Source organism: Nansenia antarctica (genome assembly GCF_963989245.1).
Source record: "Nansenia antarctica genome assembly, chromosome: 2".
In the NCBI taxonomy this organism is placed as follows: Eukaryota; Metazoa; Chordata; class Actinopteri; order Argentiniformes; family Microstomatidae; genus Nansenia; species Nansenia antarctica.
The window spans coordinates 72641452-72712701 of record NC_137675.1 but is presented as its reverse complement, the minus strand read 5'-3'; the positions used below and the strand labels follow the sequence as shown (position 1 = coordinate 72712701).

General features: G+C 45.7%; 4 protein-coding genes across 5 annotated transcripts in view; all 4 read right to left on the bottom strand.

The window, feature by feature from the left end:
- The window catches only part of tbc1d10b (TBC1 domain family, member 10b), a gene marked incomplete at its 5' end in the record, with an annotated part of 7808 nt that extends 2892 nt beyond the window's left edge, over positions 1 to 4916 (bottom strand). Inside the window, 5 exons of the mRNA XM_080523385.1 lie at positions 572 to 679; positions 2051 to 2150; positions 3751 to 4067; positions 4329 to 4526; positions 4743 to 4916. Coding sequence (XP_080379511.1) covers positions 572 to 679; positions 2051 to 2150; positions 3751 to 4067; positions 4329 to 4526; positions 4743 to 4916 — 897 coding nt within the window. The remainder of the gene's footprint in view (positions 1 to 571; positions 680 to 2050; positions 2151 to 3750; positions 4068 to 4328; positions 4527 to 4742) is intronic.
- A 5829-nt stretch (positions 4917 to 10745) lies between these two features.
- On the bottom strand, positions 10746 to 18892 carry hsd3b7 (hydroxy-delta-5-steroid dehydrogenase, 3 beta- and steroid delta-isomerase). The gene is made up of 6 exons (XM_080524871.1): positions 18561 to 18892; positions 15909 to 16064; positions 14404 to 14512; positions 12979 to 13078; positions 12147 to 12309; positions 10746 to 11998 (listed from the first exon to the last, which is right to left on the bottom strand). The coding sequence occupies exons 1-6, from the start codon at positions 18718 to 18720 to the stop codon at positions 11586 to 11588; spliced, it is 1101 nt and encodes a 366-aa protein (XP_080380997.1). The 5' UTR covers positions 18721 to 18892; the 3' UTR covers positions 10746 to 11585.
- Positions 18893 to 22891: 3999 nt separating this feature from the next.
- Positions 22892 to 33941, bottom strand: setd1a (SET domain containing 1A, histone lysine methyltransferase; the record flags this gene model as incomplete). The annotated part of the gene is made up of 20 exons (XM_080523384.1): positions 22892 to 23678; positions 23844 to 23981; positions 24187 to 24306; positions 24569 to 24679; positions 24955 to 25136; positions 25437 to 25797; positions 26138 to 27432; positions 27549 to 27592; positions 27770 to 27965; positions 28079 to 28112; positions 28426 to 28586; positions 28738 to 28825; positions 29090 to 29266; positions 29437 to 30420; positions 30642 to 32409; positions 32572 to 32825; positions 32927 to 33051; positions 33174 to 33444; positions 33604 to 33702; positions 33804 to 33941. 20 exons carry the CDS (start codon positions 33939 to 33941, stop codon positions 23505 to 23507), a joined length of 6720 nt encoding a protein of 2239 aa, XP_080379510.1. The 3' UTR covers positions 22892 to 23504.
- A 7865-nt stretch (positions 33942 to 41806) lies between these two features.
- On the bottom strand, positions 41807 to 48266 carry ccdc47 (coiled-coil domain containing 47). Of its 2 annotated transcripts, none has more exons than XM_080522548.1 (13): positions 48166 to 48266; positions 46699 to 47001; positions 46379 to 46480; positions 45726 to 45900; positions 45456 to 45577; positions 44823 to 44888; positions 44598 to 44699; positions 43759 to 43869; positions 43391 to 43476; positions 43184 to 43242; positions 42952 to 43061; positions 42601 to 42768; positions 41807 to 42470 (listed from the first exon to the last, which is right to left on the bottom strand). In XM_080522548.1, the coding sequence occupies exons 2-13, from the start codon at positions 46987 to 46989 to the stop codon at positions 42390 to 42392; spliced, it is 1473 nt and encodes a 490-aa protein (XP_080378674.1). In that variant the 5' UTR covers positions 46990 to 47001; positions 48166 to 48266; the 3' UTR covers positions 41807 to 42389. The 2 variants fall into 2 exon arrangements, with proteins under 2 accessions (XP_080378674.1, XP_080378675.1); XM_080522549.1 differs by having other exon boundaries at positions 46699 to 46996; positions 48166 to 48240.
- Positions 48267 to 71250: the final 22984 nt, after the last annotated feature.

The following is a 71250-nucleotide window of genomic DNA, read 5'->3' as shown; positions in this document are numbered from 1 at the left end:
ACTGAGCCATTAAACTCTAAGAACATTAGTAAGAGCCAGACGAGTATTGGATAAGGTTGTTCTGCGCAGTGACAAAGCGATATGTGACGAACAGGAAAGAAGGTGGAGGAGAGAGTGTTTGTGTGTGTGTGAGACAGAAACATGTTTGTAGATAAGATCTGCCAAGACCCAGCTCACCAGAGTGAATGTAAAGGGAGGCCCAGACTGGCTGGATTACTGGCCAGAGATAAGAGGCTTAGAGCTGGGTTAGTTTGCGTCTGCGCCCCTTAAGCATCCCTAACCCTGGAAGTCTAATTGCCCTAATGAATCAGATTTTCCCTATGGCAAGAACTTCAGGTTCAGTCAATTACTTCACTAAGGAACCCCTGTCCTCAAAACGTGAGTTAATTCCAATGACAGCCCCAAGTTACAAGTAGTAAAGATGGGTGCTGCACTGAGCTGTACTGGACTTAAATGTGGTGCAGGGGACATTTTAGTTAAGAGTTTTTGAGAGTGTATTATTCTGAGAGGTTGTACTTTGGTGTAATGATAAAGAGTATGAAGGGAGAAGGTTTGTGAGTTAAATCAGTACCTCAAACTTGCCAGGGTTGGAGTCCAGGAGCTCCTTACTGTTGGAGAGCAGCTGCCAGGCTTTGGATCTGAGGGATGAGGGGATCCCCTTCCGACAGCGCAACTTCACCTGAAACCACAAGCACGTGGTACACATAATCCACACACACACACACACACACACACACACACACACACTCATTGAGCATTCCCCACCATAAAATTATGTGTGGAGGCAGACTGCTACATAAAAAGATAAGATACAGATACTTAACACAAAAACACAATAGGGCTGCCACAAACGATTATTTTCATAGTCGACTAGTCACCGATTATTTTAACGATTTGTCGACTAATCGGATCATAGATTACAGCTTATCGCACAATTACTCAATCGCTCTTATTTAGCTATCATCTTCTAAATCAGCTTCTAAATTTAGCTTGAAGTTGTTAGTTGTTGTTGTAGGCATGTGCTAACTAAAAATAAAGACAATTAAAATGATTGTTCACTCAAAAATAGATATTTTAATGAACTTTGCAGATTTATTTCTGGCATCACTTGCATGTAATGTAATGTAAAGAGTAGTAGAGGGTGCAAACTGCTGAGTAAAATGAGGTAGGCTAGGCACTAGGCAACCAAAAGAATACAAAAACAAAAATAAATACTTGTACAGAGTACAAAAGTTTTGCTTTGCTTCACTCATCTCATAGTAGAACGCGCCTTCTTAGCACTGTAACGTTAAGACAACATTTTTAGCTATTTGATAAGTATCGCTTTGATGACAACGTAAAATAATGTAAGAAGGCTTTTAACGTAACGATATCGTTAGCCAATAACAAGCTAACTAGCTTACTGAGACGAGCCATCGTCTTCCTCGTCATCTGCCACAACGTGCTTCCTTTTTAGATGCTCGCGCATCATAGACGTGCTGCCATGATAAGCGAGTTCAGCTTTGCAAATTTTACATTTTACATTCTTTTTTTCAACGTTGTGGTTGAAATGCTCCCACACTTTAGAGGTAGGAGGACAGGAAGACATTTCTCTGTTTGTTTTTCCGGGGAAGTCACGTGTGCCCCGGATGACCGACACTGCGCATGTACATCAAAGACACTGGGAGACGCTAGCCAGTGGCAGCTTCAGGGAAGAAAAACGAATGCTTATCGAATGAAATGAATGGTCTTTATTGTCATTGATATAGTACAGGTACCAAACAACGAAATTTGGGAGGGGGGGGCTCCCCTGGTGCTAGGCAAAAAAAAAAAAAAAAAAAAAAAACGCTTATTTCAGCTCCAAAACAACATGCGACTACGGCGATTACCAAATATGTCGGCGACGATTTTGGTAGTCGACATCGTCGTGACTAGTCGACTAATCGTGGCAGCCTTAAAACACAAACAAACACCTTTTGTAGCACCCCCAGACAGACAGAGAGACAGACAAGCACCTTTTGTAGCACCCCCAGACAGACAGAGAGACAGACAAGCAGACAGGAGTAGATACCTTTGGGAAGCGTCGTGAGACCCACTTATCCCAGTTGTTGAACATTTCCAGCCATTTCATCTCTCTCTGCCTGGCCACGTCCACCCTGATGTCCTTCTCACTGGAACAGGTAGAGAAAGATGATTAGGATAATGGATAATGAAACACCCAGCACAGACACATACACAGCAAGATATATAAGATATCCATTATCAAAACCAACATGCATATCTTCCATGCTTCTCTATAGTCCCCACACATGTGAGCTGTACACTGTATAAACACCCTACCAGAGTCACACCCAAACTCCAACCAGGGGGAAGTGCCACCTGAACTTGTTCAGTAGAGAATGAGATAAAAATCTATGCATGACTTTCTAATTACATAATCATCACACATGCTTTTTCTTTGTTCAGTGAGTGTATAACTCTAAATCATACTACCACAAAATGGAGCACTGATACAAACCCAATGACTGGTGCCAACAGGATTAATCAATAGAACTTACAACATTTAATATTACGTCAAACGTGAAAGCAGAGGAAGTGCATATAAGAGACTGATTTTAGAGAGGAGGAGCAAGTGGTGAAGTCGAGAGAGAGAGAGAGAGAGAGAGAGAGAGAGAGAGAGAGAGAGAGAGAGAGAGAGAGAGAGAGAGAGAGAGAGAGAGAGAGAGAGAGGGGGGGGAGATAGAGATGAGTGGATAGTCGGGATATGGGGGTGAAATCAGGAAGAGGCCGAGTCAGGACGTATTGAGTCACAAAAGTGCTCTCCGCACCATCTGAGTCACGCAAAGGAGAGATGAAGGGCAGGCCGATGAGACTCGAGCAGAGATAGAGAGGGCAGGAGAGAGAGAGGGCGGGGAGTGAGATATTACTTACTTAAGGGCAGATGGGTGACTGGGAGAACATGATGACCGAGGTAGGAGGAGAAATGTTTGATGTCGATTAACAGAGAGATAGGCAGGGCAGGGTAAAATTGGTCAAATAGGCTGGATGTCATTCTAGTCTGCTCTACGAGGACGGGTCGGACTGACCCAGAACATCCTGAGACTTTACCCCACCTTATCTCTCTACCCCCCCCACTCCTCCCTCCCCCCACCCATACCTACCTACCCCCCCCACTCCTCCCTCCCCCTGCCCATGCCACCCCGCTCCACCCCCCCCCCCTCCCTTCTCTACAGTATTCTGTGGACTATACAGCGCCGCATATGGCAGCCGTGGTTTTACAGTTTGTTGTGTTCTGTCTGCATTGCTGTCTGTCCTGTGTTGTTTTGTTTGCATTGCATTTAGAAATGCTCTTACTGTAACGCCGAATCAAATTCCAATATGTGTATGCTTAATGTGTATGCATAAATGGCAATAAATGTTATCTCATCTCATCATCTCATCTCTAGTCAAGTCTCCCTATTCTAATGTCGTCAGATTGCCAATGAAACCAAATGGAGACCAGTGGATAAGTCCATACTGGTTGTGTTATACATGTTTTGTGGACCCTCATAGGTAAACATTGTGTCAATCCACTCCACTGTCCGTCCAATGTCCAAGCAATGATACCCTCTTGCAGCCTATTGGTTTGACCCAAACATAATCATTGAACAAAACAAAAGTCAGTAGGTGAAGATGACCGAAAATGAGTGTGTGAGAGTGAGTGAGTGAGTGAGTGAGTCAGCATTGAGTGGGTTGATGTCATGTGCCTTTGTTTTTACTTCTTCTACCAACCTGCTCTCGCTGTACTGTGTTCCACCAAGGAAGCCGTACTTGTCGGTGCGTCTGACCGTCAGGCCGTTGATCTCAGAATCTGATCCCACTGAGCTCCCATCCTCCCCCAATCCAGAGAGAGACTCCAACGTCCCTGACATCATACTGGCAGACTCCAGGTAGCTGAGGGTGTCTGGGGCTGGCCGAGGGTGGGGGTTCGGCAGGGAGAGGCATGGAGGCTCTTGGACCACCAGGACTGGAGGACTGGGGAGCTGGGCTTTGGATGGGGTGCTGGGTAGCTCTGAGCTCCTGACAAGATTGGGGGAGTGAATTGGGACCTGAATAGGGCTTTGAGGGTGAGGGCTTTGGCCTTCCTGTGGTGGCTGGGGATTGTGTTCTTCCAGGGCTGGGGCTGGGGTTGTGGCTGGGGCTGGGGCTGGGGCTGGGGTTGTGGCTGGGGCTGGGGTTGTGGCTGGGGCTGGGGCTGGGGCTGGGGCTGGGGCTGGGGCTGGGGCTGGGGCTGGGGCTGGGGTTGTGGTTGTTTGGGTGCAGTCTAGGGGAGGGGGAGTGGGGGCTGCAGGGGCTGCAGGTGGACTCACCACAGATTGAGCAGAATCAGTGGCAGGATTAGGGTTCTGGGTGACGTGAACACTAGGGTAGAGATTAGGACTAGGATTAAAATCAGAGGAGGGGGATGTCTGCTCTGCTACCCCTTGTGCCTCTGGGTCACTTGGGTCCTGGCCAGGGGCCTCAGCAGGGGCATTTAGCAGCTCCTTAAGCCCTGGGTCACTGCTCCCCTGGTCAACAACCAAAACTGGGGTGCCCCCTGTCTCCATGTCCGTCCCTAGGACTCCCTCACTCTGTGGCACAGCTACATCTACTGGCGGGGGGGCAGGAATTTCTGAAGCTACCTCTGGTGGTACAGATTTTGGGGGACTAGGGGGTGGTCTTTGCCCTTGTACCTGCAGAACTGGGAGTACCTCTTCTGCAGTAAGTGATGATGGAGAAGCTACCATCAAAGCTTTGTCATTGTATAGAGAAGACATGGGGATGGGACTCTCCTTGGGGGTCTCTAGGGCGTGGCGGCTGGGATGAGGGTGGGCAGTGGAGGGTGGGGCGATGGATGGGGAAACATGGGGATCACCTATAGCTGGAGGCGAGGGGGTTAGGGCGGAGATTTCGGCCATGGCTCCTCCTTGACTTCACCTAAATAGAGAGAGGGAAGACGGATGAGTATTTTCTAATTTGTTTAACCATGACATCACCACATCATCTGAAACACATGAATTATGGTTTGATTTGTAAACCACCTCTGCACATACTAATATATGCCATTTAGCTGATATATGCCATTTTGTTTTTATCCAAAACTATTTACACTGCAATGAGTGCATACATTTCAGTATATATGGTCCCAGTGGGACCCACAACCTAAGTGCTGTTACATACCTAGCAGATTAGGGCAAATTCTGTTCAAATTCTGCATCCATATTCACCATTTCCAGTTCAACACAATGTGTTTGAAATCCACAATAGATATGTGTAGAGGTTTCTCAGCCCCACCCTTTTATAGTCAGGCTAGCTTGAGTTTAGTGCTTCCCTATTCTTAAAAAAAAAAAAAAAGAGAGAAGAAGAATAGGGAAGAAGTTGGCTATATTTTGTCACCATGGAAATTCTTTGAGAGACACCTTAAGTCCCATACTGTACTGCAGGACGACAATGATGAGCAGAATAGAAGGTTTCAATAGCAGACCATGAAAACCAGCTAAAAATAAACAAGTTCCAGTTCCTGATATCTAAAAAAGGTCCCGCCATCCATTGTGCCATATAACTTTACTACCTGTCATCTCACTATCTAAAAACACATCTATCCAATGTAAAACTGCCTCGCTTGATAAAGACTATTTCGTTTCCACTGCTAAACATGGAAATGGCTTTGATGGAGGTGTGAAGGTGCATTTCAATCACAAGTGACAAAGGCCTTTGTTATATTTGAGCACAGTATGTGGGTACGTATGCTCAAAATAATACAACTCTGCAGACACATATAGCATATAGCAAATTCGGGCAAATACTAATAGTGCGGACTTAAGTTTCACTGAAAACGTCAACGTAAACGTAGTACTTGTAACCGAATAGAACTCCAAGTCTTAAGACAGGTGACTCCACCCAAAGCCATACTTTCTGTCCGTCAACCCTACCACCCAACAATCGAACCAAATGTGTGTTTACATGATTACAGCGTGTTGAGGAGTCAAACCATCCCAAACGACTGGCTGTGCCTTTCAGGAACGTTTAATCTCTAATCTGAAATAAGGTCGCTTATTCTTCCACTGTCATCGATGGGAAAAAACAGACTACACTAACGTGAGGTTAGCTAAACAGTTCTAGTTAATAGTTCGATTAAAAAGTCACATTTTAGCCAGAATTGCCTTAAAGAGTGACGAGCAACATCGATACGACACATTTTTTCGCCAGCTCAGCTGTCAAAATTGGACTTCTAAGGCGCTGATCTTACTAAGCGTGCTGGTCTTCTAACTTGTTAGCCTAAGTACCAAGCAGCGATACATCGGTTTGTTTTCATATCCTCTGGCCTCTCTCTCAAAGCCACTCCAACTTCCCGATTCAGCACTCCAAAAAAATGATCTCGTTTGCTAGTTTACGGTAACACTCCCTGTCTGAGGCCCTGCCCTGACCAGGGTCCACGGCCTTGCCCGGGTCCGCTCCCCTCCATGACTAACTCATCCACCGACCCACTGGGCGACTCACCCGCGGCCCGCGTGTCTACGGGATCTGGGGGGCTTCTGGTCCGCGGGCCCCCCACAGCTCCGGTCCCTATCGCTCCACGGTCAAATGAACAACACGAGGCCGGTCAATCGGGTTAGAGGCGAAAAAGAGAGATTTACGGTTGATGATGACCGAGCAGGTTAAAGGACTAAGGAGGCGCAATGGAGCCCCCCCAAACTTGTTAGCTTTTATCTCTTAGCTAGCTAGCTAATACTGCATGTTTAGGGTGTTGTTAGCATAGCTAGCTGCCTGTCAGTCTGGGGTTTACTCTCAGACATTGTCGCGAGCGAGCGAGCAACACCTTCTCCTTTCTTTAAACGGGTATTCGGTGTAATATTACTATTGCATTTAGCGACAAATGGGTATTCCGAAAGGGTGAATTTGTCCTTTAAAATCAATATTGTCGTCTCGCCGGGGCATATCCACCAGCCGCCCGCATTTCCTATCGCTGTGACAGCGACGTGCGCGCTCACGTCAATGGCACAGACAGACAGACGCGCTCACGTCAATGGCACATACAGACAGACAGACAGACGGACACACACACGCAACTGCACTGTCTGGGAGCCTCCCTCCCACCACATTTTTCGCTTGTCGAGATAATGATTGGGTTTATATGTTAACAGTACATTCACATCCAAATAATCATTCCCTTTTCGGTGTTTTGTTGAATCTGTTCCATGCACCATTTCATAAACCAAGCGGTGTTGATTTGGCAGATTTTTTAGCTTTCTCTCCTCAGTGTACTAGTACTTTGCTGCCCTCTACTGTTAGCTTCTGGCTTGACCCTGGGTGACATTTCTTTGAACATTGTTTTTCCAATAGATGGCGCTGTTGTCTTTATTCTCACTCTTCATTACCCTCTCTCTCCACTCCCTCCCTAAGTAATGGAACAGTGAAGCGTTTTTTCTTGTATTTTTTTCGCTCTATGAATTATGAATTCTCTCCTCAGTGTACTAGTACTTTGCTGCCCTCTACTGTTAGCTTCTGGCTTGACCCTGGGTGACATTTCTTTGAACATTGTTTTTCCAATAGATGGCGATGTTGTCTTTATTCTCACTCTTCATTACCCTCTCTCTCTCCACTCCCTCCCTAAGTAATGGAACAGTGAAGCGTTTTTTCTTGTCTTTTTTTCGCCCTATGCTCAGTTCGGATGCTGGAGTTTGGATTTGAAATCAAACAATTACTATGAGATTAAAGTAGAGCTTATCAGGTGTTATTTGATGGTATTTGTGTACGTATTGGTTTCACCGTTTACTAATGACAACACTTTTTATACATTATATGTTAACAGTACATTCACATCCAAATAATCATTCCCTTTTCGGTGTTTTGTTGATTCTGTTCCATGCACCATTTCATAAACCAAGCGGTGTTGATTTGGCAGATTTTTTGCTTTCTCTCCTCAGTGTACTAGTACTTTGCTGCCCTCTACTGTTAGCTTCTGGCTTGACCCTGGGTGACATTTCTCTGAACATTGTTTTTCCAATAGATGGCGCGGTTGTCTTTATTCTCACTCTTCATTACCCTCTCTCTCCACTCCCTCCCGAAGTAATGGAACAGTGAAGCGTTTTTTCTTGTCTTTTTTTCGCTCTATGCTCAGTTCGGATGCTGGAGTTTGGATTTGAAATCAAACAATTACTATGAGATTAAAGTAGAGCTTATCAGGTGTTATTTGAACGCCTCGAACAGGAGGTACAGGACCCCGGCCGCTAAGACAAACAGACTGAAGGACTGCTTCTACCACAGGGCCGTCAAGGCCATGAACACAGAAAAGGCCTAAGTTCTGGGCCCAGGACAGTCCGGACGGATTGTATGGCAGCTAGTGCTGAGGCACAAACATGTACATTTTCAAGCCTGCAAACTGTGACACTTTAAAATAATGTGAAAAAATACTCTTTGTGCAATATGACAACCCTAGTTGACTATATGTGCAGTATAGTACAGTGGATTGTGTACATAGCCTTTATTGATGTAAACCAGCTCCTTACCTTCTTGTGATTTTATGCATCTATGCTTTTTCTAAAATGTGTTTTCTTTTTCCTTTCCTAACACCAGGGGAGCCACCCCTCCTAAATTTCGTTGTTTGGTACCTGTACTGTAGCAATGACAAATAAAGTCCATTCCATTCCATTCCATTCCATTCCATTTGATGGTATTTGTGTACGTATTGGTTTCACCGTTTGAATGAATGAATGAATGAATGAATGGACTTTATTGTCATTGCTACAGTACAGGTACCAAACAACGAAATTTAGGAGGGGTGGCTCCCCTGGTGTTAGGAAAAAAAAAAAAAAAAAAACGTTAAAAAAAAAATCACAAGAAGGGAAGGAGCTGGTTTACATAAATAAAGGCTATGTACACAATCCACTGTACTATACTGTACAGATAGACGACTAGGGTTGTCATATTGCACAATAGTATTGTTTCACGTTATTTAAAGTGTCACAGTTTGCAGGCTTGAATTGTACATGTTTGTGCCTCAGCACTACACCTGATTCAAAAAGGTTGATCAGATTACAGTGGTAACATGCTGGAGGGGTGTTATGATTTGGGCATGTATAGTTAAATGGACTGACTTATATAGCGCTTTATTCCAAATTGCTTTACAATGGCCTCTCATTCATCCATTCACGCACCAATGGTGGCAAGTTACCAGTTAATTATTACATACTTGGGTGTCCCCAGTTAGGTTGGTTTCTCCATGGCAATCCTCACAATATGTGCATACATAGTAGGCTTGTGGTAGAGACTGAGTCAAGAACCTTCCACTTTCTGGCCCTGAAAAAAGTAGCTGCCATTAGTAGCTGCCACTAGAAATAGCTAACTTGTCTTGATGATGAATGATGTAACTGCTCACAGCAGCAGAAGAATGTATTCTGAAATGTACAGAAACATCTTGCCTGCTCAAGTACAAGCAAATACTTTTTTCGACTCTACCACAAGCCTACTATGCATGCAAATATTGTGAGGATTGCCATGGAGAAACAAGCCTAACTGGGAACACCCAAGTATGTAATAATTACTGCGTAAAGCAGGAATCCCTATTTCCTTTTTTTCCTGAGTGGGGCAGTCCCACTCATATTTTTCATATTATTGAACAGATACAGTATACAGACATGAAAGCAAGGAGAAGAATGGAGAGAGGGCATGGGCCAGATTCGAACCCATGCCGACATGGGCATAATGTGTGCACTGTAGATTGCGGTGCCAGACCACCGGACCACCCCAGGCCACAGGAATCCCTAGTACCAAAAGGAACTTCCTCCCTCCGTCTCTCTCCCTCTCATATTGTTGCGGCTTGTGGTGTTTTTTGTTTCTTTTGTTGACAAAGGACACATGTACATGAAGTAAGACAAATAGCTGTACAATGACTCACTGTCTTGGCTTATTGCATTTCTTTGCTTGTTTTGGTTCTAATCCCTCAACCCAAAGTGTTCCCTGGAGCTGGAATTACTCATTTGGTTTCTGGAGACTGACAAAATATTTCCACAATAGTGAAAACCTGTTGTCAAAGCCATGCACCGTATATAACAACACAGTAACACTTCTGATATCTCCACGGCAACCCAAATGATCAGATGACTAATTCTACTGTGAAAGTCTGTTGGGTGGAAATAGGACATCCAAACATGTCATACCAATGAAATGTAGGAATCCCTCTTAAACAGTTTCCAAGGGAACTCCCTTCTCTCTCTATTAGACTTTCCTATTCCCCACCCCATATGGCTATGCTGTGCTCAGGTTATACACACATTCTCTCCCCCTCTCTCTAGACAAAAGTGTGTAAATAATGTGTAATCATTGTGTTAATGTTATAGTAGAAATCCCAAGGTCATTTATATTAAATGTGACACCATCTAATACTATACCCATTCAGAAAATACTACTAAAATGTTTACAGAAACACCACATTTTTCCTTTTCCTTTTGTTTAGTTCATTTTCTCTTTTTACCGATTTGTTTATGGGACATGCTGTGTTTCTTTGCCCTTTGCTATACTCCTTAGTGATGTAGCTATGCTGTTTTGTCCATGTCTATGCTGAAACCCAAAACACTCAAGTGATACAAAAAGAAATCCCAAGGTGTTCGATCAGTGTTTGCATAGTTTGTAAACCATAACTGGCAATAGAGTGGAATCTATTGTACTTGCATATGGATAGAATGCACCTACACAAGGTACCAGCATATTACTTTGACAGCATTATATGAAGAAGTGAATGCTTTGAATAGAATATAATTCTTTTATTCTGAATTAAACAAATACATACACAATACATTTGTATACATTTGCATTTAGATACAATAAACAATATAATTTGACTATTGTACAGTAAGAAAAGCAATTGAAAGAAATACATAATCAATAGGAATGAAATATAATTAGTTATATATTATATTTACCAAAATGTAGATTTTACAATTGTCTTAGTTACAAATATAGAGGATTATTCATTAAACTTAACAGAGAACTTATTCAGACCTCAAGAACCTTCTCTGACTGGGTAAATACATATTTAATATGTAAATACAGACAACAAAAGTACTGTACACTACAACATCATCTCACTCCTTTTCTGTAGGCACTAACAATACAAACATATCAATTCAATGATGATGATGTCTTATAAATTACCACCCTATGTCCTGTGCCAGTGTTTCCCTGGACCACAAAGCTTTGTCTGGAATACACAGATATTGTATATAATAAACAATACATCTTTCACATTTATTAACGGCAATCATTCCTCATTCCATTCCACGCATCACAATGAGCCTGTCCTTCGATTTCTTCCTCCACCAGCCTCCCCTGCAGCATGCCTTATGATGGCATAATTTTACTAGATGGTCTGAAGGGCTAAGGGCAAACCCCTTGTAAGTGAGAACAAGAATAACAACATTCTCAAAGAAAAAGGTGCAAAAGGTTGTAGCTCAGGTAACAGTCTAGGTGATTAAAACTTCTGTTCCTAAATCCCCCCACAATTAATATTGCTTCTGATGGTGCAAACATGGTGAGGATAGATATAAGAGAAAGTGTCCCAGGTAGGTGAGAAGGTGTGATGCAGGGGTTCAGGAGTCTTTTGGGCTTGCTACAGGAAAGGTGTTGACCCATCTCTGTGTGCGAGCACGGCACTGGTCCCAGTCATAGAGCGGGCTGTATTGGAAGTGTCGGTGGGCCTTGTCTGAGCCCACAGTAAAGGAAGTGCTGCCTACGGCGATCGTGTAGCGGTTGAGCATTGGTGTGTAGCTACACAGGGGCTTCAGCACGCAGCGAAGCAGGTCATTCAGGCATGCGACAAACCACAGCACAAATAGTGGCACTCGTATGGAACGGAAGTTGAACACAGACAGAAACTGCATGTTGAAATCCTCATAGCTCTTGTAGGGTGAATCGTCGTAGCAGAAGTAAGCCTCTCCTCCGAGCTTGTGGGGGCGCTCTCTCAGGGAGCGGGCAGCCAGCAGATGCATCCAAGCCACATTGCCTGTAACAAAGAAGATGAATTGAACCCAGACAAGGCTAGTCTAAAATAAGCCAGTTTGGTGCAATACATTACTATTGACTCAATACAAAGGGAGCATTGTAAGGAGTTGCCACATGATTTCTGGATGACTAAGGATTACAGATCTTACCGGCATAAACACGCCCGTGTTCCGTGTCCTGTGAGACACCCCGAATGATCCAGCCCCCCGTCCGTACCCCCATCTGATAGAACTCCTTCATCAGCTGATGCTGCTCTCCATAGATACCTGTGGGACGTAGGGAGCATGTGTACAAACATGCCCCTCCATTCACCTGAACAGAGAGAGAGATGGGGGGGGGGGGAGTGTTGAAGTGTTGAAACTCCAGAATTCCAAATATGTTGTTTTTTCAATATAATGTCAACTAAAGGGTGGAGTAACATAGTAGGCCACATGGGAGTGACGCAACAGCTATTTGCAGAGTGACCGTGAATTCTACCAGACAAACAGCATAAATTGCGAGTTCTTGCACGTAGCATAGTTTCGTTTAATGGGATTTGGATTGTGACATGTAAGAAACAAATGGAAATGTCTTCTTTTTGTTTTCAAACTTAAGTGTGTCAAGTTTAGAATTGACCATTTAATTCAAAGCTATTTACAATTACAGATTACAGGGACATTCCCCCTGGAGTACCTGAGGACTCAAGAGCACACTAGTGATGGTGTTTCAGGTGGGATTTGAACTCACAACCTTCCGATCACCAGTCCAACTCACTATCCACTAGACCACAGGTTCTCAAACCTCTCCTCTGGGACCCCCAATCGCTCCACATATTTGATATGTTCCACATAATTGTTGAATCAGGTTCAGGTTGAATCAGGTGTGCTGGTGGTGGAACAGATCAAATATGTGGAGCAGCTGGGGGTACCTGAGGAGAGGTTTGAGAACCACTGCACTAGACCACCACTACCCCAGTTAGTGTGTGTGTGTCTGTGCAAGTACCTTATTGCCGTTGGCCTCAATCACCAGTTTCTCTGCTTTGGCCTTGCTTTTGGGGTAGGGCATCTCATGACTTATATTATAGGGTGTGTCCTCGTCACCTCTGTGGAGAGAGAGAGAGGGAACAAGAAAGAGAGATAGTGAGAGAGCGCAGGAGAACACTGGAGGTTATCATGCTGTTTTGTCTCTTTGTCGGCTTACTTGGGCAAGGCAGATTATGGCATCGTAGGCCTTCAATGTTTCAAGTCGACAGGCATTGTGAATTCTTTAGTGTGTGTGTGTGTGTATGTGTGTGTGTGTGTGTGTGTGTGTGTGTGTGTGTGTGTGTATGCATCTGGAAAGCTACTCTTTCTGAGCTGATGTGTGGCAGGAAGACTCTGGCTTGGATTGATGTCAATTCCGGTCGCTCATTCCTTAGTACAACAGATGTCAGAACAGCTTCTGAATTACTCTTAAATAGACACTTCACACTCTACACAAATGACAAGCTTATCAGCACCTGACAGCCTACGGCAGGCTGAACCGCTGCATTTTAACACAAACTGGTTTATCCATGCGCTTCACTGTACCTGCTGTTGCTATTGCCTAACACAGGGATGTGTATGACTAATGGTTTTGCTTTAGTTCTTTTTGTTGTTGCTTTTGAACCAAGTGTGTATAATTAGATGTTGAACACAATCGTTTTCAATATATTAATAATGGCCACAGTCTTATACGTGGGAGTATTTATTTTAAATGTAAGTATATTACTTTAATTGTCATAGCTCTGTTTTAATCACCTGTCTTCTCATACTGTATGAATGACAACTGACCAGTAGTACCATACATTCCTTCACCCAAACACATGCCACACCTAGTATACTGTAATAACACATTATGGAATGTTACGGTTACATAACATGTTTCTGACATAATCATAAACAAAAGGGCAAGCCTTTAAGGGAGGGTGGAAGGATAAAAAGAGAGGGATTAAAGATATACAGTATGTGCCTAAATGTGAGTTTAAGAGCTTAACAGGTAGGTTGGTATCCATATTTCTCTGCTTCAACTGCTGAATGAAAGAGACCTTTAAGCTCTCTCAATGCTATGATTGGAATGCGAAGAACTAACAGTTACATGTGCGTGTGTGTATCTTGTCTTTCCCCTCTCTTGTCTTATCTACCCCTAACTCTTTCCTACTTGACCTAGATATCTCTGGATGGATCAATATGGAGGAGCTAATGGAGACAAGGGTGATGGAGCTAACGGAGAATGCAGAACAGATTACAAACAGGGCACTGCCCTGAGGAAACACAGAGGGAAGAAATGTCAACCATATGGGTTGGACAAAGAACAGAGAGAAGTGTGATTGCAAACTGGATATAAAGCAACAGGATGCAAAGCAACAGTCTGAGATTAAACAGGTCCAGACAAGATTTTTAATTTTACCTGATAAAGGGGTCTCCCTTAACATTTGGACCTATCACCTCCATGCTGCTGGTGTAGACCAGATATTGGATGCCATTCTCCACACAGGCGTTGATCACATTCACTGTTCCTGTTAAAGAGAGGGACAACGCAGTGTGAGGGATAAAGAAAAAGAGCAGGAGATATCAAGGTGGTCAATATCAAGGTGGTCAATGGACAGATGGAAGGGAAGGCAGAGAGAGAGAGAGAGAGAGAGAGAGAGAGAGAGAGAGAGAGAGAGAGAGAGAGAGAGAGAGAGAGAGAGAGAGAGAGAGAGAGAGAGAGAGAGAGAGAGACAGCGCAGAGAGGATTTTAGTGCTGGTCCAACTTGGCAGAGGATGAAGACACAAATAACTGAAGGCTGTGCTGGAAATCACCCCAGGATGAAAGTGTGTTTTCTCTAATGTGTTTTCTCTAGTCTCCATAAACATCTTTAAAGGATAGGAAACACTGCATGTGATACAAACTATTTCATAACGAAAACAGACATAAGAAACAGCTGTTATGAAATAGTTTGCCACGGTTTCCCAAGAAGATGGGACAGATGCCCAAATCGGCATCATCGGCATCCTCTCCAGATGCAGCGATTCAAATACTCCATCCACATATTCAGGCCATGCCCCAACGTTTATTCAAAATAGATACTGCAGCCGGTATAGCAGCTGAATTTAGGCAGGGAAATATGTGGGTAATTTAGTTGCACGACAAGTGCCTGACTAGCTGGCACTCTGATAAGATATAGAACCTTGTTATGGGAATTCATGCTTGTTGAAGACTAATGGCACCCAATCACAGTGAAACAGTACACAAGCACTCAACAGTCCTGGCTTGAAATGTATTTTACTTTCAAATATTTGAGGTGAGCTTGATTTAGCTTTACTGGCACTGTGGAACCAATGGAATGGACGCAAAAAAACAGCAAAACCCTACCCATCCGTTGTGACGAATAAGCTGAAACTACCCCACCCGAAGTATTTTCCAACCCACAGCAGGTCTCTGTCGATGGGCTCACACTCAGCAGCACATATACAAAGTAAGGTCATTCTTTGACCATGGGCACGTTTCCTCATTGTAAAACCATTGTGGTATTCTACTCAAATTCAAATGGCACCACTGTAGTCAAAATAATCCTGATAAAACCCCAATTGACGTGGGAAGGGAGATGGTGACAGGCAGGAAAAACTTGGGTTTCATAGAGTTTATATGCAATATCCTGCTATGTGGCCAAGACTAACCCGTAGGAGTGGTATTTCATGGTTAAGGGGACAGAGCTGTATCCAATCTGAGAGTAGTATTTCACTTTAATTGTTGGCCTTGTGGTACTGTATATCATGCAGACAAATACACTACTCCTCCATTGTCTGTCTGCCTCCCACTCTCTCTCTCTCATCTCTATGACAACCAATTCACCCCGCCTTTCTCTGTTCTATTCTTCTCCTCTCCAACTTTCCCATTCCCTCTCATATCCTCTCTCCCTGGTGTCTTACCTTGAACGTTGACGGCATGGATGACTGTTTCTGGGACTCTGTGCCAGACGTCCACCAGGCTGGCCGTGTGGATGACTAGATCTGCCCCCCGAGAGACCTCTAGGACACTGGGGTAATCTGTGATGTCCCCCTGTGTCACCACCACCTTCACACGCTCTGAGGATGGGAACAGAGGAGGATAGAGAAAGAAAAGAAAGAGGAGACAGAAAGGATCTCACTTTAGCTGAGTTTCAGAGAACCAGTTCTCACAGGAATCGGAATGTGACCACTAGAACTAAGCCTCAACATTATAGAAAAGAGGAATCGTATGTCAGTTAAAGGATCTAAGTATAAATGAGTTGGTTTTGAGGGGGAACAAGGTTTTATACTACTGCTACGGGTCAAATGAAGTGTGAGTCAAATGAGTGTCTCTGTTTCCTCTAAATAGACTTAATGTCAACAAGAGCAACAGCAGTTCCACTGTGGACTATTTTAGGAACAAATAATTAGGTAATTGCTGCAAAACACCATCTGCCCCTCATTAACCTTATCATACAATCTCTTTGTGTATACAGAAATTATAATTATATTATATAATTATAATTATATTATAACACAAGTTGATCTTTTCAACTTGCATTTTTGTTCCTAGTTTCCTGCCTTATCTGGACCATGGCCGGAGCAGAGGTAACTAGAGAACAAGAGAGGTCTTAATTCTGACCAAAAGTCTGCCGCCTCTCTCTCTCTTTTTCAGCTTCAGTGGCTTCAGTGTAGCAAATGCTTCTTGGATGGTTGTCATGACACCAATGCTGCAGTCTTTAATTATCTATTCAAGCTTTGAAGTTAACACACCCCTCTGAGACTAGAATTACACTATGAGTTTAGGTTACATACGGTTTACCATGAGCTCACCCCGTCCCACGTCCCCCCCAGAGTTCCAGCAATACGTTCACCCACCAGTTCATGTGCTTTGAATACATAGCCTAATGAATGTCAAACAAAGTTGCTGTGAATGCATAACAGGGAACACCCTCAAGCCCTATACTCTTCCTGCTTGAACAGGCACATTCACACTGATGTAATGTCACTTTCCTTAGTGTCTTACTGAATACAAGGGGTTCTGCCACTATTGACTCCAAAGAATTGGATCGGTGAAGAGTTGATGAGACAATGGTGTGTAGATTGATTGCCATTTCATTTATCTATGTTGTTGATCCTGAATCACTGTTTACGGTTTACACAGTCTGTACCAGTGGCGGACTCAGGCTGTTTGAAGGGCAGGGGCGAAAAGAAAAAAAGGGCACCTACTGCACAACATGGGAACCCATCAGTGCACATGGTCAAGTTTAGACCATTGGAATATAAGCCAAGCCAATAGGGCACATCCTCTAATTTCGCCACTCAAAAGGGCACTTTAGTGCGACGTTTTTCAACTGTGGGGGCACATAGTCAAGTTTAGACCATTGGAGGGGCACCAATAGGGCACATCCTCTAATTTTCGCCACTCATAAGGGCATTTTTGCCACTCAAAAGGGGACTTAAGCGAGACGTTTTTCAACCGTGGGGGCACCAGGAGGGGCGGTCGCCCCCCCTGCCCCCCCCCTGAGTCCGCCAGTGGTCTGTACTGTGTACAGACTGGACACAGTAAACAGATCCAGACGAGAGCCACACTGTGCGTGCCACGAAGGTGAGACATTCCCGCAAGTATGTCAGGTGGTGATAAACTCAACATCCTCTTTGTTCAAGGACAGGAAATGTAATGTGGGAGTTGGCTATGGTCTCGTCGATGTCTATGACCCCATGATGCCCCATGAGTGTCCAGCTGGCTGGCTGAGCCCGTGAGCTGAGTACAGAATACAGGAAAAACTGGGACCATTTCCTAAACTACCATTTCCCCTTCAGTGACATCCGCTAACTCTCATTGCTCCTATGCATCTGAGGTTCATCTCACTCTCAGTCCCATGTCTATCTCTAAATCATTTTATTAGTTGCTCATTCTCCATAGCTGTTCCATTCCATCTCTCGTTTGTCTTTCTGCATTGTTATAAAAGTAGTAGTAACATGTTATAAAAATATATGTCCAATATACACATGTACATTAAATCAAGGTATGTTTATGACATTTTTTCTTCTTCTATCACGACGACTGCCAATGGCCCCTGGCCTGAGCTAGATTACTCTTCCTGCTACGACTGGTGGATTGATTATTTCAATTCGCTTTGGAATAAGGCGTCTGCTAAATGCCAAAAATGTAAATGTAAACATAGGCCTACAGCATTAAGCAGAGTTTGGCAAAGTCCCCTTCCATATCAATTTCTGTTTAGAAATATGTCTGTTTGTGTCACTGAGGGTTCGACCCCTTTCAGTTCAATATGAACCATCTCGTCTTGTCATATTATGATGTATTTGTCTTATCTTGTGTAGAAGCCTATAATTCATGGTCTCATTAAAACTACCAATAACATCCCAAATACATCTTTAACAGAACATGTTCTGCCGCTCCCTTAACATTTAGTCAATTATTTACAGTATACGTGAAGCTCAGATAGCGATTAGACACACATGGACGCGCGCACACGCACGCGCGCACACACACATTCATTGGGATGTTTAAAAAGCCTTTAAAACATGCTATGTAAGCTACTGAGAGAGAAAGCACGCCATGTAGCCTACCGGTGCTGTGATCACGTAAACTTGCGTCGATGTGTTTGTCGAAAAGCCTGATCTCCGTTATGTCATGTTCCTTTTCAAGCAGGACTCGCAACAGGTGTCGACCGAGGAATCCACAACCACCGGTAACTAAATATACCAGACCCGATTGTGGAGAGGACATTATTTCCGTATTGATCTAGTTCGTGAATAATCACTTAGGAATTGCCTTGAGGGACTCAAGTTAAACTTAAAATTGGCTCGATGGACTTCAGCAGATGATTTTTGGGTGGATCGTTCACAACCTTCCCCTCGGCGATGCCCAAGCGTTCTAAGAGCAGAGTGGATCTGTAAAAAAGGAGGTGGGGAAGAGAGAGAGAGGGGAGGGAGGGAGGGAGGGAGAGAAGAATTTGCTGCGCCGTTATTGCAGCACACTGCACTGCAGTCCAGATGGATATTTTAGTTTTTAGTTTACAGCAGTCCTTTCCTGAGGGGGAGTGAACGAGTGCGCAGTTCAGGGACAAGCGTAGAGAACCGGGCAAAACCTTCTCTCTATACCTTTCAACACAAGCCTGCTCTACCAGACATACGGACTTTGTACACATCCAAGTTGACTTTGCAAAAGGAACTTGACTGTCTTTTTTTTATTTTTATGATAGGGCTAATTCTAGACAGCCTGTTTGAAAACGTAGGGCCTAAATATTCTATATTAAGGCAAATGTATAATTTGATCCAAAGTAGGAGTCCTTGCTATTTGGTGTCCCTGACAGTGGATGACGTCATGGATGATGACGTGGGGTTGCAGCAGACCTAGCAAAACAGTATGAGATCCAATGGTTGACTTCAGTCTGAAATAGATCTCTTCCTCTCATTCTTTCTTCCTCTTTCGCTCTCTGGCTGAACTGGACTGGATTGAATATCAGGTAAAAGGCCTAGCTTTGCACTTGTCTTTCACCAGGCGCTGCAATGGCCATTTATCCTACTCCCCCCTCTTTGTCCTTGTTACTTCATCCAAACGCGTTTTGCAACAAGGACCAATTCTTCCCGGGCAGTTATATCCACTGGCCTTCAGCTTGAACAACCCTGTAATTGACCAATCACGCAAACAGTGACCTTTGAATTCACACTACACTCGCGTACGCACGCACAGACACAGACGTTGATGTTGTGGAATAATGTATACAGACAGTTCCAGACAGTCTCATTATTATTCACAGACAAGATATTTTGACATGACATTTACTGGTTAAGTGTGTTTAGGGGCATTCAAACTGGGCCAGTTTCCAGGACAAATATAAGTCTAAATGGAGGACATCCATTGAAAATGCCTTTTCATTCAGGAGTTTCAGTAATAACTGGTCCCAACAGTTAGTCAACCTTGGTCAGGAGTACCCACAAAACTCCCTTACTGTGACATTAATATTCAGGGGACAAGAGACTCCTTCTTAGGAAGAAACCCCAAGAGGCTCATAGTAAACTCTTTAATATTGAAGGCCACTAATATGCCTGAAGACAATGTCAAGCAGATCCAATTCCAGTAAATAATTTACTTCTGGGTTTGGGTTATCTACAGTATGTATAGGGGAGGAAGGGAAAATGGCTATCCTATGAGAATTTGTCTAAGCATTACTATATCAATCAACATTGAGTAATAACAGTATTCATTTAATCTATTAAGGGTTTTACAAAGTAATTTGTTAAATAATTTTACATTGAACTCAACACAAATAAATGCTCGTCAGCATGTCGGTATCAACAGAATGTGGAACACTAGCCCCACAATTCAAGTTGCTGCGACGAGTCTCGAACTTGCAACCTCTGACTTGCCAACATACGCAACCATCTCCCCAAATAGGCCTACCCGATGTAAACCAGCTACGCTGATGGGGGTATTTGAACTTGAAGAGCTTACTAACACCTCTCGGTTACATATGCATATTCTCACTCTGACCAACAAACCTAAGAACTTACACGACTATTAGTTCCTCATCCTCTACCACGCACCTTCCTAGCTTTCCTCCCCCACTTACACTACAGATAATCTTCAAGTCAGTTGCCTACGGCAAGAAATCACCATCGTTTCTCTCTCTCTTTCACTTGCACAGAGACGCACTGCTGCCCAGGAAACATACAGTATTCAGGTTGCAGATGTATGTTGCGTGATAACTATACTGCGTGATAAACTGTATCCTTTTTGGGTATGACTAGGGCACTGCAGTTTCATGCAAGTTCCTGTGCACCGCCACACACACTGATCCTTGCCATTTACAGTAAATGTGGACAAAGAATGATGTCATAGCACAGAGGTCTTTTGTCTGAGACAAAGACTCAGACAAAAGGCAAAAGGCACTCACTCAGAATCCCTGAAAGAGAACACCCAATGCTGAGGTAGTGATATTTTGGTAATCCACCCTGAAATTGCTTAAACCTGAATCTCCTAGACATAAGGGCCAGTTTCACAGACACGTCTTAAGCCTGCATCTTCAATTAAAGTGTGATATAGCCCAGGACTAGGCTTAACCTTTATCTGTGAGACCGGCCCATTATTAATAATTTCTGATGCAACAGGAGCTTAGAGAGTCCTGCCACCCAACAGTTATCTGAGCAGACATGATTCAATAAAAACAAAGAAAGCTTGCCATTATTTAAAAAATATTTTAATGCACCATTAATAAAGGGTCCAACGCATTAATACAAGAGAAATATTGCAAATAATATTAAAATAATAAATCAAATTAAAAGGTAAAACAATAAAAAATAACTGAATGGAAGGTATGTACATTTTTCCTCCTCATGGGAGTAGGAAAGGAACAACGTATTTACAGATTGGAACCAGTGTGTTTCTACGAGAAACAAACACCTCTACAATATGTACATTTATTTCTTAGTTTTTTTTTTTTTTCATCTTTTAATTTTAAAGTTAGAGGGTTGTACTGAAAGGCGTCCGTTGCAACAAGAAATATTTGTACATAGTTTCCTGTTGGGGAGCGAACAGAACGCTGAAAGGGCCTTTATGACAGTTAAAATTTCAAAATCAAAGATAAAAACTTGGGACGGCTTTATGTTTGAGCTGAGAGAGACCATGGTTAACAGACGCAGATAGAGGAAAATGGCCACGTAACACCCACGCAAATCAATCCAGTATAATCTACCGTGACAGACATGTGCAACACACCAATAATCCAGGGAGGCTGTCAATGATGTATTAGATTATACAGGAGTGACTCAACACTCCTACATCTTAACTTGTTAACGTTAAAAATGGAGACATGGGCCAAAGCATCTATGAAATTCCCAAAACATTGGGGAAAGGTTCAAAGGTCACGTCTAGACTAGACAGAAGTAATTCATAATAATAATAATTAATTAATTCATAATTAAGTAGAATAATGAAGTAGAAACTAGACTTAGACTAGACCTGATCTACAGAGATACTGTAAGTTGACCGTTTAAAACCATTTAGAACACACTCAATGACAAACTCCAGACAGGTGTAATAGACCTTGCATATGGATTGGGATCAACAGTACAGGAAATGACTGAATAGATTTGTTTATGTTTAGCCAAATTAAGAATATTTCTTAAAACATTTTTAAAAACATTTCCAGAAGCCGAATTAACAATATTTAAGGAAAAACACGTTCCGGTCAATCCTGACTGTGTCACACACACAGAATCTGATATTTGTAGGTTTTCCAAATGCACAAGACAAATTGACAGAGAGCACATTCACACTTTAAACATGCACACACACGCACACAATTCTTCAGGTTCTTTCCCTGCTTCCTATGTGAGGAGGGCTGTCGTATCTTAGCTTCCTTGGTCCTACAAAAACAGCCACTGAGCTTTGTACTCAGACCCACCATTTGAAACAAGGCTAATTACACAGCATCAAGGGAAACATAAATGTACAAAGCTTTCCTAATTGTGCTTAACCTTCAGACTAAACCTCAGTAGCCATATCAGGGATTAAAGATCAACGCCACACACCCACACACACCCGCGCACACCCGCGCGCACACACACACACACACACACACACACACACACACACACACACTTCCTCTTTGTCCTAATGTAGCATGGTCAAAAACAAAATGTTCCAAGGTCTTTGGTCTCTCATCCAAACACAAGCTGGTGAGAGGGGAGAGTCACGTTCAGAGGAGGATGTACTACAGACTTAAGGGCTGGTGAATCAAGCCAGTGAGGACGGTGGGCACACTTCACTGTAAGCCCACGCAACTAAATCATAGTAACAATAATAATAGTTATAATAATAGTATAATATATAATACTATAAAATAAAAAAGCTCAAACAATCTTAATTGGGGGGGGGGGGGGGGATCTTGCATAACTGAAGTCAAAATGGATCAGAGTGCGTTACTTTTACTCGAAAGACTGCAACCTGAACAAGCGCTTTAAAAACCCTGAATTTGTGTGTTGTTTCTGTGCGTCTGTGTGCGGATGCTGAGTGGGCAAAGGGTTGACACTGGCAGGAGGTTCAATACCATATGCTTTGTGTTCGGAGGCATGAGATATACCTCATCAGTGTTGACGGGTGGCAAAGGGTGTTGGCCAAAAGAAACGTTTGCGCCTGACAACATGAGTCACTCAACTCTGCATTACTGCAACAGCTAATGCTGAATTGCCCTAATACTACTCCCGCTCCAGACCGCATAGGGTCAAACAACCCCTCAAATAATGACCCATAAAGTTCCAAGGAAAATGAGAGTGTGTGAGCAGTGCAAATGTGTGTGTGTCTTCGTTTCCTGGATACAATGAGGACAGCTATGGAGCGGTCGTAAGGAGTAGATTGGGACTGGGGGCAGAACTGGGACTGGGTGTTGCTGATAGCTGTTGGGACCATGGCTTTGTGTTTGGGCATAGTTTGTGGTGGGAGGGACAGGATGGGAGTGCTGCCCCCCGCCACCCCCAGTGGGAGGATGAGAGTGGTCTATGCTGTGGTCTCTAGTTGAGTGTCCCGCGGCAGTTCTCTGTTCCACACAGGCAGGGGATCTTGTTCTCCTCGATGGGGAATTTGTAGTCGTATGTAATCTCTTCGTTCACACTAATGGCCTGCTTAGAGTAGATCACAATCTTCTTCTGGGACTCTATGGTGATCACCTTCGCGTAACAGTTAGGCTGGGTAAGAAAAGAGGGAAGAGAAAAGTTACAGGAAAATCAGCAAATACGAGATGATCTAATAATCTGACAGATGTGTGTGTTAACTGCGATTTAAGTGTTTCTGTGACTGAAAAGATGTGTATTTCAGCACTATTAGCTTGTGTGGTTTAATGGTTGACTTACAGTGCAGCAGTGGTTGATGAAACGAGCCAGATTGCCACATTTGGTTGCATCGATGATGGTGTCGTGGTCCACCCGGAACAAATAACTGCTCCCAATGCCCTGCTGAGCATACCGCTTCTCTCTGTTGTCAGCCACCATCTGGTAAAGACAGGGGTACACACACAAACACACTCAAACTATGTCGCCACACCATGGAAACATAACACAAATACAAAGGTATTTCTTTTATACAAAGGTATTTCTTTTATACAAAGGTATTTCTTTTATACAAAGGTATTTCTTTGTTATGCTACGACTCAAGATGAATGCAGTGCACAAGCTAGCTACAGAACAAAGAAAGTACCTGTCTGATGTTCTGGCCCACATACTCGATGACCATCTCATCAGCAGCGATGGGCTCCAGGGCGAACAGGCCCCACTCGTGGATCCTACTGCGTCTGAAGCTGAGCTTTTTCTTACGGAACTGAAGAGGACAAAAGAGACAAAAGTGTCACTATTGGGGTTCATCAAAGCCAACACTGGACAGACGTACAGTATTCAACCTCAAATTCATACTGGGTGGTCACTATGAAGCCAAGCCACTACTTCTTGAATGGCATCAATGTCATCATAAAATATTCTGGGGGAGACAGATTCCCATAAAGAAACCTCTGGCAGTTTCAAACAAGATGTGTAACACTCATGGTACACCCACGGTCCAGTACCACCCTGCTGTGGGAGCGTACCTTGAGCTGGTTGAGTTTCAGCAGGTCAGAGTCCATCACTGCCGTGGTGCCGATGGCATTGAGGAGGCGCCGCTGCTCCGAGCGTCTCTCTGAAAGAATGCGGTTTGTGCCCTGGGGGGGGGGGAGAGGGAGAGGGATTTAATGACACACGCTATCACATGGCCTTGAGATAAATACAGTACTATGAGGCACTGGCACTTGACCTAAATACAACATGCGCACATTGACCCTGACTACAGCAGACACAGCGAAACTGGATCACAAAACTAGTGAATGTGGTAATACATTTGAGGAGCTGGCACACTTCCCCATTCAATTCAGATCAACTACACTAAATGTAGAAATTGTGAGCACTGCACTAAATTTAGATTGTCTGGTCTCTGTACCGTGTTGTCATAGTCAGCGGCATCCAGCAGTGCCTGATCAGGCCCGTCCAGATCCAGGTACACGTCCTTCTCCTTGCGGCTGATGGCGTAGTAGCCCTCACTCCTGGCACAGCCTGTCACGTGCTCACGTAGCTGTCCGTCTGGGTTCTTTTTCTTTCGCCGAGGGTTCGGGAGGTTGGTAAGTGCAGGTCAAAGGTTAAGGCAAACAACTGCTGAATACACGTAAGGTCTATCCAAACATATACACATTTACACACACATAAAAACAGCTCAACTGTTCATAAGAGTCCAAAAAGGTATGGCTACCCACACAAGTCATACTGTCTGATATGGACCCATGAAACCAGGTGTAGGGACGCTCTACCCATCAATAAATAATCAATAAGTTGCCTCAGACATGGGTTCCCCTTAAAGACCGAAGTTGATACCCCTGCAGCTCCCTCCCCATCCCCCCCCTCCTCCCCAATGGGAATCAAGGATATCAGTGTGGTTGACCCAGTGGGTGTCGTTGAGCCAGTCAGTGCTGTGGTCGTCCTGGAGCAGCTTCTCATAGGTGGTCTTCAGCAGCATCATGTCTTCCGTGTCCAGCCCAGAGTTCCAGATGTCGTAGAGGATGGTCATTTGTTCAAACTCGCTCCGCGAGTCAAAGGCGACAGAAGGTGTTTCGGGGGCAGGGATGGGTTTGGGCCATCTCTCGGACGACGTAACGCCTGCCTCTTGGAGGAAGAGGCGCTCGCTCTTCCTCACATCGTCATAGTCCTCGTCCTCCGGCGTGTCTTCAGAGTCCGACAGCTCACCCGGCTCCAGCTCTTCCACGTCCACATCCTCCTCTCGATCCAACTCCTACACATTATTGGGGGAAGAGATAGAAATGCCACAGACTATAAACACAATTACTATGAAACATGTTGGATATCACGTCCTGAATATTTTGTACTTCTTTACAATTTGATCATAGAAGAAACTATTTTATATGAGGTACAGAGTAACTCTGGGGAACAAATGCTTACACAAGATCTTGACAGACATGGCTTGTGAAAAAAATGTTTTCCTGTGCGTGAGCACAATTATCACAGACGTATATCCTATCAGACTGACATACACAAAACCAATTTATTGTGACACTTGGCACACATGTTAAGACATGCACACACGCACAGACACAGCACAACATCCCACAAACCTCTAGTTTCCTCTTCCTCTGTTTTTTGCTCTGGCGTTCCTTCTGCTTTTTTGTTTGCTGCGACTCCAGATTTTCCTTGTCTTTTCTTCTTCTCTTTTTGTCCTTCCCTTTTCCCATTTCCTCCAGATCCCTGGCAGCCGTACCCTTCCTCTTGGAGGATGGAGCCAGGGGTGCCAGTACCGAGGGCTTAGCCTCACACAGCAGGCCCATCCCAGACAGGAACTCAGCCGTGTCTCCCCTTGAAGAAAAGGGCTCCCCGATTACCTCCTCAGGGGCCTCCAGCACCCCAGAAATGGCGTGGTGGTTGAGGTCTGTGGGGAGCAGGACAGAGGAGTCCTGCTTGGAGGAAGTCCTCTTTGGGACAGGGGTAGGTTGGACTGGGGGTCTGGAGTAGTTGTGCTCCTGGAGGACAGTCAGGCCCTCTGGGTTCATGACCGAGGCCAGCGGCTCCGGGGACAAGAGCATGTCCTCCTCCAACTTGTGCTCCTCTGCCTCGTCCGACGTCTCCGTCTCCTCCGAGTCCCCGGCGTCGGGGTCCAGCTTCAGAGCCACGTCGGCCAGCACGGACAGGTCTGCCGTGAGTCTCAGCCTCTGCTGCCTCTCCTCATCCTCCTCCTCTTCCTCCTCTCTGAGGATACTGGGGTAGGAGGGAGGAGGGGTGGTGGCTGACAGGCTGCCGGTCCGTGGGCGTCCCCTGCCCCGACCCTTCTGGGCGGGAGGTGGAGGTGCGGGCTCGAAGGCCATCTTGACCATGGAGGCGTGGTCCAGGGGGAGGTTCTGCACAGTGCGACATACCAAAGGAGGAGGGGCGAGGGCCTTGGGGGATTCCTTGCCCGCACCCCGCTTTGTGGGGGATTTGGTGGGGGTGGTTTGGGGGGACACCAGAGGGCTGTGTTTGGACTCGTCGGGGCGTACAGGCGGGGGCACAGTGACAACAGGGGACAGGGCGTTGCCTTCGCCCGGTTTGGAGGCGAAGGGAAGGAGGCGGAGGGGTTTGGAGGGCAGAGCTGAGGGAACAGGTGTGCCCAAGGTGAGGATGGAGTCTGGGGGCTGCGACTTGACGGGGGAGATGAGGAGAGACTGAGGCGGCACGGCAGAGGGAGGCGGGGAGAGGGGGGCAGCTGGTACGGGCATTTTGTTGTCGCTCTCCTCCGTGGAGAATGAGACCGTCTTCCTGCGTTTCTTGAGAGGGTGAATGAGAACAATGGGAAAGGAAGGCTGCGGGTAAGGGGGCGACGGAGGGCGAATGTTCGAGGCGGGAGCTTTTGTATCCGTTTGGTTGTCCACAGTTTCCCCTGAGAAAGAAATCTTACATCATTTAAATGATATTTACCAGTAATATAAGACTTTTGCTTTGATGTCATTTTCATTGTGATTGTAATTACAAATCCAAATAAAACATGTGACTAACCTGGTTTAACCTCGGCACCGAGCGGGACCCTGGCAGCTTTTTGTCTGGAGAGAGTAGAGAAGTGGGAGAGCCATTAGCATTCTGCAAGCACATCTGAGCTTGACCAATAAAATCAATAAGGCAATTAGGCTACTTTTTAGGTAACATGTATAAAGACAATGCGTATGCTGATACATGTGAACTGAAGATATTGGATAAATACACAAATATGTATAGAATACCTCTCATCCTCTTTCTCTGTGTCCAGAGCTGTGCTGTCCATCGTTGACTCATCCATGGTGTCCACCCCCTCACTTTCCCCAGCCCTCTCCTCTTCATCCTCATCTTCATCAGAGGAAGACGAAGACGATGAAGAGGAAGAACTCCCAGAGGATGAGGAGAGGCTCTCATCATCGCTGTCTGCACTCAACGCCTCGTCTGAGAGAACAAGAGACATGATGGAGTAAGATATGATGGAGAAGCAAGGGAAAGGAACACCACATGATACATGTTCAAAAAGATACAAAAGTATATCAATTACAAATAGTTACCTCCAGAGTCCTTCTCACTTCCCTCCTCATCGTCCTACAGAGAGAAACATAAGCACAGATTTCCTTGGGTCAAGTCAAAAAGGTTCCAGTACAGCAGAGTATGAGACACAGCGAAACACTGCCACCTAGCCAACACTAAGGGGAAGCACAACCAAACAATCCCAGAAATATCACCCGGTTAGAGAATTTCCATGCATGACTGATTCTGTGGCAATATCAAATGTTTTTAATAGATTCTATTTTTGAGGAGTGACAAATGTGATTGCGAGACGAGAAAGTGTTTCATACTGTGCGCACACACACGCGCGCACGCACACACACACACACACACACACACACACACACACCTTATCAGAGGAGGAGCCGTCAGATGTCTCCTCTCCTTCGCTGTCCAAGTCCCAAGGTTTACGGTTCCTTGGCCTCTTTTTTCTCCTCCTGCTGTCCCTCTCGACCCGGCGCCCCTCTCCATCTGCCCGTCTTCCATCCGCAGCCTTCTCATGACCTGAGTCTGGGTGGGGGGGGAAGAGAGGAGAGATGGTCAACAACAGCAAACATGCATATGGATGAGTTATTCTCCATCCCATTCTCCCCCTGCTAAATGTCATCAGGTTGGGGTTTTGAGTTCATCGTTTTCAGGAAAAGAGGGATGAAAAGCTCACCTTCATCATCCTCGTCTGGTGGGGTAGAGGGCCTCTTCATCTTCATCTCGCCTCCCTCTCCAAGCTCCTGAGGCTCTTTCCTCTTCACCTGCAGAATACACACACACATACACACACACACACACATACACACACACACACACACACACACACACACTTAAAACTTAAGCTTCAACTTCTGTAAATGCTTTTGTAATTGCTCACGTCAATATCAACATCAAATGTCAATGTTTTTATATACACACACCCGCTTATAAGTAGAAATATGAATGTACACGTTTTGAGTTATAACTAACTACAGTCTAAGACACTGTCCAACTATCCACTGCTGCTTCTGTGTCAGGGCCTTTACCTTGAAGGAGGGCAGCCGCAGCGCCCCGCGTAGTGAGAAGCCCTCCATGCCTCCACTCTTGGCCCAGTCCACCAGAGAGAGGAGGGGTTCTCGGGGACGGCTGCTCGCCTTGTCCTTCTCCTCCTTCTTCTCCTCATCCCGCAGAGCAGACACACTCCTGACCATGGTCTGGAAAGGCTGGGGAGGGAGTGGAAGGAAGACACAAGGTTTAGAGGAGTCAATGGAGCACCGAGACCGCTCCGTCACGGCTCCCGCTCCCCCAAAAATACACGTCTGACGAAACAAAATACCCGTCGTGCGACGAAAACAAAGTCTGATCGGTCGAACACATTGCACCTCTCCCTTACCTTGGCTTTCGTCTCCTTGCGTTCCCACCACTCGTCGAACGTGCCAAAGGCGATGTTCTCCACCATCTTGCGGTTCAGGTCCCTCTGCATGATGTTCTTCATCTCCTGGATGAGCGTGGCCAAGACCAGCTGCACGGTGGCCTCGTGGGGGCTCTCTGCTAACAGAGGCATCTCCGGGTCGCCTGGCGCCCCATACTGGGCTTCTCCCTCCCCGGGCGGCATAGTCCCATAGGCGGGCGGGGGGAGGTAGGAGGGGTAGTGTTGGGGTACGACATGCGGGGGCCACGCGGTGTGGCGAGGCGGGATAGCGTGGTGGGGAGGGGGCTGGATCTGAGAGCCGTGGGGGTCCGGGTAGGCGTAGGGCATGTGGGGGGGCATGTAGCGGTGGTCCTGGTCGTAGGTCCCCTCTTGGTCCATGTAAGGGTGGTGCGGGTGCGGGGGGGGAGGAGGCATGGAGTGCAGGTGATAGGAGGAGGGGTAGTCTGTCGGGGGGGCGTCGCCGGGGGCGGCGGTGCCGTTGGCGGAGGAGACGCGGAGCTGGTGTAGGCGGCTGAGCATCTGGGTCTGCATCTGGAAGGACATGGGGGCTCCGCCACTGTACTGACTCATCAGCTCCATGGAACTGGTGTAGTCGTACATGTGCGGGGGCATGAGAGGAGGGTACTCGGGGTGCAGCTCCATATGGCCCAGAGACGGGGGGATGATGCCTGGGGGCTGGAGGGAGAACCCCGGAGGAGGGATGTGAGCGGGGTAGGATGGGATGGGGGGAGGAGGCATGGAGGAGCCAAAGTGCTGTGTGGAGTCGGAGATGGGCTGCGGCGAAGACGAGGGGTCTGCCGCGTGGGAGGGCAGGGCGGCCTGGGACGAAGACGGGGAGGAGGCGGAGGTCGGAGTGGGGTGGTGGGTGGTCACGGCCGTGATGGTGGCGTTCTCGTCCTCTTCGTCGGAGATCTCCATGTCCTCTCCTGAGGAATGAGGAGATGACTGCAGGGAGAGAGAGGGAGAGAGAGAGAGAGAGAAAGACAGTGAGACGGTGAATGACTCGACCACCTTAAAACCATTTCACATCCCTGGCTAACAAACACATTATGGAGTTACATAAACAAGATTAGACTGTTACAAATTCGGACTATGGTTGAACAAGGGCTTCTGAACGATAAACCGTCAACCAGAGTAGGGGGCCAGAGTAGTGCTGACGTTCGTACCTGACTCTGCCCGTTGTACGGGGGTGTGTGCGCTCCCTGTCTCATCCGCGGGTCAGTGGGCCCAGGTTGTGGAGACTCCTCCTGCAGGGTCCCAGACTGGCTGGTCTGTGGCTGGGGCTCCTCCGGAGTGGGGACGTGAGGAGAGTAGGTGGAAGAGGACGGTGCAGCTGGTGCCACCACAGTGGGACTCTTCCTCCCCTCTCCCCCTGCTCCCTGCTTCCTCCCTCTGCGGTTGTCTCTGTCCCTCTCTCCTCTCCTCCTCTGCTGGCCTCCCTCCGTCTCTACTTGTCTTCTGCGTCTGTCCTTATCCCCATCCTCCTCCCTCTGCTTACCGCTCCTGCCCTCCCCTGCGACTCCTCCCACCCCTGCCTTTTCCCTCTGCCTCTCCTCCTTCCTCTCCTCCGCGGTCGCCGCCTCCTCCTCCTCCTCCTCCTCGTCAGAGGGCAGGAAAGAGAATTTGGCTTTCTGCTCCTTCAAAAGCATCTCGATACGCGAGTCGAGACTGCTGCTGTGGTAGACGAACGGCAGGCTCTCGTTGGTGGAATCAGGTTCCGGGGAGGAGGAGTCGCGCTGGGGCGGAGGCGGGGAGAGGGAGACGGAGGACGAGGGAAGATGGTGAGGGAGGGAGGTGGAGGAGGGAGAAGTAGAGGAGGAGGCTATAGAGGAGTGGGGTGGAGAGGTGGGAGGGGGAGTCTGAGGGGGAGGAGGTGGGGTGGTAGGGTGGCGTTTGGGCTTGGTCCACTGCTCCTCCTTGACAGGGCTCTCCTGGCCAAAGTCCAGGGCGCCCAGTGTCTCGGCTACAGCTGCTGCTATGACAGAGGCAGGGGGGAGAGGGGGCGGAGCCGGAGGAGGGGCCAGAGGGGCGTGGTGTGGTGCATGGTAGTCCTTGTCAGCAGCAGCCACCGCCAACCCTGTCGCCCTGGTGTCCCCAGAGCCCACCCCCCCTAGGCGTGAGGAGGCGGGGGAGTCATTAGAGGGGGGCGGGGCCGGGTCTTTGGAGGAGGCGTAAGGAGAGTAGGACGGAGGCGGGGACATGCTGTTGGAGGAGGAGCGGTGGGAGTTGGAGTTGAACCTGGGGTCTGCGCTGTTGGAGTAGTCGCCGCTGTCCCGCTCCCTGTCCCTGTCGTGACTGCTCCTCCTCCGGCTGCCGCTGCTACTGTGGTGGTTGTGTGAGTGGTGGTGGTTGCGGTGTCTCTGGTGGCCGTGCTCCCCGGAGCCCCCGGAGCCCGAGCGGGACCCTGCGCTGTCCCGCCTGTAGCCCCTCTCCTCCCTGCGCTCAGAGTGGTGGTGGGAATGGTATGACGATTTGGAGGAAGAAGAGTTCGTTTCCTGGTGGTACGACAACCTCCTAGAGCTTATCCCGCCGGCCCCCCCGTACCGCCCTCCCGAGTCTCTGTCGCGCTCCCTGTCCCTCTCCCCCCTCTCCCTGTCTCTGTCCCTGTCGGACAGGGGGAGCTGCTCGTACTGCGGGCCAGGGGGGGGCATCGCGTGCGCCATGTGCTGTCCACTTCCTCCGGAGTTAGGGTATGTGGGGGGGTAAGCTGGGGGCTCGTTGGGACGGAAGGGGGGGCCAGACAGGGGGTACGTGGGGCGACCTCTGTGGTACCCGGAAGGCTCTTGAGAAGCGAGGGGATCGTCAGGGTAGCGAGAGGCTTTGTACGCCCCGACTGAGGAGGAGACGGCAGAAGAGGAGCAGGAGGATGAGGGCAGCATGTCCTGTGGAGGGAACCCACTGCTCAAAGGCCCAGCAGCACTGTAACCAACGTGTCTGAGAAAGAGAGGAGAATTTTAATTAGTAACACAGATTCCAAAATAGCGACAACGCATTCAGCAACAACCTATCCAGATAAGTTATTATGATTTACAGATTTACAGAGAAGTGTTGCCCTGAGCAAAGTGCAGGGTGTCTGAACCAATCCTAACCACTGACCTTGCAACACCGTAGCCCGAGTCTTGTGAGAAAGGTGTCCCGGAGCGAGGGGTGTAGGGTGTTCCCCCTCCCTGGGAGGACGTAGAGGAACCTGGGGTGTAGGGCCCCCCCAGCGACGATGGGGGCGTGTCCAGACGCTGCTCACTGAAGCCTGTCTCCACAGAGCAGGGGGTGGTGCTATCGGTGGTGAGAGCCGGTGCCCCTGCAGCTATAGCTGCAATCTCGGTGGAGAGCCTCCGCCTGATATCTGAGGACTACGGAGAGGACCACAAGCAGTATGTGATGAGGAGGACGTTAAAGAAGGTGGACAAAATTAAATATTGACCCCTTAAACCCTCTCCAAATAATGGTGTACCGTGTCAGGTTGAGTGGGAGCCTGCGGCTGGAAGCGCTCGGTCAAGGCTTTGCCTCCAGTAGGGACAGTCTGAGGAGTGTAGGAGCCACTCACTATCAGGTCATAATATTTCGTCCTCTGCTGGCCTGCAGATACACAAACAAAATTCAAAATACACATTGACAGACTCAAAAAAGCACTAAACGATACCGGGTTGGTCAAATGGGAGATTTATTTTACAGTAAATCAATGAAGCCAGTTTTCTGACCTTGGATATCTAGCTGAGCGTGAACAATGTTGCCCATTACGGAGGTGTTGTGCAGGTGCTTCACTGTGTCTTTGGCCCCTCTGGTGCTGGTGAAGAGCACTCTGGCCAGGCCCAGGTGTTTCCTGGTCTTGGGGTGAAACAGTATCTCCATCTCCTCCACCTCTCCAAACTTGGCGCACATCTCCGCCAGGAAGGGCTCCTTGATATTGTCATTCAGGCGTGCAAAGGTCACCTCCTTGAGGGGGATGGGACCCACGTAGTACTCATCCAGCTTCAGGGGAAAGAGAGGAGAGCAGGAATGAGACGAGATAACGCAGGCTTTTAGAACTCTTTCAGCACAGCACTTAGCGATTCTAGAACCCATTGATACAAGTGATGCTGTTGAGAGTGTAGTAGGCTGAGGGATCATTCAGTGAGTTGTAGTACTTACCTTAAACTTGGGTACTGGCAGGGATAGCTCTGTGTGCCTGGACCAGATCCTACGAGGTCTGGGGTCACGCAAATCCCCCACTGGAGGGAACCCCGAATCCTGGAATGATGACACAGATGAGTAACAGACTAATGTTATACCAGGTGTATAACAACAACAACACATTCTCATTGGCTCAAATAGAAGAAAAGAATACTGACGGGCACACTGAAATGAACTCCATCATATCTGTATATTTTTTGGGCAACCCTCCGGATGGCTGGGTCCTGGACGAGTTTATAGCTCTTCCATTGCAAACTGAGAGCTCGTTGTGTGTCCGCCCCACTGTCTGGATCCATGCTATAACTGAGGGAGGGGGGAGACATGGAGTGAATAACACCATAGCATCTATCACTTATTGTTAAAGTAATAGTCACACACACATGAACAAAGGTGGGACATAACTACACCACCGTTATAATTACACCACCACTAGCATCAAAATCCGTATTTACATTTACATTACATAACAACAACAAAAACATTTATGGTGTGATATGCTCCCCTCATAAATACATTAATAAAAAGGCATGCCAAATAGCATATGACAGTATCAACCAAAGCACATACGGCATACATATAAATTGATGATCAAATCGATAATGTTCTATAAACCATACGGTAACTTACGGTAACTATGGTTGGAAACAAATGATCGCACGTTTACTTGTTTTGAAAATGTATTTAAGCTTCAAAGTGTTCGTTATGACAAGGTCATAACTACCTACATAATATAGATGTCCGACTTATAGCTGGATTTCCATCATATGCACCTGGCCGATCTTTGAAACGTGTAAACTCGCCCAGTCAGGATGGTGCTGTCATTGTCAAAACAATGGCAACGTCACTAGCAGGCTAGCTACACAGCTAACATGTAGCATAGCTAACTTAGTAACTATCTTCATTTCACTAAGACACAAGGCTATGGTGAACACATCGATTGGGACACATTCGTCCACATTGTACTTCGACTCAGAAGAGCCAAAGATAGCGAGTTCACTACGTTGACTACGTTTGCTAGCTATGACTAGCTAGCATGCTCCGTTTTTAATTTAGCAAGTTAGCCAAACATTCTATTCAAACCTCAACTCGCCGGCAGGCTAGTTTGACGAATATGGACGCAGTTAGATCCAACCATTAATTCTGCAGTGCTGAGCTAAGATCGACGCTTAGTTAGCTAACATGTCCTGCCCTTCAAGTTCGCCTATCCGAACCCGCCTCTTCCAAACCGATTCCCCGCTTCATCCCAAACTACCAACCCGCCGCTCGAGTGGAAGTAGGCCCGGGGACGGACGGGAAAAACACACAGTCCCGATCTGAAAATGTATCCCTGTTTTCACCAGTGGAGAGACAATAGCTCAACTAGAACAGCGTCGCTAACATTCCGTTGCTATTTAGCTGCCACATAGAGCATAACATTTCATGAAACTGTTGTTTACGTCTGAAATCAAAATAATGTAAAAACGAGCGGCCATCGCGTAACCAACCTGAAAGCCTCGCCTGTTCTCCATCAGTCTTTGCGAATGCAATTGGTCATTCGAAGCCAGCACTTTCTTCACAATCCATCCACCTACATGGATGGCATAGAGTAACACATAGAACGATATGAATGGTGTAAAACATTTTTTTAAATGTTTAGCACAAATAAGGTATGATTTTTTTTTCTGTAGTGGTTGTCGCTGGTTAGCTAGCTAGATGTTTGTGAAATGTAGCCTAGTGGGTGTGTGTGTGCCTGCACTTGCTTAGCTACCATATTTTTTTTAGCGAATCTGCTGACACCATTAACTCAGATAGGGGGATATTGAACAATGAGTTATTTATTTGTTTCAGACCCCGGTAAAATAAGTTGTTGTTGCACATCGCTCACAATGACACTTGTAACTGTCATAGTAAATAATCCATTTTCTTATTTTCTTAAATGTAAAAAGATAAAATATAGAAATGTATATGTTCTCCATATGTAAGGAAATTGTTATTGTATGTACAATTATTGTTTTATTTTGTTTATCTAAATAAAACTTGATTTGATTTGATTTAGTCTTGATAGAATAGGGTGGATTGTGCTTTTTAACACCTCCTCTACCTTCTCTTGCCTAATAGGAGATACTGGTGACCTTCTACCGCGGTGCAGTGGAGAGCATCCTCACCTACGGCATCTGCAACTGGTTCTCCAGCTGCACAACCGCGGAGAGAAATGCGCTACAGAGAGTCGTGAGAACAGCACAGAAGATCACCGGCGCCCCCCTCCCCTCTCTGGAAGAGCTGTACAACACACGCTGTCTCAGGAAGGCCTCCAAGATCTCCAGGGACCCAACCCACCCTGGGTACGAACACTTTACCCGGCTGCCCTCGAAAAGGCGGTTCAGGACCTTGGCCGCAAGGACAAACAGGCTGAAGAACAGCTTCTACCACAGGGCCGTCCAGGCCCTGAACACAGCAAAGACCTAGGTTCTGGGCCCTGGACAGTCTGGACGGATTGATGGCAGCTGCTGGACTGAAAAAATCAGGTGTAGTGCTGAGGCACAAACATGTACATTTCAAGCCTGCAAACTGCGACACTTTAAATAAATGTGCAATAACACTATTGTGCAATATGACAACCCTAGTCGTCTATCTGTACAGTATAGTATAGTGGATAGTGTACATAGCCTTTATTTATGTAAACCAGCTCCTTCCCTTCTTGTGATTTTTTAAAAAGTTTTTTATTTTTCTTTCCTAACACCAGGGGAGCCACCCCTCCTACATTTCGTTGTTTGGTACCTGTACTGTAGCAATGACAATAAAGACCATTCATTCATTCATAATATGTGATTATGTGTGTTCCTTGCAATGGAGACTTCTTTAAAACCCTAAACCTTCTCGACAGGATGGAACTACTGACATTGACTCTGCTTTGGAAGATGAAGAAGAACTGGTTTCTGAGGTGAAAGGCCTGCATATTTTTTCTCTCTGTCCCTCCAATCTCTGTGTCCGTGTTCTTAGCTTTGAGCCCACAGACAGTGTGTGTTGAGGGATGTGACACAGTATTCAGTCTGTTTGTCTGTTTCAGTCTCTTTCTCTCTCTCTCTGTTTTTCCATCCATGACCAATTCTAACCCATTCCACTCCTCTCTCTTCCTCCACACACCCCATGGCCTCTCCTCCTCCCAGGGTAACCCATTACTTCCTGGTAAGTGTTGGACATTCCAGGGATCGCCGGGTACAATGGCAGTCACCCTGTCCCACCCCATCAAAACCACCCATGTGACTCTGGACCACCTGCCTCGCTGTAACTCCCCTAATGGTCAAATCCACAAATCCATCCCCCAAGGACTTCCATGTCTATGTGAGTCACCTTTGACCTGTCCCTTGAACACTTAACCCCTAACCTGTAGAATGAAAATCATTTCAATTAAAGTGTGACATTATCTACAGAGAAGTACGTTGTAGAAGTAGAAGTGAGCTGCTATTCTTCGACCCCATTTACACCTCATACTAACAAGTGTCTTGTGATCAGATCACATATGATGACATATTATCTGGCCAGCTCGCGTTAGCAATGCACCATTTATCTGACTTGCGTGTCTGCATTGTGATCAGATTTTGTTTAGATGTCCCTTCACTTGGCTCACGGTCACATGTCTAATTTAAGTTTAACAGAATGTGACATCATGTGTCCAGAACAACCGCTGTGTCCAGATTCCATTTACACTTGTCTGCGATGCAGACACAATGCCAGCTCCTCCGCCTCTGTAGGTGGTTTCACAGATCGGATCACCATGTGTCATCTCTCTCTCTCTCCAGGGTATGTCTACCTACACTGAGAAGAGAACCATACTCGGAAAGTTCACTTATGACCAGGATGGAGAGCCCACCCAGACCTTCAAACTGCCTGTGAGTCTGACTCACTAATAGAAAGTTAAGACACTTGCATGTGCCGGTTCCGTGTGCACGGAAACATCACCACGTGAGTCCACCAGCCACACCCCCCGGACACTGTGGGAAAAGAAAAATTGTCCGTTGTTGAATTTTGTCCCACTCAAAATATTAAATATATTTACCAGGAGAGATTTTTGAGACTGTATAAAATCATCCAAAATGCAAAAATCCAAGGCAAGACACAGATGGCTGAGTTGAAGTAAACGTTTATTGCACGCTTCACAGAATCAGAATGCAACAAACAGTGATCAGAGGAGCTATGGAATACACAAGCGGACAAGAGGATTCCCGAGCTCATACTACCTAACCATGGTCTGGGTTAGCTCTTTTATAGAGCTAAATGTGTCTTATTCAGGTCTTTTCTCAATAGATGTGATCATTAAATGGCATTTAGGTATTAGGTCACCTCCGGACACGTTCCTCACCATCCTGGATAAGGCCTTTGAAGGCCTCTCTAGGGAAAACAGGGTTCTATCCTACTCTGTCCAGTGTAGTGTTCAGTGTTGTGTCCAGTGTCCAGTAGTGTTCAGTGTTGTGTCCAGTGTAGTGTTCAGTGTCCAGTGTAGTGTTCAGTGTTGTGTCCAGTGTAGTGTTCAGTGTTGAGTCCAGTGTCCAGTGTAGTGTAGTGTTCAGTGTTGTGTCCAGTGTAGTGTAGTGTTCAGTGTTGTGTCCAGTGTAGTGTAGTGTTCAGTGTTGTGTCCAGTGTCCAGTGTAGTGTTCAGTGTTGTGTCCAGTGTAGTGTTCAGTGTTGTGTCCAGTGTCCAGTGTAGTGTAGTGTTCAGTGTTGTGTCCAGTGTAGTGTTCAGCGTTGTGTCCAGTGTCCAGTAGTGTTCAGTGTTGTGTCCAGTGTAGTGTAGTGTTCAGTGTTGTGTCCAGTGTCCAGTGTAGTGTTCAGTGTTGTGTCCAGTGTCCAGTGTAGTGTTCAGTGTTGTGTCCAGTGTCCAGTGTAGTGTTCAGTGTTGTGTCCAGTGTAGTGTTCAGTGTTGTGTCCAGTGTAGTGTAGTGTTCAGTGTTGTGTCCAGTGTCCAGTGTAGTGTAGTGTTCAGTGTTGTGTCCAGTGTCCAGTGTAGTGTTCAGTGTTGTGTCCAGTGTCCAGTGTAGTGTTCAGTGTTGTGTCCAGTGTCCAGTGTAGTGTAGTGTTCAGTGTTGTGTCCAGTGTCCAGTGTAGTGTTCAGTGTTGTGTCCAGTGTCCAGTAGTGTTCAGTGTTGTGTCCAGTGTAGTGTAGTGTTCAGTGTTGTGTCCAGTGTAGTGTTCAGTGTTGTGTCCAGTGTCCAGTAGTGTTCAGTGTTGTGTCCAGTGTAGTGTAGTATTCAGTGTTGTGTCCAGTGTCCAGTGTAGTGTTCAGTGTTGTGTCCAGTGTCCAGTGTAGTGTTCAGTGTTGTGTCCAGTGTCCAGTGTAGTGTTCAGTGTTGTGTCCAGTGTAGTGTTCAGTGTTGTGTCCAGTGTAGTGTAGTGTTCAGTGTTGTGTCCAGTGTCCAGTGTAGTGTAGTGTTCAGTGTTGTGTCCAGTGTCCAGTGTAGTGTTCAGTGTTGTGTCCAGTGTCCAGTGTAGTGTAGTGTTCAGTGTTGTGTCCAGTGTCCAGTGTAGTGTTCAGTGTTGTGTCCAGTGTCCAGTAGTGTTCAGTGTTGTGTCCAGTGTAGTGTAGTGTTCAGTGTTGTGTCCAGTGTAGTGTTCAGTGTTGTGTCCAGTGTCCAGTGTAGTGTAGTGTTCAGTGTTGTGTCCAGTGTCCAGTGTAGTGTTCAGTGTTGTGTGTAGTGTAGTGTTCAGTGTTGTGTCCAGTGTAGTGTAGTGTTCAGTGTTGTGTCCAGTGTCCAGTGTAGTGTTCAGTGTTGTGTCCAGTGTCCAGTGTCCAGTGTAGTGTTCAGTGTTGTGTCCAGTGTAGTGTAGTGTTCAGTGTTGTGTCCAGTGTGCAGTGTAGTGTAGTGTTCAGTGTTGTGTCCAACCCCCAGTGGTCAGACACGGACAGCTCCGTTGGTGGCCAGTCATCCCTCTGCTCGGGACCACAACTCGGCGCCTGCAAAAAGTCAGCTCTCAAAAACAAGAAAACAAGCAATAAAAATAGGGGGATAAGTAATCGGTAGACATCTGAGAATGTATAATTTAAATTTAAATTTTGCCATTTAGCAGACGCTTTTATCCAAAGCGACTTACAATTACGAATTACAGGGACATTCCCCCTGGAGTGACTGAGGGCTAAGTGCCTTACCCAAGGGCACACTAGTAGTGGTGTGGCTTCAGGCGGGATTTGAACTCACAACCTTCCGATCACAAGTCCAACTCACTATCCACTAGACCACCACTACCCCTGTATCTATTGTGAACTTTTAAATTACATTAAGTGGTTGAAGACAACGCAGCGTTTTTTAGCCCTGCCAGCTGTACATCATTATCTTTGTTTTGTCACTATTTGCACTTCTGGTTATATGCATAACTGCATGTTGTTGTTGGTACTTGTACTCAGCAATGACAATAAAGTTGAATCTAATCTAATATCTCTCTAATATCTCTGATAATGCTAAACCACATAGGATTACCCAATTAGCCAAGCCAGATGAACAAAACTACGTGCGAAACAGCCGCGTAACACATGCAACAACCTAAATAATAAATACACATCTGAAAACTATAACATGTTCATTAATAATATTTCGAAATTCTCACCTGAGCTGCATTTGCCATTGTATTTGTAATTCTTCTTCTTCTTCTTATCAATTGCGTGTTCAAATTATTGTTCGTTAAATGTCCTATAAAATGTCGCCGTGTTTGTTAAGATCCTTCAAAATCTCGCGGTTTCTCGCGGTTACTTACCGACGCGCTTACGATGATGCGCTCCAACCAAATGGTACATCACGTTTCCGGGTGATGGATTTGATGTCTGCAGCTGGACCCTTGATTGATTTGATTGAGAATCTCTCATACAACCGGAGATTCAGGACGCACATTTGTGCGCCCTGGCCAAGAAATAGAGACAGCCAATTGGAGCGCTGCTACAGCTCACGTGTAAGCGAAAAGTATTCGTCATGGCATAGACTTGCATTGACCGGCGCCCCGCGTTCTCCCCCTATGTATTTTAACAGTGAGTTTTACACACACACACAGATAAAAATGTTTATTGTATTGGAGGATTTTTAATGAATGCTGATAGGCGCCGACAGAATATCAGCCGCATTTTGTGAATAAACAATGTTTATTTAAAAAAAAAACTTTTACAAATCGCAACTAGGAAGTGAAGGTGGGGGCGGCGCCCCAGCGCCCTCTATCGGCCAGCCGCCACTGGAATGTATTGCTAGCTAAAGAGGTGGTTAATATGTTGAGTGGGTAGCCGACTCAACGTAGCCTCATTTTGGTTTCAATGTGTAATCAATACTTTATTTCACATTGCAGTTTTTCACGGTGTTTGTGTGTACGGTGTCTGCACACAAAAAATAAAGAACATCAGTATCAGAATCGTGGGTTGCTTGTCTAACAGAAGAACACGTTCGGGAGCAGTTATAATATTACTTATATTCAATATAAATAATTATATCAATTGCTTGATTTCGTGTCCAAGTATAATGATTTTACGTGGCTATGTTTACAGTACAGAACAAGAGAATAGCCATCGTACGACTGTGTAGCAAACTCTCAAATTATAACATTGCCATCCTGTGGTCAAACGGTGCTAAGCGCATCAATCGGCTGTTGCTCGTGGCTGTAATGACCACTAGAGAGCAGTGTATATCACAAATAAAAAAGGAGCAACTACGTTTACTCAAATCCTTGGTTTCACTGAGTTGATTAGAACAAGTTATTGTTATCATTTTGTGACTGATAAGATGACTAAATTAAATATTTTAACCCCCCTATATATATTTAAAATCGGTTATTTAACTGTTAAACCTTTTATGTGGCTGGGAATCAGGCGGCTCCTCCAGTCTGTTTATGTACCTGTATCATTTTAGCACAGGTGAGCCAGTTGTCCATCATCAAACACTGGGCAGACGCAGACAAAGCAGGATGAGTCTATGAAACTCAATCCATAATGCTAGAGAAACTCCCTCTGCTGTAACTCAATATCCTCAAACAGCTCCCAGAGACTGCTGTGCTGACAGTCTTTGAGTCAAATTTAGCACAAGTCCTACTTCTCATTGGTCCCCTTAGAGCCACCCACCCAAAGATGGGGAGACCACGTCACCCAATAGAAAATTGCTTACAATATTGATGAAGAAAAGAGGAAATGAATGAGACTCAATTGGTCAATAGTTTCCAGTGCATTTTATTATGTTTGCTCAGAAATTCACCAGAGACAGACATAGCTAGTGAGGAACAGGTAACTTTGACCAGTCATCATAGATATAAATAAAAATCGTTTGCATCACCAACAGTGTTAAATAAATGTCCTCATGAAACAAAAGCCTTGCATGCCTTTATTCCTTTTAAAATATGAGCAATTTATTATCACCCTAAGGTTCACACCATCCCTGTAGACTTGATTAAAAAGCTCATTGAGCTGCATTGCTTTGAAACAGAGCTAAGAAGAACTTCTGGGAAAAAAAACGAATAGAAAGAAAAAGCTGTCCCGAGTCGTTGTGGCAAGAGATTTGATATGGAAAACTTCTTCAGTCCTTCTGGCTTGTCACTAGCAACTGTTTCCATGAGAACAGAAACAAGGAATCTTGACACACCCATGAAGGGGGAGAATGTCTGTTGGTGTGTGTGTGTGTGTGTGTGTGTGTGTGCCAGAGCTGGGTGCTGAAGTGAGAGAGCTGGATGGAAGCTGTAGCAACCGTCTGAGCTGAGCACTGTATGTGTGTGTGCTTGTATCCCTGTCTCGGTCTGTCTGTCTGTCCTCACATGGCTTTGACTTTGATTTGCTTCATCTTCATCTGCTTTTTCTCAATCTTCTTCTGATCGCGGCGTTGGGCAGCCTCCTGAAAGAAAAAGAAAAGAAGACGGGTGAGAGAAAGGACGGAAAGTCTGAAATGTGTTCGAGCCAGTTGCACATTGTGTTTTGTAGTTGTGTTTTCAAGTTTTTTCAGCCGCGGAGGCTTTGGAGCTGACCTCCAGGCGGCGCTGTCTCTCCGGATCCTCCTCGCTCATGATCCTCTCCTTCTCAGCCCTCTTCTTCTCCTCCCGCCGGGTCTGGGCCGCCTCCTGACGCTGAGCGTGGGTCTGCTTCAAGAAGTTCTCCTCCACACGGGCACGGTTCTTATCAGCCTTCTGCTTTCCCTGGAAAAGAAAGAACGAGAGAGAGATTGACAGAGGGTGAGCAAGCTGAGTACTGTCCATGAGGGAAGGAGGTGTGGTGAAAAAATAAGGGAAGAGACCGGTACAGACAGGGGGTGAAGAGAGACACAGGCAGTGCCAGAGTGGAGCTGGGGGGTATGTTGGTGGGGGTACTGCAATGCTCACCTCCCTGTTGAGGCGGAGCTTCTTGACTTTGTCGATGCTGTAGATGACCATGTTCATAAGGGGTAGCAGAGCATCCATGTCTTTGGGAGACGTGTTGCCCATGCCAGGCACTGCACACACACACAGGAGATGAATTATTGTTAAACTTTGAATTCTGTCAGAATGAATGTGGTGTCATGGTTTGTTCTGTATGCCCAGTAGAAAGCATTCAAAGAAGAGACATATTGCTTACCATTAAATGTAAACAGCAGCGTTTTCTTGGTCTCAGGCAGCTTCAAGGGCTGACCCTCCCTGAAAAACAACAGTAGTAGAGAAGAAAGTGTTAATAAAAAAAATAAAAAAAGGAGACAGTGGGGTTATCACAGGTATGTAAATTGACATTGACATAGTATTGACAATATATTGGTGGAAAGATTGACATATTCAGAGGAACACTTACTCCTGCATAACTTTTGGACCAGAAAATTGGTCCGAGAAATGGATGGACTCGATCTTGTCAGCATTGTTGGTGATGTAATGTACCATCTGAAAGGCAGAGAAAGATAGCCAGGAAGATAAATATGAGGTATGATAAACCAAATTATAGAAATAAAATCTACAACAATGATAACAAATATTTAATCTCTTCCTCAAAACACTCAATTGCGCACTCAATGCAGCATTATGCCACTGCAAACACAGCATTTAGTACGTCACATCACAGCCGACATATTCTTGTCATAACCCTCTTTGGTGTCTTTAGAACGCTCCATGCAATAGTCTCGTAAAGTCGTCACTGGTTTGAGTAGGAAACTATGGAAGTCTCACCTTGCTGTCCATCACGCCATCCGTGACCTCACCCATCTCTGTAAGGATGGACAGATGCTCAGGGAGGCCATACTTCGCCCCAGACTTGGGCTTGTCGCTGCAGAACTCACTCTGTGGACGGAGAGGAAGATGTGTAAATACATACACAATCAGAACTAGGGCTGGGTTCAAAAAATCGATTTCCCGATTCTGAATCGATCTTCATTTGAATGAGCGATTATCGATTCATAAATCCCGAAATCTTTTTTTTTTTTTTTTTTCCCCTGCTTGCAGCTTCAACCCGCAACGAGATCTCGTGGCCAGATCTCGCGCTACAAGAATTTATCATATCTCACGCAACGACCAGGCTTAATATAAAGGCAGATGTCTGGGTGCATTTTGGAACATAGCCAATCAATAGCCAATCAGTTTACCGATTGGCTATGTTTGTAGCCCCTTTATTTACACTGGCTGCAGTAAAGCACGTTAAAAAGCACTTTTTGTAGTGTCTGATTTAGCAAAATGTTGGTCAATGATGTTCATTTATGTTCCAATAAGAAGTACATTCATGTAACTGCTTTGGAGTCAATTCTTAATGTAAACATTGATATGTTTAACAATGCTACATGTTATAGGGTTCCTTGAACCATTTATAGCATTAGTTCTGAGAATCTCTTCATATTCAAGGAAAATTGATATTGTAACTAAATCGAATCGGAATCGAATCGAATTGAATCGGGAGCTGTGAATCGGAATCGAATCGTTTTGGGAAATCAGTGGCGATACCCAGCCCCAATCAGAACCGTAGATGGTCAATGTTCTGGATGGCAGGAAAGAGCATGTTCAGTGTTTGCTCTCACCAAGTCCTGCATGTCCTTCTGCATCTTAGCCATGGCCTTCCGGGTGCCCACAGCAAACACAAATGAATCCATGTCCTCATCATTCAGAGTCACTTTGATTTGCTACAGAGAAATAGACAAGAGAAAGACAGAAGTTTAGACAATGGAAACAATTTAACAGTGACTTCTATTCTGTATTTGTAATTAATTAGGCTAATCAATTTGTAATGTGTCGTTGGTACCTACCACTTGATCACCGGCTGGCCTCATCATCCTGGCTAATACATTGAGCAGGTCTTGCCTCTTCAGGAACTGTAATAGACCAGCGAAAACTGTCACAGTGTGAAAACACACACACACACACACACACACACACACACACACACACACACACACACACACACACACACACACACACACACACACACACACACACACACACACACACACACACACACACACACACACACACACACACACACACACACACACACACACACACACACACACACACACACACACACACACACACACACACACACACACACACACACACACACACACACACACACACACACACACACACACACACACACACACACACACACACACACACACACACACACACACACACACACACACACACACACACACACACACACACACACACACACACACACACACACACACACACACACACACACACACACACACACACACACACACACACACACACACACACACACACACACACACACACACACACACACACACACACACACACACACACACACACACACACACACACACACACACACACACACACACACACACACACACACACACACACACACACACACACACACACACACACACTACCTTGAGCTGGATGAGCATGCCCTCACAGCACACACGACCAGAGCACCACAGGTTATAGATGTGTTCATTTTCCTGGTTCAGCTTCCCAGTGCTCACTGCCTCTTTACTGGTGCCATCATCACCTGTTGACACACAAGACACCACATTCATAAGAGGCAGCAAACCACTGCATTATTATGTTACACTAACCTGGCAGACCCTTACACAGGGAAACATCAAAAGCAGGACTAACATGATATGGCAGGGCCAACAAGAGCACAGACAACTCACCAACTAATGCAAAGTTGCTCTCAAGGAGCTCTCGGTGGGAATTGAACCAGGCCTGAGCCAGGCGGCTGTTCTTGTTCTTGCCAATCATGTAGTTCATGATGTAGGCCAGCAGGCCTGTTACCATCAGGATCTCCATGTAGTAGCTCTCCCAGCTATTCTGCAAATGGGCGGGCACCTGGGGGGGGGGGGGCAGACAAACATCATCAGCATCACCATGGGGGCAGCTGTGGCACAGGAGGTAGAGCCGGCGTCTAATGATCGCAAGGTTGGCAGATCAGCGGTTCGAGCCCCGGCTGGTCACATGTCAAAGTGTCCTTGGGCAAGACACTGAACCCCAAATTGATCCCAGTGAGCAGGCCCGGCTGCATGGTAGCTTGCCGCCATTGGTGTGTGAATGGGTGAATGAGAGGCCGTTGTAAAGCGCTTTGGATAAAGGCGCTATACAAGTGCAGTCCAGTCCACCATGACAACCACAGCCTGGATGCCAGCAATGTGCGTGCTTGATGTTTGTCCTCACTTTTAAGAAGGAAGAGTGTGCAACAGTTAGACCTACATACGGTTTGCAAGAGAGAGGGATTCCTCATCGTCGCTCCGTCACAGTTCACACCTAGTTTAATGTTCAATTAATAATAATAAATTAATCATTAGCTCACCGTATGGATGATGAGGGGGTCCTTGAAGGAGGGGCTGGTCTTCTCCATGCCCTCAATGCCTTCGAACTCTTCTTGGTCATACTTGCTGTAAATATCTTGATCCTACAGCAATACAAGGGGTAGGGGTTGTGGTAGAAGTGGATTAGATCTGCTGCAGGCAGATTATAGACAGATTAAGTCAAGTCTTGGTCTAAATCACACTAGTATTCTAGAAGGAAACCAGCCCAAATGACTGAGTATGGATCTGCCATCAGAGGGGAGCGTAGAAGAGCTACTCCGATGTAATGTGAGCCTACTGGCAGGCCACTGCAGCCCCTCACCTGTGTCTCAGAGTCCTCAAAGCCATCCTGACCATCCTCCAGCTCAACTGTGGCCTCATCTTCATCCTCTTCCTCAGCAGGCTGAGAAGAGGGGGCAGCCCGTGGCGGAGGGGCAGTTTCTGCCTCAGCCCTAGTGTCCTCGCTCACATCCTCAAACTCAGCAAAGTCATTGTCGTCAAAGTCTGCTATGTCCTCCCCATCATCGAAGTCGTCATTATAGCGCCCGCTGGAGACGGGCAGTGCCAGGAGCAGGAACAGTGCAGGTAACAGCAGGAGGTTGACACTCCGCATGGTTGAGCTACACTAGCAAGGGGGCAGTAGAGAGAGGGTCATGTGAGATGGGGGGAGAGGTAAATGTATAAACAAAGGTGGATTTGAAGGTGACAAAGGTCAAACCAGCACAAATGGTGCCACATAGAAATGTCAGGGATTTTGGCCCCATGAGAAACACATGTTTTCTAGGATAACTCAGTTACATTTGTCTTCATAAGCCCAACCGAAACATGGCCTTCTGTTCACTTTTATCCTACGGAATAGATAGCCACAAAAAGAGAATTTCACTCTCTGGGAATGTATGTCTGTAATCAGTCAACAGATCAAAAGATGTGCAGCCTTGAATGCCCAGGTTCAGAGCAGCACATCAGTTCTGCCAATCATCTTATCCTCTTGACAATGCTGGCACTGATCTTACCTTCATTTATCAATAAAATAGCAGTTTAAGAGTCACAATTCCTACATCATTCCATATAAATAACTAGAACTAGCTTTTGTTTGAGACAGCATTTAGTAAAGATCCACGTGACAGAATGAGCTAAGAGTCATCATTACCTTAAAGTAGCTAAGTATATTTATCGGTCTGTTTGAATTGCTCAACAGAAAAAGTAACTGGTCAAACTGGCTTCCTGCGTAGCTAGATCATTTCTTTTTAACTATTTTGGCTTGGCCTACCGATCTATCTGACACATCATCATTGCCTTAAGACCCTTCCTTAGACAGACTAACTCCACCAGATTAAACCATTAGCTAGATAGCAAGCAGCTCAACAAGAGACAAATCTCTTCCTTTGACATGATTGCTAGCTAGAACTAGCCTGTTGAGTTGCATTACCGTTTCCAGTACAGCAGATAGCTGGTCATCGCAAAAAAATGATATGACATTTCAGCAAATCCTGTAAAATGTGTATGTTGGCCTAGCTACACAAATCAGCAATATAATTAAACATTGCCAGAGTCCAGACTGACAGTGACAGTCGGTTAGCCAGCTAGCTACAGAGGCCACTTGTCCCATCCCCCAACACCGCCTGCTTGCTTGGCGTAGCTAGCGTCCCTGCTGACTGTGCTACCAAGTTGGTGCCTCAAAAGAGATGGACAACATGAAAAGGGATATGGGCTATTAATTAGACAAATCGACGGATTTATCCAGCTGAATAAAACGTAGCTAGAAGTAAACATGTAACTCTATAAATACCTCTGGAACGCTAAAATGTGATACTCCGGGAAACGTTGACAGCCGTAGTAAGCTAGCTGAACTGTTCGGCACACACACCCGTGGAAGCTTGACAGCGGAATCTACCCAGAAGCCTTTGTGGCACGAACCGACGTCTGACGTATTGTTGAATGAATGAATGAATGAATGAATGAATGGTCTTTATTGTCATTGCTACAGTACAGGTACCAAACAACGAAATTTAGGAGGGGTGGCTCCCCTGGTGTTAGGAAAGGGAAAAAAAAAACACTTTAAAAAAAAAATCACAAGAAGGGAAGGAGCTGGTTTACATAAATAAAGGCTATGTACACTATCACTATACTATACTGTACAGATAGACGACTAGGGTTGTCATATTGCACAGTAGTGTTATTTCACATTTATTTAAAGTGTCGCAGTTTGCAGGCTTGAAATGTACATGTTTGTGCCTCAGCACTACACCTGATTTTTTCAGTCCAGCAGCTGCCATCAATCCGTCCAGACTGTCCAGGGCCCAGAACCTAGGTCTTTGCTGTGTTCAGGGCCTGGACGGCCCTGTGGTAGAAGCTGTTCTTCAGTCTGTTTGTCCTTGCGCCCAAGGTCCTGAACCGCCTTTTCGAGGGCAGCCTGGTAAAGTGTTCGTACCCAGGGTGGGTCGGGTCCCTGGAGATCTTGGAGGCCTTCCTGAGACAGCGTGTGTTGTACAGCTCTTCCAGAGAGGGGAGGGGGGCGCCGGTGATCTTCTGTGCTGTTCTCACGACTCTCTGTAGCGCATTTCTCTCCGCTGTTGTGCAGCTGGAGAACCAGTTGCAGATGCCGTAGGTGAGGATGCTCTCCACTGCGCCGCGGTAGAAGGTCACCAGTATCTCCTGCTTGCTGTGTTCCTTCCTGAGGACTCTCAGGGTGTATAGCCGCTGTTGTGCCTTCTTGATGGTGGCTTTTGTGTTGTCCTTCCAGGTCAGGTCATCCCGCATCCCGTTACAGTTGCCATTGTAAAAAAATAAATTGCACAATAAAAATGTCCAACTCTAATGAATTCAATAAACAGTCTGTCGCGTCCAACACCTTTCTATGTCTCATATTTATTTTCCTTTGCATACACAAATATTATACTGTAGGATACTGTAGGGCGCCTATAACTTCGTAAAAAAATGTAATTACATTTAAATTTAAATTTTAGACATTTAGCAGACATTTTTTTGCAATGTAATTGTAATTCGATGTTATTGTCACTGACTGCAACATTGATGACAGCGTGTTTTCATTTGGACTATTATTGACCCATGACCTGACAAACAAGGGGCATTTGCGGTGCCCAGGACAGATGTCAAATGTCAAAGTTTTTTGAGGATAAAGAAAAATAGCAACTAAATTGGGTTAATTGCTTATTGTGAAATATTTGACTTATTTGGCTAGCAATATTGTATTTATTATTACATTTTATTAGTTGAGGAGACGAGATCGTTTTGTGACTAGGAAACATGTTGAGAGTCAAGTGCCTGCGTGTGACTCGACTGAGCTTGGGACTAGTCACCCGCACCCCCCACCTCCGACCAGACCTAAATATGCATCTGTTAAATCTAACCCGCCCCACTAACCTCCTTCAACTGGAACGAAGTAGATCCCAATTTACTGGGTAAGAGATGGCAGCTTTTGAATCGGTAAAAAACGAAGTTGAAATATAACCGCAAGCGGCAATGAGGCGTGTTCCTCCAGATATGCCCCCATAATGGTAGACTACTACGTAGTAGGAACACTAATTACTATCTGTGCACCCCCACAGTATGTGATCACAAGCACACATGTGCTGTCAGTGTTTGTATCTGTGGTTGGTCTTGGCTGTGATCAGGGCTGGACTGGCCATCTGGCATACCGGGCATTTGCCCGGTGGGCTGCGGTAGTTTTGGGCCGAGCCGGCCGGCAAAAAGCTTTTTTTTACCAGCCGGCCCGGCCGAAAGCTACCATCGAACGGCCCATAAATCGGGGACAGCGGCCCATTGGCCAATTTTCTATACAGACACTGGGCTGGCCCAATCAACAGAGAGAGAGAGAGGGGGGGGGGGGGGGTCAGGGGTCACGCACGCAGCACCAGACCTCCGTCTCAGTTTCGCGGTAGTTTTGGGCCGAGCCGGCCGGCAAAATAAATTTAGTTAGCCTGGATAGTGGATACTGAGAGAGATGGAGCGCAAAAGCACACAAAAACGGAAGGGAGGCTGGGAAAAACTTAGGGAGAAAAACAAAAAGAAACTCGAGGCAGATGCATGCTGTGGCGAACTCAGGCTGTTTGAAGGGCAGGGGCGAAAATAAAAAAAGGGCACTTACTGCACAACATGGGACCCCATCAGTGCACATGGTCAAATTTAGACCATTGGAGGCGGGGCACCATTAGGGCACATCCTCTACTTTTCGCCACTCAAAAGGGCATTTTTGCCACTCAAAAGGGCACTTAAGCGAGACGTTTTTCAACCGTGGGGGCACCAGGAGGGGCGGTCGCCCCCCCTGCCCCCCCCCCCCTGAGTCCGCCAGTACATTAGGGACATGTTTACCACAGCAGCAACAGCAACAGGTTGAAGAGGAGGCTAGCAGGGAGGAGCGGGAGCAGGGTACAGATACATTATGAGATGGCATTATTGTTATAGTTTGTTGAAGTGGCTGTTTTCCAGATATGCTGCTATCTCTACATTGTTCTACAGTAAGTAAAAAGGTACTAATAATGATGCAATTATTACTACTACTACTAAATGATCACGTCTTAGTCTCACCCTTGTCTCTGTCTCTGTTTCTCTGTCTCTCTCAAAGGTCGCCGTTGCCGTTTGTTTGAAAAATTTCACTGGACTTCACAGTCTTTCGTTTCCATTTAGCAGTGAGTTCACAGTCTATGATGCATTTAATACTAGTACTTAAATATTTGAATTTATTATATATTATTTAATATAATAAAACATTTGAAATTATTCTTTGACTTCTGGTGCTTTTTCTTTGATAACATTTTACTTCTACTATACTTGAGTCAAGTATGGAGATTGTGTACCCCATGGGCACCACCGCCAGTCAAGAGTGAATGAGTACACTGGTCTACTTGCACTGGTACCATTGCTTACTGCATGTAGTCGTCTTTGTAGTGGTTTGGGGGAATACTACAGTTTGTCATATGACTGTACAGCACAGTATATAAGACGAGTATATAAGGCAAGTATTTTTGTGCTGGTGGGTGTGGTCCGACCGATTGGGGTGGGCCTGTCTGGGCCAAAAATGCCAGGGCCTCATTTTTGTCCCAGTCCAGCCCTGGCTGTGATCCATGGGTCTGCTAACATGCACCTCCAGCATAGACACCACCTGCACTATCTGGGGTTTGGAGACTGGGCAGGTATTGGGACGGGTCAACCTGGTGTCAGGCCATGTCAAGACCCAGCTCATCACTCATGAAAGAGGTGTGTGTGTGTGTGTGTGTGTGTGTGTGTGTGTGTGTGTGTGTGTGTGTGTGTGTGTGTGTGTGTGTGTGTCAATGAGATTGAGTGCATTTGAGTCTGCCTGTGTGAGATTTGCATGTGTGAGATGTGTGATAATCATCAGATTTTCGAACTGTTTTGTGTCTGTGGTATGTTATAGAATTATTTAAGTATCTAAATATAAAATCAAAAAGGCAGCCTGCTTCATTTGAAATTGCATAGGAAAAGGTATTTTTAATATATACTCTTGCAAGAGGAGAAAGTTTACAGCGTGTCAGGATCTGTCTTGACAGTCAAAGGTTCTCTGGAAAAGCCCAGACACAGGGAAGGCAGGGATATTTATACATAGGTAACAGTCATGCCCTCAGATAAGGTACAGGCCAATCACAGGCATTTCCTGTATGAGGAGGGCTGGCTGTGATGCAAATTTATAAGAGGTTAGTCGGGAATCGACCCCCACTTTCTCCTACAACTCGGCAGATGAACACTGGGTACTGAACCAGCTGCTGCCCAACCTCGAGGAAAACGGATCCTCTTTCAAGCTCTGCCTGCACCACCGCGACTTTGAGCTGGGCCGCGACATTGTGGACAACATTGTATCCGCTGTGTATGGCAGTCGCAGGACCATCTGTGTGGTGAGCAGGCATTTTCTGCGCAGCGAGTGGTGCTCCCTGGAGATCCAGCTGGCTACTTACATGCTCTTCCACGAGCTCCGGGACGTCCTCCTACTCGTCTTCCTGGAGCCCATCCCAGAGAGGCAGCTTTCGGCCTACCACCGCATGAGGAAGATAATGCTGAAGAAGACCTACCTGCAATGGCCTGGGTCGGACTGCACCGACCCAACACAGGCCCAAGACCTGTTCTGGAACAAACTGAGGCGAGCACTTAGGAGTGGGAGCGGCAGGGTTGAACAGGTGGAAGAAAAGGATAGCGGGGTAGTGGTGGTCTAGACTCTAGTGGATAGTGAGTTGGACTTGTGATCGGAAGGTTGTGAGTTCAAATCCCGCCTGAAGCCACACCACTACTAGTGTGCCCTTGAGTAAGGCACTTAGCCCTCAATTACTCCAGGGGGAATGTCCCTGTAATTCGTAATTGTAAATCGCTTTGGATTAAAAGCGTCTGCTAAATGGCAAAATTAAAATTAAAAGGAGGAGAGAAATGAGGAAAACAGGAGGCTGACTATAGGGAGTATTTGATCAATCAGCCAAATGCCGAAAAACTGTTACTTAATGCCTTGAAGAGGGGTCAAAAGGATGTATTTTTCTCTGGTTGACTTGATCCTGATATTGTGTTATGACTGCTATAATAAGCTGAAGGTAGAATTTCGATCAACAGTGTGATTTCTTTTCTTCAATGATAGTATAGGAAATAACATAGGAAAGTCTGTGTGACGGCTTGGAGAGACAGCTGACTGGAGGGAATAGATCCCACTGGGGCTGTCATGGGCTAGCTATCCATGGCGGCAGTCTCCGACGCTGTTTCAGTTTGTTGAAGACACCCGCCAAATGCTACAGAAAGTCAACAAAGAAACATACCCCTAGAGCCTGCGAGAGCGGGGGCGCAAGATGGCTCAACGATTGACAACATGGCTACAGACCCAGGAACGGACACGACTACGAGCACGAACACGGCACACGAGACAACCGCAGCAGCAGCAGGACACTCACTTCAGGTGTGCACCTGTGGTTGGGAAAAAATGACATCAGCCAGGGGGTTGAAGATCCACCAAGGAAAGAAAGGGTGCTTGAGAAAGCAGAGACAAGGGCCTCGCATTGACCAGTACTTCTTACAAAGCAACCAGTCAAATCAGTCGATTGAAGCACAGCGACGGGACAAAAAACAAAGTTCGCAGAGCATCAGCACCCCTGTCACTGAGGAGGATAATACAAGCACAAAAATGCCGGTGGAGGAACCTACCCAACCACAGAGACCTCCCAAGGAGGAAAAGATCAAAGGGCACAGACCGAGTGTGAAGTGGCCCAAAGCTGTTGAAAAGAGAGAGTGGGAAACAGTCAACAACGACCTGATAAAAATCCTGGAGCAACAAGTGGGCACAGCAGAGAAAAAGCTTGACCGGATCGGCGATATCATCTACCACTACGGAGAAGAGCGCTTTGGAGTGAACATTAGGAGAAGTGACAAAGCAACACCAGCGCCAGCCAAATCCAGGAGGCAGCAAGAGATCGAAAGACTGGTCAGAGAGAGAAGGCAGCTGAGAAAGCAATGGAAGAAGGCCTCTGATGCAGAGAGAGAAGGTCTCATGCTACTCCAGGGGGACATCAAATGCCGGTTGGCAACCTTGCGAAGAGCGGAGAACTTGAGGAAACTTCGCAAGAGGAAGGAACACACAAGAACACGGTTCTATAAAAAACCCTTCAAGTTCGTCAAAGATCTCTTCGTTAAGGAAAAAAGCGGAATCCTGAAAACTCCAAAGCAGGAACTTGAAGAACATCTGGAAAAGGTCCACCAGGACACGAAAAGGCATGAACAGCTAGTCATCCCACATGACATCCCACCTATTCAACCTCCTGATGTCAACCTGGAGACTGGCCCTCCAAAATGGAAGGAAGTAGAGAATACAGTACGGCGCGCAAGATCAGCATCAGCCCCTGGCCCGAATGGAGTACCGTATAAGCTCTACAAGAACGCACCAGATGTTCTATACTATATTTGGAGGCTGATGAGGATAGTGTGGCAGAAGGGAATAATACCTAAGGCGTGGCGAAGGGCGGGAGGTGTGCTAATTCCCAAGGAGAAGGATGCGACAGACATCAGTCAATTCCGGCCAATCTGCCTTCTCAACGTTGAAGGGAAAATCTTTTTCAGCGTAATAGCACAGAGGCTGTCCACCTACCTGGTGAAAAACAAGTACGTCGATACATCCGTACAGAAGGCCGGCATTCCTGGGTTCTCTGGTTGCTTGGAGCATACCAGTATGATCTGGCACCAGATCCAAGCAGCAAAGAAGAACAAAAGAGACCTCCATGTCATCTTCCTTGACCTGGCCAATGCCTTTGGCTCAGTTCCCCATAACCTCCTCTGGGAATCCTTCGACTTTTTCCACGTTCCATCATCCATCACTACCCTAGTAAAAGCCTACTTCGAAGACCTGCAACTGTGCTTCACAACAGCCAACTTCACAACATCATGGCAGCGCATAGAAGTAGGCATCATGGCTGTACAATCTCACCCCTGGTCTTCACAATGGCCATGGAGGTCATCATCAGGGCCTCAAGATGGGTGGTCGGGGGTGAGCGAACTAAGAACGGGATCCGCCTTCCACCTATCCGAGCATACATGGATGACATGACCACTCTGACTACTACTGCAGCATGCACCAGGCGGCTACTTGGAAAACTGCAGGAGAACATCAAGTGGGCCCGGATGAAAATCAAGCCGAGCAAGTCACGAAGCATTTCTATAGTCAAGGGAGAGCTTAAAAACGTGAAGTTCTGTATTGGGGACGACCCAATACCAACAGTGTTAGAGCAACCTGTAAAAAGCCTGGGTAGATGGTACAACGCAAGCCTCAGGGACAAAGACCAAGTGCAGCAGCTAAGGCAGGACATCACCAACAGTCTGGAAAACATCAACAAGACCCTACTGCCAGGGAAGCTCAAGCTCTGGTGCCTGCAATTTGGACTTCTCCCTCGGGTAATGTGGCCACTCACTATCTATGAGGTCCCAATAAGAACTGTGGAGAAGATGGAGCGAACCATAACTTCATATGTGAAGAAATGGCTCGGTGTCCCACGCTGTCTGACCAACATCGGCCTCTATGGAAAAGGGGTCCTTGAACTACCCATCACGAGCCTCACCGAAGAGTACAAGTGCTCTAAAGTAAGACTCCAGATGACGTTGAAGGATTCCAGAGACCAGACCATCAGCAATGCTGTACCACCCCTTATAACTGGACGGAAATGGACACCATCTGACGCGGTGCAGCATGCTACGTCAGCCCTGAGGCACAATGACATCGTGGGGCATGTCCAGCTGGGAAGAGGAGGCTTTGGCCTTGCAGCAAGTAAACCAACTTGGCGTAAGGCCTCAACATCAGAGAGGAGGAAAATGGTGGTCGAGGAGGTGCGCCGTCAGGAGGAGGCTGAAAGAAGCGCGAAGGCCGTCTCTCTTGCAAAGCAGGGACAATGGATGAGGTGGGAAGGTCTGGAAAGGAGAAAGCTCAGCTGGAGGGTGCTCTGGGGAATGGAGGCAAGCAACATCAGCTTCATCATCAGAGCTACCTATGATGTGCTCCCATCTCCAAAGAACCTTCACCAGTGGTATGGTGAGGACCCAACCTGTGCCCTCTGCCCAACTCCAGCGACTCTCAAACACATCTTGTCCGGTTGTAAGACCAGCCTCACACAAGGCCGCTACACCTGGAGGCACAACCAGGTCCTCAAGAGCCTGGCAGCAGCTCTTGAGAGCAAGAGGAATACCACCAACTCCTTGCCCTTGAAAACAACCAATTCCATCACGGCACCAACATTCATCCGAGAGGGACAGAAAAAGTCCAACCATCCTCCAACCAAACCAGAAGCTGGACAGCTAGCCATGGCCCGGGATTGGAAGATGCTAGTCGATATTGGCCAGCAACTAATCTTTCCACCCGAGATTGCAGCCACCACCCTTAGACCAGACTTGGTACTCTGGTCCCCTTCACTGAAGTCTGTTTACATCATAGAGCTCACAGTCCCGTGGGAGAATTCAGCTGAAGAGGCCTATGAGCGCAAGAAACTGCGCTACACAGAACTGGCAGCAGACGCTCAACAACGAGGATGGAAGGCAAAAGTCTATCCGGGTGAAGTGGGATGCAGAGGTTTCGTGGCTTCTTCCACCATTAGGCTGCTGAAAGACCTTGGCATCCATGGACAGGCTCTGCGACAGACAATTAGATCACTCTCTGAAGCGGCCGAAAGAAGCAGCCAGTGGATATGGATCAAGCGGAAGGACCCTTGCTGGGCTCAAAGAACAGCAACATGACCCGCTCACTAATCCCCCCCTACCCCCACTCCCACTTGAGAACCCAGGTCAGAACCCTCCAGGAGGAGGGTGAACAAGGTATGCGGTCAGCTCTAGGCCTGACTCAGGGAAGAGGACACCCCTGCCTTGCATAGTCCCGTGGGCTGCGCCATTTAAACAACCAGGCAATTCTCATGATTGGGCATGGGACACAAGCTCAGGCTTGATCACCCTGTAGCTGGCCGCCTTAGATGAGGGTGTCTAGTGTTGAAAAGGCCGAAACACCCCATGATTCAAAGGTACTCTACTGACGATGTGTCCCGAAATTTAACATCCTTCCCATGTCTGAAATACAGCTCCCATGCCACTCTCAACATCAAGGCAAACCTCATGTGCGTACCATCCATTGGCACAATGGACAGTATAACATCACGTCCCGTGTTTCATGATTCTAGGTTACATAATAAGCTCAATTCAGTTGTGAAATACTCAAGAATGAATTGTTATAATATAATATTTAATGGTACAGCAGTTGTGCGTGTTGCTGCCCTCTGTGGCCACCCAGAAGATCTTTTAATAGCAGCAGATAGTTATACTTATAAACAACCAAAATATAAAAATGGTATTTAAGGCCAGTGCTTGATTTTGACATCTGATTTTAGAGAGCATTTTGTGGGCCGAAACAGTATTCTTCACTGAATGTTTTTTTTTATCATAATATGATGATCCCATTACCCTGATCGGTAACGATTTATCATGGCCATTTAGCGCTTCTTTAATGATCAAATCCTACATATGAACCTTTAAAAAGATGTGGATAGAGTTACAGAGAAGTATACTTGACAGGAAATGGAATAAGTTACAATATTATGTATTCAGGGGTACAAACTGGTGATGGCCCAAAAAGTTTTTTTTTTTTTTTTTGCGGCTTACCTTAGGGGGGGATAGCGCTAGCACTGGTGTTAAATAGATAGCGCTAGCACTAACGGTGGTCTAACAATGACGCATGTGTAAGTAGCGACAGCCCTGACCTCAACACCTGCAGAATTACTTAGAAAACAGTTTACTGTGACTGAGTTCTCGTAGGCCGAACACCCATCTCTGCAATCCAAGTTACATAACAGATATGCCTCAAACAAACATTGTTTGTATGACAATTTTTGCAGGGTTATTATGCTAAAGTTGAGAGAAACTAACATTCACATTAACTAAATGGAAAGTCAAGAAGGCTCAGGTAGAATTCTCTTTTCAACACCCTAGTCTTTCTCAAAGACAATTTGAATCTAACACACAAGGTATGACCTGGCTGGCAGGGGTATACCAGCCTGTATTTGCAAGATTTTGACATCTGATTTTAGAGAGCATTTTGTGGAGTCACAGAGAAGTATACTTGACAGGAAATGGAATAAGTTACAATATTATGTATTAGTGTGTTACAACATAAGTACTGTATAGGGCTGATGTAAATGAAAAGGGTTACCAGAAATGTGGAAAATTTATTCGACAGAAAAGTGCGGTGTTGTTGGTCAGTTTTAAAGTCAATGTGTAGTCAAACATGTTGGGAAATATCCCTGCCTTAACTCTTGGTAAATTCAAGTTTAGTTCACAACAGTAAAACAAAAATGTATAAATACAAATTAGGTTGAGAATAAGACAACTGCAATGCATTTAATTTACAGGTTTTATTCAGTATTATGTCATTTATCATGGAGGAGGAGACTTCCCTGCACACACTAATATGCTTATCATCTGTGCTAAAGCGTACCTGCTTTTCCAAAATAATAAAAAGTATACATTCTGTGGGTCCATATACAAAGGGAACCAGTGGATATATTTAGTTTTTTAATATTCAATAAGACTTCTGTCAAACACACACACAGTATGTCTATGGAGCTGTATGTCATTGAAGCTTCAATAGTTGACTAACCCACTGTAGCTCTGTAATGCATTTGCTGTTTCACTGTCTCTCCATGCATGTGTCAAGAATCCATACGATAAAAACTATTCTCAAATGATGCAAATTATGCATAATTGTGCCTTCACTGCCCTGAATGAGCTGTTTACCCATGTCATACATGAAAATATATCTTAAAATGTCGCAATTCTCTCTGACTAACCCTATGTCAAGAAAAACATTTCCTAACTACTGTCCTATGTGTCTGCATATCTTAGGAAGATATAGCCAAAGTAGTGTGTGCAATGCGCAGTGTGCGTGTGCAATCAGTATAGTCTCATTGGGGGGAAAGACCACTGTTCAGGGCTAAGCAAGGCAGGCTGGGGGGGCAGGCGAGGGGAATGGCCTCGCTCTAGCATGTGGGAGGGGGGATAGTAGGTCATGTCAGGAGGATGGTGGGCCCTGGGGATGGGGCTGGTTGGGGGGTGGTTGAAACGATAGAAAGGCTGGAGCCGACGGCTATCTTGTGGATGGTAGGCCGGGGCAAACAAGGAAGCAACAAAATGGCTCCTTTGAAGTTCAAATGGATCTTGCTGCTGTGTCAAGTGACTGAAGTCACTGTTGTTGTGTCCATCTGATGGTCCTGAAGAGTACTGCAGTAATGGCTGCCTGCTCCTCTCATGAGAGAAAGGTCCTCTGTTTCTCTCTCTCACTGCTTCTTCCGTCTGGTTCAGAAAGCTCAGGTCTGGGTCATACCTCCAGTTTTCAAACAGATCCACCCCAGACGTGTGTTTCATTGTTCCCCTGTTGAATCCTCGGTCCCAAGGCTGAGGTGGACCAGCTTGCGCTCCCCAATGTGACGCGGGAGGGGGGGTGAACATATGGTGGGGAGACAAGGCACCCGAGGGCTGAAAGTCCATGAGAAATTGTGAAGAGGAAGGGGGCATCAACAGCTCCCCAATTAGTTCCCCAACCTGCTCCACACTGGGGCTGGTACTCCATGGAACAGCCTAGAAAGGAGGAAAATTAGGGAGCATTTAGTTTGTTATCTTAAACAAGTTTTGTAAAGAAATAGTGATGGCTGACCAGTGTCACACCCCAAAAAAACTATGCTGTTCATTAGAGGCCTTAGAGGAAAAAATGTATCACCAATCTTTCGATTTGTTATCCCATCCCAGATCTATTATTCCAAATGACTACTAGGCATTTAAGTGAAGTAAATAATCTGTCAAACTATCATGACCATAACCAATACTGTAGTGGGTCGATTCACTAGTGATACAATAGCCAAGAGTCCTCTGCTCTAACCCTTTCGTGGCCTTGTTGTGGTTCACTAACCGGCTGAGGTGGGGTCACCCTGAGGGGGCACAGCTGCTTCTTCCTTCTCTTGTGGGTCGCTGTCCTCTGGGAGTCGAGGCACAGCTGCTCCACACCGCCCACTCCAAAACCACTATCAAACGGAGCTGTAAAAAAAATCATTTTAAATCATTGAAAAGTCTGTAATGAAATTGTTTGCGGCCAATACGGTGGCATGTATTTATATCATAAATATTTTAACTCATATTAACAATATAATTATGTAAAATATGATCTTATGATCAAGAGTATCTGACTATATCCTAATGCTGTAGACATACACATAGTTATAGCAACTCATAGAGCCTTACCTGCAGGACCGACCGCTACTGCATCCACACCGGCCGGCACCCTGCTCGTCCCCTGGCCTGCCCTGGACGGGCCTGTGCCGACACTGAGGTGTCGCTGCACCATAAGGAGGTTCTCCTGGAGCTGGAGACCATGCCTCTCCCGTAGGGCCTGCAGCAGCACCTCCCTGCTTTCCACCACCAGGTGTCGCCTGCGGAGCAGCGGGAGCTCTAGAGACTTGCACAGACGTGCTGCCAAAGCACTGACAGGGTTGGGGCCTGTCTGCTGGTTGCCCCGAGTTTCGCTGCCTAGAGCGCCGGCCGATGGGGAGGACTCTGTTTGGGCTGGGCTGGGTCTGCCAGGCTGTGAGTGGGGGTGTAGTAGAGGAGGTCCGTGGATTTGGGGGGTCTGCTCCAGAGAGAGGACATTAAACGGGCCTTTTGCCCTCTCGTTACCATTCGCTTCACTGAGAGAATGTTGTGACTGTCTGTCTGTTTCAGGTACCACAGGCCTTGATTCCTTGCTCGTGGTTGCCACCACATGTGAGGGACTATCTGTTGACGACAGCATGACAACATTGCTCTCTGATAATGTCAGACTGCGTTGGTGTGTCTGTCTCTGTCCTGGTGTGATACCTGATTCTTGGCTGTTAGAATGACTGGCTAAATTCTCCTCCTCCTGACAAACCTGAATGGATGCATTCGTCCTCCCTACATCCTCCTGTGAATCCCCACAAGAACACTTACATGCTCTGCTTTTTAAATCAGTCCTACACTTATCAAGCTTCTGGGCCTTTGTAGTACTAGTAGCACTTTCTGGCTTCCCTTTATATGGGGCTTCCTCATTATTATTACTAGGGACATCAAATTCACCAGAATCTTGCCAGAAAGAGGAGGGCAGAAGGGTAGAGGTCAGAAGGGGAGGAGCAATGCTGTTCTTCTTTTGTCCCCCATGCTGCCCAAGGTTTTCCAACTTCCTCTGTTCACTCAGCAAGCGCTCAATGTCGATGGACTTCACTTCATGGTTGAACAGGCCATGGTGCCCTATGAGGCGGTTGTCTGTGATGATGCTGGGCTCCTGGGCGGCGGGGAAGACTCTGACGAACGCTCCATCTCTCCGTGGAGGACAGCGGGAGTAGCTTTGACAGAAACCATGGCAATTGGCCGTCTCTTTACCGCTTTGTTGATGACGGTGGTGGTGGTGGTGGGATCTGCTCTTCCCTCCTCCCTCTGCTCTCTCCTTGCGTGATTTCAGCCGTTTGATCTTGTGCCTCTGGCTTAGTATTGTGTGTTTAGTATTGCCTGAAGAGCAGGGGCAGTTTGAGGTGGATCTGTTTGTTTTTTCTGTAGACTTAAAGTGCTTGCTGAAGGTATGCATGACATTCTGCTTGTCCGTCAGAGCGCTGCTATGTGGATGACTCATCATGGGTCAGATTTCTGGGGGCAACATGGAAGATAAAAAGGTTAGTAAGAGAAATGGGAAAATGTAGCATACACTTTAGGGATTTTTGGTAAAATAAAGAAACAAGGTTATAAATCGTTAGGCTGTCAGACTAATTCTGCAGAAGTGGCACCAGTAAGACAATTTGATGATAATTTCGTGCAATAGGCTATGTTTCGATAGCGAGGATAACTACCTTTGAAAATGCATTAGAATGTTAAGTTGCTTTATATAGCTATATCAAGCTTAAATTAGCCTAGGAATCCAATTAATCCGCCCAAACACTTACCTAAAGACAGAATAAGGCACAGGTGCAGCAAATTAAAGTTAAATGATAAACACCGCCATGATACTGCATTTGTCTGTGATGTGGAGGAAATCTAGACAGCTATCTAGCAATAAGCAAGCATCTAATATCATTCATATAATATCAGCGAAATTATGAATGTTGCCAACTAGCCAAGTAAGTTAGCTTAGCTAGTCTCTTTACAAAACAACAATTCTAGCTTTCTTTGCGTTTGTTGTGTTTACGTGTGGTTGCCCAGCAACGTGCCAGGGTGTTGTGATGATTGGATACTCCTACCACTAGGTGTCAGTAAAGGTCCTTGTTATAGGACATCACCAGAGATGGTGTGGGGGTAGCGACAGAGGAAGAACTAATAGGGACTAGGAGTAGATGCAGTTGATGTAAACGGAGCACGTTAATAAAAGTTACAAAAAGATCCTGTTTCTCATTGAACGACACGAACAACACAGGTGTCACACAGCCATTCTCGCCCCAAAATGTCCTTACCACAGAAATGCAGATTTACAATCTTTACAAGATTTAACAAGGTGCAAAAGAAACACCTTCTGTGAAAGGTCTCCGGAGTGGACTTGAACACATGACCGTCTTAGACACAAAAGGTGGGAAAGGGACAAAAGGGCCACAAACTGGTTTAGTCTGGTCCTAGAGTACTGGGCCTGGGGAAACACAAAAGCCCAGAACTGCTCTAGATTGCTCAGTCTTTCTAGATGCAGGTTTAAGAGAAAAGAGAGCAAGTAGGTCTTTGTAAATAATCATTTAAATGTGTCTATTGTCTGGTCGCAGCCAAATCTCAAGCAGAGGAACTGGTTTCATTGTATAGGATATAAAAGAAAACAGTTTATATAGCCTGGGGTCGTTAGTGTGTTGACTCATGTGAATTCAGTCAGATAAATGAATATTCTTAAAATAAAATGTCTTATCAGGCATATTATTCCACCATAGGTATCACATGTTGTCCAGAATGTTGATGATGTTAATAACTGTGTCTTTAGGTGTATGACATCACCTCCAGCCGTGCAGGTGGTGGCCGGGTTTGCGTCAGTTGGAGCAGATGGTTCAGTCCGCATATTTGACCTCCGGAACCTGGAACACAGAACCATCATCTACGAAGACCCCCAGCAACTTACTCCGCCTCTACTGGAACAAACAGGACCCCAACTACCTGGCTACCATGGCCAATGGCTGGCATGGAGGTCAGTCTATTACACTCCCTCCTCCTTTGTGTCATTCCCACTGCCTCTCAGTATTTTGCTCTCCCTCTCCATTGTCGCTCAGTATTCCTACTCTCTCTTCCTCCTCTTTCCCTCACTCATATTTTCTCACGCCTGTGTGTGTGTGTGTCCCAGGTGGTGATCCTGGACGTGCGTGTTCCTTGCACGCCAACAACCATCGTGCCTGCGTCAACGCCATTCATTCTTCTGTAGATTTAAAATTTTTACCCCTCAGATTTATTATTGTTATTATTATTATCATTATTATTATTTCTTTTTAAATTATTCTTTATTTTATTTTTTTATATATATTGTGTGATTTTGTCTGTCTGTATGTATGATTGTTGTATCCCACATGTAGGTTGTTCTTACAGGGCTTTTCTGTAAAAGAGGTAGAAGGTAGTAATCAATGTCTGTTCAGCTCAAAAATGCATCAGTGCTTTCATGGGGTCCTGTGCAGTTCATGCTGAGGTCTGGTCTCCGTTTTTTAAACCCAGCTATCTGAGATTAATATGAAGGTATTTTTGGGGCGTGTCATGATAATATGGTAAAGATGTTATGATTTAAGGATTAAGAATAATACTTCTCTCACTGTCATGAGACACAATATGTAATCTAGGGACATCTGGGATTCACTCTGAACAGGCCCATGATTTTACTGAGGCCTTCTAAGGTTCAAGAATGTTGTCAGTAGTTTGTATGATCTGTGTAATCTGATGCATAGTGAGAGCAGTGAAGTGATTTATTATTAGAATTATTATACAGCACTTTTACCATCTTTTTCATACAATGGCATGTTTCACAGTATTGAGAATTTGGAGCCTTGATTGCTCCTAGTCCTGTCATTTTAGACTTTTGAACAGACAAAACCACGATCAAGTTCTCCCCCAGATTCACTGTGTTTTCCTCATTTTGAATTGTGCTTGGACTGCTTGGAGGCAGGACGGTGTGATATAAAGATGTTTACTTAGCCTAGTATTGAAGAAGAGAGAAACCTTTGTATTTCTTTTTGTATGTATTTGTGTCTGCAAAACTCTCGACACCTTTTTATTGTTCTCTTAACTCAAAGGTCAATCCCTTTGTAGCATGTTTGTAGTAGGGGAAATGTAAATACATATAAATATATGAAGCAAGATATTGATAAGGCAAATATTTATGTAGTAGGTTTTTTCATAAAGTTATGTATAATACCTATACTCAACCCTGTGTGAATGAGTGTTATTTGCATTATTATCGTTGCAGAATTTTATTCTAGACAGATTAATGGAGGGGATGCAACATTCCAGACTCCTTTAAGGCCACATAAACACTAACCTTTGGCTCTACAACCCAAATGATTAACTGTAGTCACTGCCATTCTTATTCTGTACATACATGCATATCAGAGGGGAGAGAACGCTGCCTGTATACGATAAACAGGACTCGCTCTAGATTGCCTTTTTTAATGTTCTGTGGGTGGGCCACAGATCACTGCATAGATAGCCTCTACATTATTACTACTCTATCAACTGCCAGTTCATTGGTGCACATGCTTATTTGCATAGTAACTGCAGTCAGCTTTGGTAGTCAGTTCCTGCTTTTTTCAGGACTTACAAGTTTCGTTGTCGCTCTGAAAATAGGACTGACAACTGAATTTAGGAGTAGTGTGTACAGGGCCTCAACAACGTGTTTGTTAAGTTCTGTGAGTACCTAAAACGTGATTAATTAGTCTTGTAAATTAGAATTAGAATAATTTCCAACTATATGACCATACAACCACCTCTGTGTGAGCATGATGTTGTACTGGTGAGGTAGCCCTGGACAAATGAAAACCACCAAAATCCAAGCCATCACCCAAAAATGAATACCAATTGACAGTTACGTTTTCTGCATTATGTGTTATAAATAATCTTTAATCTAAAAAAGATAAATAAGAATTATGATTTTGTGCTTCAAGAAACCTTTACAGAGCAATAAAGGCTTAAAAAAGGAGTTACATTCACCTGCCTGTCAGAAACCTTTTGACACTGGAGAGGATGACAGCATCTCTGCGCCAATAACCGATTGACAGTAGCCATCCATATCATGTTCCACTCAGGTGGACATCAAGCATCCACTATAACATTGGCACCTTGAGTATTTGTCAAACACATTTTAGATACATTTTCTAAGGGTGACGTTAAATATGTAACTATGTCACTTTGTTAAACAAACATTGCAAATATGCACTCGCATGTTCACACACACAGGCACACACACATAAACGCACACATACACACACACACACACACACACACACACACACACACACCTGAAAAGGAGATGACACATCCTTGGTGTAACCACTGTCATTGAAACAGTTCAGGTACACATACAGTAGATCTATATGACAGATACAAACATGACGAACCAGGCAAAGCAATGGCCGCTCAAAATCAAAGATGTCTATCATCTCACAAGTGCTACTACTTATCAGTAAGGGTAATAAGAACAATTCTTTCTGCTTTGCTTGTTTCTTCACATGCCAATTAATTGTCATGAACCATAGGAATAGCTAAAATTACACAATTACTGAGACATGGAACTTCATTTTCACAAATATGGCATTGAATTCAATGAAATTGTTGGTAGATGAGGCTATATTGGCTATGAGACAGAGGAAAATCAAAAGAATGTCCACTGCTGCAATGTTTTGTCAACAGCCACAAAGTTGCACTACCTCGAGTCATCCACAGTCATCCATGGTATTTACTGTATTCTCTTGATATCTTGTAGTTACACCAAAATGGTGATAGTGTGAGATGTCTCATTTTGTGCACTCAAAACTATTAGATTTGACAGATTCCTTATGGACTCATTATATTGTATCATTTTGAAGTAATGTTAAGAAAACACACTTCAGTTCCACTTAAAAATACGACTGAGCCTGAATGTGCAATAACTCAACAATATGACCAAACAGACACTTAGAGGTGTCCCAGTAGTCTCTCCTCTATTCCTCCTCCCAGGCTTCCTCTTTGTTGTCTTCTCAAAACACATTGGAGAGGAAGATCCAAGAACTTTACCAAGAACAAGATATTCTACTCCAATGCATTTTGAGAAGAAATTGAGGAGGGAGGATGCAAGGAATAGTCAGACACTAATTCTCTCAACAAGGAACAGGGAACATGGCATTGTCATCTCATTTTACCTCATCATTTTATATAAAGGAAGATCAGAATGGGATTGCTACAGCATTGAGATCCAGGGAAAAAAGGGGGGTTTGGGATAGTTATGACTGAGTGTTCATATGTCGTGTGTGTACAGTATGTGTGCTTCTAGTCAGCCCAGTTTCAGATCAGTTCTTCAGAGACAGCGCCAGGGGCCACGATTCCTCTCATCACTGCATAGGGCCCTGAAAGTGAGAAGAGGTCATAGAACAGAACTGAAGGTGCCTCAGCTCAGGCTCTGTGAGTCTGTGAGAAGGAAGAGGCTCTCCATTCTTGGAATGGAACCTGGCCTTCAGCTACATGGAAGGCAGCCCACGTTCATCAGCAGCATCTTACAGGTCAGGATCAGGGGGTTCGACAATGGCGAGGGGAATGAGGAAGAGGAGGCTTAGGCTGGTTTTTGGCTGCCCTCCTGTGACGGTGAAGGCGGATGATGGGCTTGGGTGGGGGAGTGAACAGGTCTGCGGTCATGGGGTCTTAGCTGCCTGGGAGGACGGGGTCGGAGACGTGCCTCTGGATCTCCTGACCCTCCGAGGAGGTCTCCAGGTTTTCAGGCAGGGAAGGGAAGCGCAGGCTGCCACACAGCAGTCCTGGGGGCCCCAGGGCAGAACAAGAGAACTGGGGGGACTCCGGTGAGGGATCCAGGGGGTTCACAGAGGGCTCCGGAGGGGGCTCCATCTCAGGGGACGTGGACATGGTGTCATCAGAGGCCACGGTGAGATGGATCCCACTGGACAGGGAGTCCTTGGACTTGTGCTTGAAGTCGGAGTCTGGGCTCTGCAAAGTGGGAGGGGAGTGTAGAGGTTGAGTAGAATACATACAAAGTCATCAACTCAGTGTATCCCATCTATACCTACAGTATACTTCCTGCATCTCAGTCTAGTGTTTTTTTTTTTTTCTCTCCTACAAGCCTTTAATGTTGAATCTCAACCAGGTGAAAAGCATCTACAACACCAACCCTCAGTACCTGCAGAGGTGAAGGCGTGTTGTCAACCTGCACTGGCGGGACGGTGGGTGGACTGTGGACAATGGGGGCTCCTGAGCCATACAGGGTCGTGGGGTGGGGTGGTGGGGGTTGACTGTGGGACACAGCGCTGTAGGCAGGGGGCACCGGGGTCATCTGCCTCTGGAGCAGCTGCAGGATCACATTGATCTCTGCTGTCATCCGAGTCTCCAGTCTGTTCAGGGTGATAAGACGGATGGAAGGTGGGAGGGAGACCGTAAAATGAAGAGCATGGATCCATCTTCATCACACACACACACACACACACACACACACACACACGCACACACACACACACACACACACACACACACACACACACACCTGTTGAGCTGGGTCTGAAGCAGCTCTAGTCTGGACTCCAGCTCGCTGGGTCTGTCCTCTGTGCAGGGGGGATGATGGTAGGTGGCCCTCACTGAGGAGGAGCGCCGCTGGCTCTCTGAGAAGTGTCTGGTCCTCCTGTCGGGCCAGTACCCATACAGCCCTGGCATGTTGATGGGGGCTGCCGCTGTACAGAGAGGAGAGAACAGAGGAGTTGTGTGGCCTGTGGGAATGCTTTACACATAATACTGCGTAGAGACAACAAACAAACAGGAACAAATTCACACACACACACACGCACACACGCACACACACGCACGCACACACACACATATTTTAAACGCTTTATTTATGTCCACATACATGTACAATATCTAAAGGACAAATACTATCAGTGCATTTTGACATTATGAAAACAGTCAGTTACAGTAGTGCTGAGCCAACAACCAGTTATGCCTACACATAGGATGTTATTCACACTAAATGATGATTACAGTGGATTTGACAGATACAGTATCAATACTGTAAAACAGACAGCTCATGGGTACAAGAAGCACCGCCTTCTCCATATTTAGCGGCTACCAGTAATAGCAGATACTGAGCACACCTGCCTGTATTTGCAAGGATTTATTTGCAGTAGTAATGGGGACTGAGGTTATGATGATGTACAATGAAGCTGAATCATAAAAGTTGATGCAACCAGTGTAAAATTATAAATTACTACCGTTGAGCATACTGTATATTTCACATGTCACTAGATTCTAAATTATCTAAATTATTATTATTATTAAATTATCTAAATTATTATTATTTAATTAATTATTAATTAATTAATTAATTAATTAATTAATTATTAATTATTAATTATTATTATTAATTATTATTATTATTAAATTATCTAAATTATTATTATTTAATTAATTATTTAGCTTCTAAATATACTTATAAACAACCAACATACAAATGCTATTTAAGGCCAGTGCTTGATTTTGACATCTGATTTTAGAGAGCATTTTGTGGAGTTACAGAGAAGTATACTTGACAGGAAATTGAATAAGTTACAATATTATGTATTAGTGTGTTACAACATAAGTACTGTATAGGGCTGATGTAAATGAAAAGGGTTACCAGAAATGTGGAAAAATTATTCGACAGAAAAGTGCGGTGTTGTTGGTCAGTTTTAAAGTCAATGTGTAGTCAAACATGTTGGGAAATATCCCTGCCTTAACTCTTGGTAAATTCAAGTTTAGTAACAGTAAAACAAAAATGTATAAATACAAATTAGGTTGAGAATAAGACAAATGCAATGCATTTAATTTACAGGTTTTATTCAGTATTATGTCATTTATCATGGAGGAGGAGACTTCCCTGCACACACTAATATGCTTATCATCTGTGCTAAAGCGTACCTGCTTTTCCAAAATAATAAAAAGTATACATTCTGTGGGTCCATATACAAAGGGAACCAGTGGATATATTTAGTTTTTTAATATTCAATAAGACTTCTGTCAAACACACACACAGTATGTCTATGGAGCTGTATGTCATTGAAGCTTCAATAGTTGACTAACCCACTGTAGCTCTGTAATGCATTTGCTGTTTCACTGTCTCTCCATGCATGTGTCAAGAATCCATACGATAAAAACTATTCTCAAATGATGCAAATGATGCATAATTGTGCCTTCACTGCCCTGAATGAGCTGTTTACCCATGTCATACATGAAAATATATCTTAAAATGTCGCAATTCTCTCTGACTAACCCTATGTCAAGAAAAACATTTCCTAACTACTGTCCTATGTGTCTGCATATCTTAGGAAGATATAGCCAAAGTAGTGTGTGCAATGCGCAGTGTGCGTGTGCAATCAGTATAGTCTCATTGGGGGGAAAGACCACTGTTCAGGGCTAAGCAAGGCAGGCTGGGGGGGCAGGCGAGGGGAATGGCCTCGCTCTAGCATGTGGGAGGGGGGATAGTAGGTCATGTCAGGAGGATGGTGGGCCCTGGGGATGGGGCTGGTTGGGGGGTGGTTGAAACGATAGAAAGGCTGGAGCCGACGGCTATCTTGTGGATGGTAGGCCGGGGCAAACAAGGAAGCAACAAAATGGCTCCTTTGAAGTTCAAATGGATCTTGCTGCTGTGTCAAGTGACTGAAGTCACTGTTGTTGTGTCCATCTGATGGTCCTGAAGAGTACTGCAGTAATGGCTGCCTGCTCCTCTCATGAGAGAAAGGTCCTCTGTTTCTCTCTCTCACTGCTTCTTCCGTCTGGTTCAGAAAGCTCAGGTCTGGGTCATACCTCCAGTTTTCAAACAGATCCACCCCAGACGTGTGTTTCATTGTTCCCCTGTTGAATCCTCGGTCCCAAGCCTGAGGTGGACCAGCTTGCGCTCCCCAATGTGACGCGGGAGGGGGGGTGAACATATGGTGGGGAGACAAGGCACCCGAGGGCTGAAAGTCCATGAGAAATTGTGAAGAGGAAGGGGGCATCAACAGCTCCCCAATTAGTTCCCCAACCTGCTCCACACTGGGGCTGGTACTCCATGGAACAGCCTAGAAAGGAGGAAAATTAGGGAGCATTTAGTTTGTTATCTTAAACAAGTTTTGTAAAGAAATAGTGATGGCTGACCAGTGTCACACCCCAAAAAAACTATGCTGTTCATTAGAGGCCTTAGAGGAAAAAATGTAGCAACAATCTTTCGATTTGTTATCCCATCCCAGATCTATTATTCCAAATGACTACTAGGCATTTAAGTGAAGTAAATAATCTGTCAAACTATCATGACCATAACCAATACTGTAGTGGGTCGATTCACTAGTGATACAATAGCCAAGAGTCCTCTGCTCTAACCCTTTCGTGGCCTTGTTGTGGTTCACTAACCGGCTGAGGTGGGGTCACCCTGAGGGGGCACAGCTGCTTCTTCCTTCTCTTGTGGGTCGCTGTCCTCTGGGAGTCGAGGCACAGCTGCTCCACACCGCCCACTCCAAAACCACTATCAAACGGAGCTGTAAAAAAAATCATTTTAAATCATTGAAAAGTCTGTAATGAAATTGTTTGCGGCCAATATGGTGGCATGTATTTATATCATAAATATTTTAACTCATATTAACAATATCATTATGTAAAATATGATCTTATGATCAAGAGTATCTGACTATATCCTAATGCTGTAGACATACACATAGTTATAGCAACTCATAGAGCCTTACCTGCAGGACCGACCGCTACTGCATCCACACCGGCCGGCACCCTGCTCGTTCCCTGGCCTGCCCTGGAGTGGGGGTGTAGTAGAGGAGGTCCGTGGATTTGGGGGGTCTGCTCCAGAGAGAGGACATTAAACGGGCCTTTTGCCCTCTCGTTACCATTCGCTTCACTGAGAGAATGTTGTGACTGTCTGTCTGTTTCAGGTACCACAGGCCTTGATTCCTTGCTCGTGGTTGCCACCACATGTGAGGGACTATCTGTTGACGACAGCATGACAACATTGCTCTCTGATAATGTCAGACTGCGTTGGTGTGTCTGTCTCTGTCCTGGTGTGATACCTGATTCTTGGCTGTTAGAATGACTGGCTAAATTCTCCTCCTCCTGACAAACCTGAATGGATGCATTCGTCCTCCCTACATCCTTCTGTGAATCCCCACAAGAACACTTACATGCTCTGCTTTTTAAATCA

Coding starts and splice junctions, on each gene's coding strand:
- hsd3b7 (XM_080524871.1), bottom strand. CDS start 18,720: ATGTCCTCTCCACAATCGGGTCTGGTATATTTAGTTACCGGTGGTTGT. Junction 16,065..18,560: donor TTTACGTGATCACAGCACCG/GTAGGCTACATG, acceptor TCCCATCCTCAG/AGCGTGTGAAGGTGGTGGTG. Junction 11,999..12,146: donor ACACGGGCGTGTTTATGCCG/GTAAGATCTGTA, acceptor TCTTTGTTACAG/GCAATGTGGCTTGGATGCAT.
- ccdc47 (XM_080522548.1), bottom strand. CDS start 46,989: ATGCGGAGTGTCAACCTCCTGCTGTTACCTGCACTGTTCCTGCTCCTG. Junction 43,477..43,758: donor ATGGCGTGATGGACAGCAAG/GTGAGACTTCCA, acceptor TCTGCCTTTCAG/ATGGTACATTACATCACCAA. Junction 42,769..42,951: donor AGCTCCGCCTCAACAGGGAG/GTGAGCATTGCA, acceptor TTTCTTTTCCAG/GGAAAGCAGAAGGCTGATAA.